Source organism: Lolium perenne, chromosome 2 (genome assembly GCF_019359855.2).
Source record: "Lolium perenne isolate Kyuss_39 chromosome 2, Kyuss_2.0, whole genome shotgun sequence".
In the NCBI taxonomy this organism is placed as follows: domain Eukaryota; kingdom Viridiplantae; phylum Streptophyta; class Magnoliopsida; order Poales; family Poaceae; genus Lolium; species Lolium perenne.
Window position 1 is genome coordinate 136,336,831 of NC_067245.2, and position 72,089 is coordinate 136,408,919.

Sequence of the window (72,089 nt, forward strand, 5' to 3'; positions counted from 1 at the left end):
ATCAAGAGAATGAAAAAACAAAGGACGTAGCATTCTTATGTCATATATATAGTAAGCATTCAAGTTGATAAACAAGGTCTAGACATATTCAATATATCTACCCCTAACCCTAAACTGTGTCTTATGAAGTCGAGCATGCATGAAGAGAAGTGGTTTTTGGTTTCAAACATGGAAATTTCAAAAACCCTCCCAAGAGCTACATTTTAGAGTGACTAAGAAGCATACATGCTTACATTTTCATATTCATGTTTTAAACTTATTCAAATCTTGGTGAAACCTAGGATTTGACCAAGATTCAAATGGGTATAAAAATTTAGATACAGGTTTGCCTAGTTTGAATATGTCTAGACCTTGTTTATCAACTTGAATGCTTACTACATGACATAAGAAGACTATATACTTTGGTTTTTCATTTTTCTGATTTTTTTAAATTTTCTACCCATTTGAATCTTGGTCAAATCCTAGGTGTTTGGCCATGATTTAATCAAGTTTAAAACATGAATATGAAAAATTAAGCATCTATCCTTCTTAAGTCACTCCAAAATGTAACTCTTGGGAGGTTTTTCGAAATTTCCATGTTTTAAACCAAAAACCACTTCTCTTCATGCTATACTTTCATAAAATCGACAGAGTTTAGGGTTAGGTGGTAGATACACATGAGATATGTCTGGTTTGAATATGTCCAAACCTTGTTTATCAACTTGAATGTTTACTATATATGACATAAGAATGCTTGCCATATGTTAGAATTTTAAAAGCATATAGTCCTCTCATGTCATATAGTAAGCATTCAAGTTGATAAACAATGTTTGGACATATTCAAACCAGAAAAATCATGTATCTACCCCTAACCCTAATCTCGATCGATTTTATATATGAAAGTCAAGCAGGTTTCAAACATGGAAATTTCAAAAACCCTCCCAAGAGTTACATTTTGGAGTGACTTAAGAATGATAGATGCTTAATTTTTCATATTCATGTTATAAACTTGTTTAAATCATGGTCAAATTAACCTAGGATTTGACCAAGATTCAAATGGGCAGAAAAACAAACAGAAAATTTAAAACCAAAGTACACATAGTCTTCTTTTGTCATGTAGTAAGCATTCAATTTGATAAACAAGGGTCTAGACATATTCAAACTAGACAAACCATGTATCTACCCCCTAACCCCTAAATTTTGTCTTATGAAGTCTACCATGAAGAGAAGTGGTTTTTGGTTTCAAACATGGAAATTTCAAAAACCCTCCCAAAAACTTCATTGTAGAGTGACTAAGAAGGATACAAGGTTCCCTTTTCATTTTTCATGTTTTAAACTTGTTTAAATCTTGGTCAAACCTATGATTTGACCAAAAGGTTCAAATGGGCATAAAAATTTTAAAAAAAATCAAGAGAATGAAAAACCTAGGATTTGACCAAGATTCAAATGGGCATAAAATTTAAAAAAAATCAAAAAATGAAAAAAACAAGGCACATAGTCTTCTTATGTCATATAGTACGCATTCAATTAAGTTGATAAACAAGGTCTAGACATATTCAAACCAGGGAAATCATGTATCTACCCCCTAACCCTAGCTAAACTCTGTCTTATGAAGTCAAGCATGCATGAAGATAAGTGGTTTTTGGTTTCAAACATGGAAATTTCAAAAACCTCCCAAAAGCTTCATTTTGGAGTGACTAAGAAGGATCCATAGTATAATAATCACCCGAGTTATTAGAGCAACAAGTCTGTCACTTACGTGTGGTTGCCATGCGTGAGGTCCCACACTTCAGTGAGCACAAGTCACGTACGCTAGGTAAGCAAACTCCCAGCCATATTCTTTGTCAAGAGAGATGCATCAAGACTCTCTCTCTCTCTCTATCCAATTATCCACCTCCGTTGGCTGCCGGTTTTGGCAGGGCGTTTCTAGCTCAGCTCGGAGGCCATGTTGTGCAGGCTCTTTAGCCATGGCAATTTGGTCGCGCCAAGTGGTTCGTGCCCGGCTGCGACGAGGATCAATCCGGACGGTGGCTATTAAGGACCCGATCGCATTTCTTGCTTTCAGCCTGGGGTCTACCATGTAAATCTTAGGGATTTAGACGTAATTTCCTATTTATTTTGTGTCATGCTGTAAACTGCTCTCTGATGCGTATTGGAAATCTGGGTCCTTCACGATCGTTCGGTTGTCCCTCTAACAAAAAAAAATCTCTCTCATTCTCGGCCTTTCTCGCTCGCTCGCACCCCCTGCGCACCGACAACCCTGCACAATAGTCAACATCACCAGAAAAAGGATAGACACCATAAATAAGTGGGGCCCCGTGACTGCTCTCCCTTCGTCTCCTCCCGTGTGATCCCTCTTCCTCCGATTCCCGACCTTGCGGGAAAAAAAAAATGAAATGAAAGAGTTTCACTGGACGGGCAAACACATGTGCTGCCTAGTAATAATAATAAAAACGTAAAAAAATCGACCTACGAATCTATTAGTATTAAATAAGTTAAACTAGGGTTCTGCCCAGTACTACGGATCAATTTCAGAAAATGCAACTACGGGGTTCGATTTTGGCCTGCTAATGTAAAATTAAATAATCTGAACTAGTACTGCTCTAAAAAATCATTTTGGTATGCATCGTTTGGTACTTTTGATAGCAAGAGTGCTTACTCCCTCCGTTAGCAAATAGTCTTCCTTTTCATGTTTATGAAGTCAAGCATGAAGAGAAGTGGTTTTGGGTTTCAAACATGGAAATTTCAAAAACCTCCCAAAAAACTTTATTTTTGAGTGACTAAGAAGGATACAAGCTTCCCTTTTCATTTTCATGTTTTAAACTTGTTTAAACTATCTTGGTCAAATCACATAGTCTTCTTATGTCATATAGTAAGAAAAGCACATAGTCTTCTTATGTCATATAGTAAGCATTAAAATTGATAAACAAGGTCTAGACATATTCAAACTAGACAAATCATGTATCAACCCCTAACCCCTAAATTCTGTCTTATGAAGTCAAGCATGAAGAGAAGTCGTTTTGGGTTTCAAACATGGAAATTTCAAGAACATCCCAAAAGCTTCAATTTAGAGTGACTAAGAAGGATCCATGATTATCTTTTCATTTTCTTGTTTTAAACTTGTTTAAATATTGGTCAAACCTAGGATTTGACCAAAAGATTCAAATGGGCATAAAAATTCATAAAAAAATCAAGAGAATGAAAAAACAAAGGACATAGCATTCTTATGTCATATATATAGTAAGCATTCAAGTTGATAAACAAGGCTTAGACATATTCAAACCAGAAAATCATGTACATATCTAATTGTACCCCTAACCCTAAACTCTGTCTTATGAAGTCAAGCATGCATGAAGAGAAGTTGTTTTGGTTTCAAACATGGAAATTAAAAAAACCCTCCCATGAGTTTTGGAGTGACTAAGAAGGATATATGCTTAATTTTTCATATTCATGATTTAAACTTGTTCAAATCTTGGTCAAACCTAGAATTTGACCAAGATTCAAATGGGCATAAAAATTCAAAAAAAACAAAAAAAAAAGAAAAACCAAGGTCTTATTATGTCATATAGTAATCATAAACAAGGTCTCTAGACATATTCAAAACATACAAATCATGTATCTACCACCTAACCCCCTAAACTATGTCTTATGAACTCAAGCATGAAGAGAAGTGGTTTTGGATTTCAAACATGGAAATATCAAAAACCTCCCAAAAACTTCATTTTAGAGTGACTAAGAAGGATACAAGCTTCCATTTTCATTTTCATGTTTTAAACTTGTTTAAATCTTGGTCAAACCTAGGATTTGACCAAAAGATTCAAATGGGCATAAAAATTCGGAAAAAAAATCAAAAGAATGAAAAACCAAAGGACATAGCATTCTTATGTCATATATATAGTAAGCATTCAAGTTGATAAACAAGGTCTAGACATATTCAAACCATAAAATCTTGTATATATCTACCCCTAACCCTAAACTCTGTCTTATGAAGGCAAGCATGCAGGAAGAGAAGTTGTTTCTGGTTTGAAACATGGAAATTTCAAAAACCCTCCCAAGAGCTATGGTTTAGAGTGACTAAGAAGCATGAAGAGAAGTGGTTTTTGGTTTCAAACATGGAAATTTCAAAAACCCTCCCAAGAGTTACATTTTTGGAGTGACTTAAGAATGATAGAAGCTTAATTTTTCATATTCATGTTTTAAACTTGTTTAAATCATGGTCAAACCTAGGATTAGACCAAGATTCAAACGGGCAGAAAATAAAAAAAACAGAAAATGAAAACCAAAGTACATAGTCTTCTTTTGTCATGTAGTAAGCATTCAATTTGATAAACAAGGTCTAGACATATTCAAACTAGACAAACCATGTGTCTACCCCCCTAACCCCTAAATTCTGTCTTATGAAGTCTACCATGAAGAGAAGTGGTTTTGGGTTTCAAACATGGAAATTTCAAAAACCCTCCCAAAAACTTCATTGTAGAGTGACTAAGAAGGATACAAGGTTCCCTTTTTATTTTCATGTTTTAAACTTGTTTAAAACTTGGTCAAACCTATGATTTGACCAAAAGGTTGAAATGGGCATAAAAATTCAGAAAAAAATCAAGAGAATGAAAAAACAAAGGACATAGCATTCTTATGTCATATATATAGTAAGCATTCAAGTTGATAAACAAGGTCTAGACATATTCAATATATCTACCCCTAACCCTAAACTCTCTCTTATGAAGTCGAGCATGCATGAAGAGAAGTGGTTTTTGGTTACAAACATGGAAATTTCAAAAACCCTCCCAAGAGCTACATTTTAGAGTGACTAAGAAGCATACATGCTGACATTTTCATATTCATGTTTTAAACTTATTCAAATCTTGGTGAAACCTAGGATTTGACCAAGATTCAAATGGGTATAAAAATTTAGATACATGTTTGCCTAGTTTGAATATGTCTAGACCTTGTTTATCAACTTGAATGCTTACTACATGACATAAGAAGACTATATACTTTGGTTTTTCATTTTTCTGATTTTTTAAATTTTCTACCCATTTGAATCTTGGTCAAATCCTAGGTGTTTGACCATGATTTAATCAAATTTAAAACATGAATATGAAAAATTAAGCATCTATCCTTCTTAAGTCACTCCAAAATGTAACTCTTGGGAGGTTTTTTGAAATTTCCATGTTTGAAACCAAAAACCACTTCTCTTCATGCTAGACTTTCATAAAATCGACCGAGTTTAGGGTTAGGTGGTAGATACACATGAGATTTGTCTGGTTTGAATATGTCCAAACCTTGTTTATCAACTTGAATGTTTACTATATGACATAAGAATTGATGCGGGGTGGCCTTCGGTCACCTCCACACCAAGACCAACAAGTCCCCCAAGTGGACCGATGACACGAGCCCGAGTCAAAGCGCTACATGATGAGGTGAACTCGCTCCTCACCACCCTTGATCTTGGTACACCTTTGGATGGATTGCTACCTCATGCCGACGTGTTATGTGTCATTAGGTACAAGGAGCATCAAGGTCACCAAGAGGAGGATACGCCATGGTCAAAGGGAGGAGAGGAGCAGCTGGACAAGAAGATGGACACGAAGATGGACATGGAGCTGGACAGGAAGTCGCCCGAAGAGCGCAAGGAAGAGAAGACGGACGGCCGGTCCAGAACCCGGTCAGACCGGCTCCCTGACCGGATCACCCGGTCCACAGCCCGGTCTGACCGGCCTCCTGACCGGGCCGCCCGGTCAGAAACCGGGATTCGCGCTCGTGACATCCGGGCACCATCCAGGGGACTTGGAGCCTCGTCCGGTCACCGCCCGGTCCCAGGCCCGGTCTGAAACCGGCCTGCCCGGTCCACAGCCCGGTCTGACCGGCCCCCACTGCCGCCCGCCGGTCACAGGCCCGGTCTGACCGGCCTCCTGACCAGCCTGCGTGACTTAAGTTATATTTTCGGCCCGAACTTACCTTTTCGGCCTGTGACGCCTTGTAAGACTATATAAGCACCCCAAGCACCCCTTTAGCTCTTTAGACTTGTTTTGAACTCAAACCTAACTTTGAGCTTAGTCTCCCTTGGGTATCATCCCTCTGTAATCAAGGCACCTTAGTTGTTGACTTTGAACTTGTTGAGTGAGATTCTAGTACAAGCTACTCTCTCTCCCTCACCAAGTTCTTCCTCTCCAACTCCAATCTCTCCCCGGGGAATTCTACCGCGTGTCTCTTCCTCGGAGATTCTATTGGCGTGGTCCATCGAGCCACGGAGGTAAGCATCGGGTGTATCGGGTTGTGTGTGTGCGTGAGTCTCGGAGTTCCTCGTGTTCATCGCGTTCTTCGTGTTCCTCGCGTTTTCCCATCTTCCCCCTTGGTTTCGAAGTCAATCCGTGAGATCGGGCCACACACGGGGTCTTAGACCTCATCATATGGTATCAGCAGCTCTTGGTTACCGCGGATTTGACCTCCCACCCACCCGATTTCGTCCCTAGAAAATTTTCCAAAAAATCCCCAAAAATAGCCCCAAAGTGCCTCTTGACCGATCTGTGATTTGGTTGCATTTTGAGTGGTTTTGGTCCGTGGATCTGGTGTTGTTGTGCTTGATCTACTATTTCCCCAACTTTTAGCCTCCAATTCCATCGTTTCCCTTCGATTTGGTCGTTTTGGCTTGGTTTTCGTGAAGAACAGGAGAGAGAAAGCTTCATCCCGCGAAATCCGGTTGAGCAGCCGGTCAACCGGGCCCACGACCGGCCGAGCCGGCCCAGCACCCGGTCAACCGGGCGGCGAACCGGGCAAGCCGGTCCAGAACCCGGTCCAACCGGGCCTCCGACCGGGCGACGCAACGCCACTCCTTCGACCTCGTCTTCCGGTGACCTCCACCACCACCACCACCACCACCATCATCGCAGGTATAACTTGCAGGTCACCTTGTAACCCCTCTTCCTTTTGCGATCTATCCCATCGAGCATTGCTTGTCTAGTGTTGCGAGACATTGCACGTGGCCCCGCATTGTGAGGTGTGTGTGTCGCGTTGAGTAAGGCACCCAAGCAAACACTCGTGTGGCAAGATAGCAAAAGCGAGGCTAACGCTAACATAGTGCGTCAAAAAGCCCCAAAAACACAAAAAGAGTGCGAGTAGCACCATACATCCATACATCCATACATCCATACGCCCATACATACAAAAGTGTCCACGTGCCACCAAAGATACAAACGAGTGCAAGTGCCGCCATATACAAAAGAGAAAAAGCTTTTAAGCAAAGAGAGATAGGAGAAGAGAGGCCACGTGTGAATCTTGTTGTCTCTTCCTTTGCAACCAAAGCTTTGGCTCTCCTTGTGTTAGTGTGACACCGAGCACTTATACATACACTTTTCCGCTCACTTTTGGTTGCACTAACCCCGCTTATCTTGTGTGTGTGTTCCACAACTTTTTCCGTGTTTATAGTGATCGTCACATTGACATTTGGATTTTTGGACTTTACCCACTTTTAACAACATACTCGATCTTGGATTTGTCTTTTGGCTTTCCACAACACTCGCCTAACACCATATTTGCTAGCTTTTGCGTGTGGTTTTGCGTGTGTTCCCGATACACTTGATCTTGCTTTCGGTTTGGTGGATTGCCTCAATACTATCTTACCTTGGTAAGAGTGCGAGGTAGTCTCCTTCCACTAACATACACAACATAGTTCTTGTCTTTCCATCATGGATAGGAACGGAGATACCAATAGGGATGAAGAGATCCTTCGCAACACCGAGAGGTTGGCTACTCAACACAACCTATGGACGCAACGACAAGAGTTCAAGGAGCAACTCTCCCTCTTCGAGACCCGCATTGATGAGCAATACGATGAGGTGGCTCACAACTTCGCCACCGTCAACCACGACTTGGCCCTTCTTCGTGAAGCTACGGACAACTTGAATGGCCAAATGGCGGCCAATGATGCCAACATGGAGGCGGCGCATGGATAGCCTCGAGCGCGCCATCACCAACTTGGGTCGCCATCGTCGACACCGCTCTACTTCCTCTTCATCAAGCTCTTCCTCAAGGCATGAAGACCATTACTCTCATGGTGGCATTTCGTCCCCAAGCTCGTCTTCAAGGCATGAAGACCATCATCGACCCCATCGCTCACATGCTCGTCATGAAGACTCCCGCTCCAACTCTAGGCGTGGAGAAATACATCGCCATGCTCGTCCACATGAGCGTCCTCCACAAGACCAAGTCCTTCACCAAGATCGTCATCAAGCGGATCGCCATGCCCACCATGGGCGTGATGGCCATCCCCAAGACCAAGATCCTCAAGATCCACCTCGGCGAGATCTTCGTCGCCACCCTCGCCATGACCAACGTGGACGAGGAGAGCCTCACCATGATCAAGATGAGAGACCCAACCTTGAGCATCGTCCTCAACCGCGACAAGATCTTCAACCACATCCTCACCGTGAACCAAGTGAAGCAAGTGTTCAACTCCAACGCCAACCCAATGCTATGGTTGGCCGTAGAAGACCTCCTATTCCACCTCTAGCCGCAAGAGATGAAGGTGCCCCTCCTCGTAGAAGACACTTGGAGGATGAAGAGAACATGTTTGGAAGACTCAAGTTCACCATGCCAAAGTTCAAGGGAGAAGAAGATGCCGAGGCCTACCTCTCATGGGCACTCAAGGTGGACAAGATCTTCCGCATCCACAACTACTCCGGTGCCAAGAAAGTGGCTATGGCATCACTCGAGTTTGAAGACTAAGCCAACACTTGGTGGGAGCAAGTCCTCACTCTTCGCGAAGAAAAGGGTGAACCTCCTATTGACACTTGGGAAGATATGAAGAAGGAGATGCATGCTCGCTTTGTCCCCGCACACTACATGACCGACCTCTTCAACAAGCTCCAAAAGTTGAAGCAAGGCACCAAGACCGTTGAGGAGTTCTACAAGGAGATGGAGCTCACTATGATGCGAGCCAACATCCAAGAGTCCGAGGAACAAACAATTGCTCGTTTCTTCAATGGCCTTACTTATCCTATCAAGAGGATTGTCGAGTTCCAACCCTACTCCAATATGGTTGAGTTAGTCCACCAAGCATCGAAGGCCGAGCGCCAAGTGATTGAGGACATCAAGTACTCCAAGGCCAAGTCCTATTTCTCCTCCAAGCTCGCTACATCGACTCCTCCTACTACATCAACTCCTTTTGCTACAAGTGCCAAGGCCGACGCATCCTCTACACCTTCCAAGAAGCCGACTATCCAAAGTCGCATGAAGCAAACGGTCTCCTCCACCGCCTCCTCTAAGGAATCCACGGGACCCTCTAGTGTCACTTGCTTCAAGTGTGGCACCCAAGGTCACAAATCATTTGAGTGCAAGAACACCAAGGTCATGATCACTATGGAGAACGGTGACATCGAGACTCTTGATGAGGATGAATATGAAGCCCTTGTGCAAGCCGCCGTGGCAAGTGAAGAAGCTTATGAGCAAGAAAGTGGAGAAGATCCTCTCTTATGTGAACATGACCCAAGTCCCTCACTTGTGGTCACAAGGGTGCTAACCACACAACCTCATGATATGGAAGAACAACGGTGCAACATCTTCCAAACCCGTGCCGGAATTGGTGGCAAGTCTATCAAGGTCATCATCGATGGTGGAAGTTGCCACAACCTTGCGAGCACCGAGTTGTGTGAGAAGCTCCACCTCACTCTCCGCAAGCATCCTCACCCCTACCATATCCAATGGTTGAGCGACAAGGGCAACGTCAAGATACAACATACCGTCACCGTCAACTTCAAGATCGGCCCTTATGAGGACACCATCGAGTGTGACGTGGTACCCATGACGGTGTGCCACATGTTGCTTGGCCGCCCTTGGCAATATGACAAGAAGGCTATACATGATGGACTCTCCAACACATACACCTTCAAGGTCAACGACAAGAAGTTCGAGTTGCGCCCGATGACTCCTAGCCAAATCATCGCGGATAATGCGAAGGCTTTAGCGAGGGCACAACTCCGCACCCACCATAGTGAGATGAGAGGAGAGGGAGCGACCCACCACAAAGAGAGTGAGCGCCACAAGCCATACATGAGTGAGCCCAAGAGTGTCCTTCTAGCCACCAAGAGTGAGTGGAGAGAGCTCCAAGAGAACCCATCCACCATATTGCACTATGTGCTCATATGCAAGGGACCCTCGTCGGCGACTAACGACTTGACCAACATTCCTCCATCTTTGTTGTCTCTTTTGCAGGAATTCCAAGATGTCTTCCCCGACGAGCTCCCTCATGGACTACCACCACTCCGAGGCATAGAACACCGCATCGACCTCATACCCGGCGCTCCGCTCCCAAACCGTGCCGCCTACCGCACCAACCCCGAAGAGACCAAGGAGATCAACCGCCAAATTCAAGATCTCCTCGCCAAAGGGTACGTCCGAGAAAGCCTTAGCCCTTGTGCGGTTCCCGTGATTCTTGTGCCTAAACCGGATGAGACGCAACGGATGTGTATGGATTGTCGCCCCATCAATGCCATTACCGTCCGTTACCGCCATCCCATTCCGCGTTTAGATGATATGCTTGATGAACTTAGTGGTGCCACGATTTTCTCTAAAGTCGATTTGCGTAGTGGTTACCATCAAATCCGCATGGCTATTGGTGATGAATGGAAAACGGCATTCAAGACCAAACTTGGTCTCTATGAATGGCTCGTTATGCCTTTCGGTCTTTCCAATGCTCCATCAACTTTCATGCGCCTCATGAATCACATCTTGCGTCCTCTCATTGGCAAGAGCGTGGTTGTTTACTTCGATGATATTCTTATTTATAGCAAAAACCTCGAGGACCATGTGCAACATGTGAGAGAAGTCTTGTGCATCTTGCGCCATGAAAAGCTTTATGCTAACCTCCCCAAGTGCACATTTGCTCAAAACAAATTGGTTTTTCTTGGTTTTGTGGTTTCCGCTAATGGGATTGAAGTTGATTCTTCCAAGGTGGAGGCCATCCATAATTGGCCTACCCCTACAAATGTTGGCCAAGTCCGAAGCTTCCATGGACTTGCCGGGTTTTACCGCCGCTTTGTGAAAGACTTTAGCACCATTGCTTGCCCTTTGAATGAGCTTACCAAAAAGAATGTTCCGTTTGTTTGGGGCAAGGCCCAACAAAATGCTTTTGATGAGTTGAAGAAACGCCTTACCGAAGCTCCACTTCTTGTTCTTCCAAATTTTGCCAAAACTTTTGAGATTGAGTGTGATGCAAGTGGGCTTGGTATTGGTGGCGTCCTTATGCAAGAGGGCAAACCCGTGGCATACTATAGTGAGAAGTTGGATGGCGCACGCCTCAACTATCCTATATATGACAAGGAGCTCTACGCTTTGGTTCGTGTTCTTGAAGTTTGGCAACACTATCTTTGGCCAAAAGAGTTTATCATTCATTCCGACCATGAGTCCTTGAAGTATTTGAAAAGCCAACACAACTTGAACAAACGACATGCAAAATGGGTCGAGTTCATTGAGTCCTTCCCATATGTGATCAAATACAAGAAGGGCAAGGACAATGTTGTGGCGGATGCTCTTTCCGCAAAAACACCCTTTTGCTAACTCGTTTGGATTTTCATGTTTTGGGACTTGAAGAGATCAAAGAACTCTATCCTTCCGATTCTTTCTTTGCTCCAATTTTTGAGAAGTGCTCCGTTGAGCGAGGAGTGGATGATTTCTATTTGCATGATGGCTATTTGTTTAAAGCTAACAAGATTTGCATCCCCGAGTCTTCGCTTCGAAAATTGCTTTTGCAAGAGTCACATGGAGGAGGTCTTATGGGTCACTTTGGTCGAGAGAAGACATATGCCATGCTCTCAACCCACTACTATTGGCCAAGAATGTACCGCGACGTCGAACGCCTTTGCCGCCGGTGCACCACATGCTTACAAGCTAAGTCTACCTCCAATCCCTATGGTCTTTATACCCCTTTGCCTATTCCACATGCACCATGGACCGATATTAGCATGGATTTTGTTCTAGGATTGCCTCGCACTAAGCATGGTCATGATTCTATATTCGTGGTAGTGGATAGATTCTCTAAGATGGCTCATTTCATACCTTGCCATAAGAGCGACGATGCTTCACACATTGCTTCATTGTTTTTCAGGGAAATCGTTCGCCTACATGGAGTACCACAAAGCATTGTGTCGGATCGAGACGTCAAGTTCATGAGTTATCTTTGGAAGACGCTCATGGCAAAGTTTGGAGTGAAGCTCTTATTCTCATCATCATCGCACCCGCAAACGGACGGCCAAACGGAAGTGGTCAATCGAAGCCTCTCCACCCTCCTACGCATCCTCGTGAAGAAAAACTTGAAGTCATGGGAGGAATGCATCCCACACGCGGAGTTCGCCTACAACCGCGCCAAGCACTCGACTACATCAAGGAGTCCATTCATGGTCGTCTACGGGTTTGAGCCGCTCACGGCACTCGACATACTACCACTTCCCCTTCATGAGCGGACGAACATGGACTTCGCCAAAGCGCCGCCGACGTGAAGAAACTTCATGAAGAAACAAGAGCTACCATTCAAGAACATGTGCTTCGTCAAGCTACCCGCCTCAACGCCAAGAAGAAGGAAAGGATATTTCAAGAAGGAGACCTCGTTTGGATACACCTCCGGAAGGAAAGGTTCCCTCGTGAGCGCAACTCCAAGCTCAAGCCAAGAGGAGATGGTCCCTTCAAGGTTCTCAAACGCATCAACAACAATGCTTACGTCATCGACATCCCCACCTCCAAGTACTTGGTGAGCAACACCTTCAACGTTGCGGACTTGTCGCCATATCATGAAGATGAAGAGGAACAAGAGTCGAGGACGACTCTTTCCCAAGGGGAGATGATGCGGGGTGGCCTTCGGTCACCTCCACACCAAGACCAACAAGTCCCCCAAGTGGACCGATGACACGAGCCCGAGTCAAAGCGCTACATGATGAGGTGAACTCGCTCCTCACCACCCTTGATCTTGGTACACCTTTGGATGGATTGCTACCTCATGCCGACGTGTTATGTGTCATTAGGTACAAGGAGCATCAAGGTCACCAAGAGGAGGATACGCCATGGTCAAAGGGAGGAGAGGAGCAGCTGGACAAGAAGATGGACACGAAGATGGACATGGAGCTGGACAGGAAGTCGCCCGAAGAGCGCAAGGAAGAGAAGACGGACGGCCGGTCCAGAACCCGGTCGACCGGCTCCCGACCGGATCACCCGATCCACGGCCGGTCGACCGGCCTCCCGACCGGGCCGCCCGATCGAAAGCCGGGATTCGCGCTCGTGACATCCGGGCACCATCCAGGGGACTTGGAGCCTCGTCCGGTCACCGCCGGTCCCGAGCCCGGTGCGAAACCGGCTGCCGGTCCACGAGCCCGGTCTGACCGGCCCCCTGACCGGCCCGCCCGGTCACAGGCCCGGTCTGACCGGCCTCCTGACCAGCCTGCGCGACTTAAGTTATATTTTCGGCCCGAACTTACCTTTTTGGCCTGTGACGCCTTGTAAGACTATATAAGCACCCCAAGCACCCCTTTAGCTCTTTAGACTTGTTTTGAACTCAAACCTAACTTTGAGCTTTGTCTCCCTTGGGTATCATCCCTCTGTAATCAAGGCACCTTAGTTGTTGACTTTGAACTTGTTGAGTGAGATTCTAGTACAAGCTACTCTCTCTCCCTCACCAAGTTCTTCCTCTCCAACTCCAATCTCTCCCCGGGGAATTCTACCGCGTGTCTCTTCCTCGGAGATTCTATTGGCGTGGTCCATCGAGCCACGGAGGTAAGCATCGGGTGTATCGGGTTGTGTGTGTGCGTGAGTCTCGGAGTTCCTCGTGTTCATCGCGTTCTTCGTGTTCCTCGCGTTTTCCCATCTTCCCCCTTGGTTTCGAAGTCAATCCGCGAGATCGGGCCACACACGGGGTCTTAGACCTCATCATATGGTATCAGCAGCTCTTGGTTACCGCGGATTTGACCTCCCACCCACCCGATTTCGTCCCTAGAAAATTTTCCAAAAAATCCCCAAAAATAGCCCCAAAGTGCCTCTTGACCGATCTGTGATTTGGTTGCGTTTTGAGTGGTTTTGGTCCGTGGATCTGGTGTTGTTGTGCTTGATCTACTATTTCCCCAACTTTTAGCCTCCAATTCCATCGTTTCCCTTCGATTTGGTCGTTTTGGCTTGGTTTTCGTGAAGAACAGGAGAGAGAAAGCTTCATCCCGCGAAATCCGGTTGAGCAGCCGGTCAACCGGGCCCACGACCGGCCGAGCCGGCCCAGCACCCGGTCAACCGGGCGGCGAACCGGGCAAGCCGGTCCAGAACCCGGTCCAACCGGGCCTCCGACCGGGCGACGCAACGCCACTCCTTCGACCTCGTCTTCCGGTGACCTCCACCACCACCACCACCACCATCATCATCGCAGGTATAACTTGCAGGTCACCTTGTAACCCCTCTTCCTTTTGCGATCTATCCCATCGAGCATTGCTTGTCTAGTGTTGCGAGACATTGCACGTGGCCCCGCATTGTGAGGTGTGTGTGTCGCGTTGAGTAAGGCACCCAAGCAAACACTCGTGTGGCAAGATAGCAAAAGCGAGGCTAACGCTAACATAGTGCGTCAAAAAGCCCCAAAAACACAAAAAGAGTGCGAGTAGCACCATACATCCATACATCCATACATCCATACGCCCATACATACAAAAGTGTCCACGTGCCACCAAAGATACAAACGAGTGCAAGTGCCGCCATATACAAAAGAGAAAAAGCTTTTAAGCAAAGAGAGATAGGAGAAGAGAGGCCACGTGTGAATCTTGTTGTCTCTTCCTTTGCAACCAAAGCTTTGGCTCTCCTTGTGTTAGTGTGACACCGAGCACTTATACATACACTTTTCCGCTCACTTTTGGTTGCACTAACCCCGCTTATCTTGTGTGTGTGTTCCACAACTTTTTCCGTGTTTATAGTGATCGTCACATTGACATTTGGATTTTTGGACTTTACCCACTTTTAACAACATACTCGATCTTGGATTTGTCTTTTGGCTTTCCACAACACTCGCCTAACACCATATTTGCTAGCTTTTGCGTGTGGTTTTGCGTGTGTTCCCGATACACTTGATCTTGCTTTCGGTTTGGTGGATTGCCTCAATACTATCTTACCTTGGTAAGAGTGCGAGGTAGTCTCCTTCCACTAACATACACAACATAGTTCTTGTCTTTCCATCATGGATAGGAACGGAGATACCAATAGGGATGAAGAGATCCTTCGCAACACCGAGAGGTTGGCTACTCAACACAACCTATGGACGCAACGACAAGAGTTCAAGGAGCAACTCTCCCTCTTCGAGACCCGCATTGATGAGCAATACGATGAGGTGGCTCACAACTTCGCCACCGTCAACCACGACTTGGCCCTTCTTCGTGAAGCTACGGACAACTTGAATGGCCAAATGGCGGCCAATGATGCCAACATGGAGCGGCGCATGGATAGCCTCGAGCGCGCCATCACCAACTTGGGTCGCCATCGTCGACACCGCTCTACTTCCTCTTCATCAAGCTCTTCCTCAAGGCATGAAGACCATTACTCTCATGGTGGCATTTCGTCCCCAAGCTCGTCTTCAAGGCATGAAGACCATCATCGACCCCATCGCTCACATGCTCGTCATGAAGACTCCCGCTCCAACTCTAGGCGTGGAGAAATACATCGCCATGCTCGTCCACATGAGCGTCCTCCACAAGACCAAGTCCTTCACCAAGATCGTCATCAAGCGGATCGCCATGCCCACCATGGGCGTGATGGCCATCCCCAAGACCAAGATCCTCAAGATCCACCTCGGCGAGATCTTCGTCGCCACCCTCGCCATGACCAACGTGGACGAGGAGAACCTCACCATGATCAAGATGAGAGACCCAACATTGAGCATCGTCCTCAACCGCGACAAGATCTTCAACCACATCCTCACCGTGAACCAAGTGAAGCAAGTGTTCAACTCCAACGCCAACCCAATGCTATGGTTGGCCGTAGAAGACCTCCTATTCCACCTCTAGCCGCAAGAGATGAAGGCGCCCCTCCTCGTAGACGAACCTTGGAGGATGAAGAGAACATGTTTGGAAGACTAAAGTTCACCATGCCAAAGTTCAAGGGAGAAGAAGATGCCGAGGCCTACCTCTCATGGGCACTCAAGGTGGACAAGATCTTCCGCATCCACAACTACTCCGGTGCCAAGAAAGTGGCTATGGCATCACTCGAGTTTGAAGACTACGCCAACACTTGGTGGGAGCAAGTCCTCACTCTTCGAGAAGAAAAGGGTGAACCTCCTATTGACACTTGGGAAGATATGAAGAAGGAGATGCATGCTCGCTTTGTCCCCGCACACTACATGACCGACCTCTTCAACAAGCTCCAAAAGTTGAAGCAAGGCACCAAGACCGTTGAGGAGTTCTACAAGGAGATGGAGCTCACTATGATGCGAGCCAACATCCAAGAGTCCGAGGAACAAACAATTGCCCGCTTCTTCAATGGCCTTACTTATCCTATCAAGAGGATTGTCGAGTTCCAACCCTACTCCAACATGGTTGAGTTAGTCCACCAAGCATCGAAGGCCGAGCGCCAAGTGATTGAGGACATCAAGTACTCCAAGGCCAAGTCCTATTTCTCCTCCAAGCTCGCTACATCGACTCCTCCTACTACATCAACTCCTTATGCTACAAGTGCCAAGACCGACGCATCCTCTACACCTTCCAAGAAGCCGACTATCCAAAGTCGCATGAAGCAAACGGTCTCCTCCACCGCCTCCTCTAAGGCATCCACGGGACCCTCTAGTGTCACTTGTTTCAAGTGTGGCACCCAAGGTCACAAATCGTTTGAGTGCAAGAACACCAAGGTCATGATCACTATGGAGAATGGTGACATCGAGACTCTTGATGAGGATGAATATGAAGCCCTTGTGCAAGCCGCCGTGGAAAGTGAAGAAGCTTATGAGCAAGAAAGTGGAGAAGATCCTCTCTTATGTGAACATGACCCAAGTCCCTCACTTGTGGTCACAAGGGTGCTAACCACACAACCTCATGATATGGAAGAACAACGGTGCAACATCTTCCAAACCCGTGCCGGAATTGGTGGCAAGTCTATCAAGGTCATCATCGATGGTGGAAGCTGCCACAACCTTGCGAGCACCGAGTTGTGTGAGAAACTCCACCTCACTCTCCGCAAGCATCCTCATCCCTACCATATCCAATGGTTGAGCGACAAGGGCAACGTCAAGATACAACATACCGTCACCGTCAACTTCAAGATCGGCCCTTATGAGGACACCATCGAGTGTGACGTGGTACCCATGACGGTGTGCCACATGTTGCTTGGCCGCCCTTGGCAATATGACAAGAAGGCTATACATGATGGACTCTCCAACACATACACCTTCAAGGTCAACGACAAGAAGTTTGAGTTGCGCCCGATGACTCCTAGCCAAATCATCGCGGATAATGCGAAGGCTTTAGCGAGGGCACAACTCCGCACCCACCATAGTGAGATGAGAGGAGAGGGAGCGACCCACCACAAAGATAGTGAGCGCCACAAGCCATACATGAGTGAGTCCAAGAGTGTCCTTATAGCCACCAAGAGTGAGTGGAGAGAGCTCCAAGAGAACCCATCCACCATATTACACTATGTGCTCATATGCAAGGGACCCTCGTCGGCGACTAACGACTTAACCAACATTCCTCCGTCTTTGTTGTCTCTTTTGCAGGAATTTCAAGACGTCTTCCCCGACGAGCTCCCTCATGGACTACCACCACTCCGAGGCATAGAACACCGCATCGACCTCATACCCGGCGCTCCGCTACCAAACCGTGCCGCATACCGCACCAACCCCCAAGAGACGAAGGAGATCAACCGCCAAATTCAAGATCTCCTCGCCCAAGGGTACGTCCGAGAAAGCCTTAGCCCTTGTGCGGTTCCCGTGATTCTTGTGCCTAAACCGGATGAGACGCAACGGATGTGTATGGATTGTCGCCCCATCAATGCCATTACCGTCCGTTACCGCCATCCCATTCCGCGTTTAGATGACATGCTTGATGAACTTAGTGGTGCCACGATTTTCTCTAAAATCGATTTGCGTAGTGGTTACCATCAAATCCGCATGGCTATTGGTGATGAATGGAAAACGGCATTCAAGACCAAACTCGGTCTCTATGAATGGCTCGTTATGCCTTTCGGTCTTTCCAATGCTCCTTCTACTTTCATGCGCCTCATGAATCACATCTTGCGTCCTCTCATTGGCAAGAGCGTGGTTGTCTACTTCGATGATATTCTTATTTATAGCAAAAACCTCGAGGACCATGTGCAACATGTGAGAGAAGTCTTGTGCATCTTGCGCCATGAAAAGCTTTATGCTAACCTCCCCAAGTGCACATTTGCTCAAAACAAATTGGTTTTTCTTGGTTTTGTGGTTTCCGCTAATGGGATTGAAGTTGATTCTTCCAAGGTGGAGGCCATCCATAATTGGCCTACCCCTACAAATGTTGGCCAAGTCCGAAGCTTCCATGGACTTGCCGGGTTTTACCGCCGCTTTGTGAAAGACTTTAGCACAATTGCTTGCCCTTTGAATGAGCTTACCAAGAAGAATGTTCCGTTTGTTTGGGGCAAGGCCCAACAAAATGCTTTTGATGAGTTGAAGAAACGCCTTACCGAAGCTCCACTTCTTGTTCTTCCAAATTTTGCCAAAACTTTTGAGATTGAGTGTGATGCAAGTGGGCTTCGTATTGGTGGTGTTCTTATGCAAGAGGGCAAACCCGTGGCATACTATAGCGAGAAGTTAGATGGCGCACGCCTCAACTATCCTATATATGACAAGGAGCTCTACGCTTTGGTTCGTGTTCTTGAAGTTTGGCAACACTATCTTTGGCCAAAAGAGTTTATCATTCATTCCGACCATGAGTCCTTGAAATATTTGAAAAGCCAACACAACTTGAACAAACGACATGCAAAATGGGTCGAGTTCATTGAGTCCTTCCCATATGTGATCAAATACAAGAAGGGCAAGGACAATGTTGTGGCGGATGCTCTTTCCCGCAAAAACACCCTTTTGCTAACTCGTTTGGATTTTCATGTTTTGGGACTTGAAGAGATCAAAGAACTCTATCCTTCCGATTCTTTCTTTGCTCCAATTTTTGAGAAGTGCTCCGTTGAGCGAGGAGTGGATGATTTCTATTTGCATGATGGCTATTTGTTTAAAGCTAACAAGATTTGCATCCCCGAGTCTTCGCTTCGAAAATTGCTTTTGCAAGAGTCACATGGAGGAGGTCTTATGGGTCACTTTGGTCGAGAGAAGACATATGCCATGCTCTCAACCCACTACTATTGGCCAAGAATGTACCGCGACGTCGAACGCCTTTGCCGCCGGTGCACCACATGCTTACAAGCTAAGTCTACCTCCAATCCCTATGGTCTTTATACCCCTTTGCCTATTCCACATGCACCATGGACCGATATTAGCATGGATTTTGTTCTAGGATTGCCTCGCACTAAGCATGGTCATGATTCTATATTCGTGGTAGTGGATAGATTCTCTAAGATGGCTCATTTCATACCTTGCCATAAGAGCGACGATGCTTCACACATTGCTTCATTGTTTTTCAGGTAAATCGTTCGCCTACATGGAGTACCACAAAGCATTGTGTCAGATCGAGACGTCAAGTTCATGAGTTATCTTTGGAAGACGCTCATGGCAAAGTTTGGAGTGAAGCTCTTATTCTCATCATCATCGCACCCGCAAACGGACGGCCAAACGGAAGTGGTCAATCGAAGCCTCTCCACCCTCCTACGCATCCTCGTGAAGAAAAACTTGAAGTCATGGGAGGAATGCATCCCACACGCGGAGTTCGCCTACAACCGCGCCAAGCACTCGGCTACATCAAGGAGTCCATTCATGGTCGTCTACGGGTTTGAGCCGCTCACGGCACTCGACATACTACCACTTCCCCTTCATGAGCGGACGAACATGGACTTCGCCAAGCGCGCCGCCGACGTGAAGAAACTTCATGAAGAAACAAGAGCTACCATTCAAGAACATGTGCTTCGTCAAGCTACCCGCCTCAACGCCAAGAAGAAGGAAATGATATTTCAAGAAGGAGACCTCGTTTGGATACACCTCCGGAAGGAAAGGTTCCCTCGTGAGCGCAACTCCAAGCTCAAGCCAAGAGGAGATGGTCCCTTCAAGGTTCTCAAACGCATCAACAACAATGCTTACGTCATCGACATCCCCACCTCCAAGTACTTGGTGAGCAACACCTTCAACGTTGCGGACTTGTCGCCATATCATGAAGATGAAGAGGAACAAGAGTCGAGGATGACTCTTTCCCAAGGGGGGGGGAGATGATGCGGGGTGGCCTTCGGTCACCTCCACACCAAGACCAACAAGTCCCCCAAGTGGACCGATGACACGAGCCCGAGTCAAAGCGCTACATGATGAGGTGAACTCGCTCCTCACCACCCTTGATCTTGGTACACCTTTGGATGGATTGCTACCTCATGCCGACGTGTTATGTGTCATTAGGTACAAGGAGCATCAAGGTCACCAAGAGGAGGATACGCCTTGGTCAAAGGGAGGAGAGGAGCAGGTTTGGACAAGAAGATGGACACGAAGATGGACATGGAGCTGGACAGGAAGTCGCCCGAAGAGCGCAAGGAAGAGAAGACGGACGGCCGGTCCAGAACCCGGTCAGACCGGCTCCCTGACCGGATCACCCGGTCCACAGCCCGGTCTGACCGGCCTCCTGACCGGGCCGCCCGATCAGAAACCGGGATTCGCGCTCGTGACATCCGGGCACCATCCAGGGGACTTGGAGCCTCGTCCGGTCACCGCCTGGTCCCAGGCCCGGTCTGAAACCGGCCTGCCCGGTCACACAGTCTGGTCGACTGCCCCCGACCGGCCCGCCCAGTCACAGGCCCGGTCTGACCGGCCTCCTGACCAGCCTGCGCGACTTAAGTTATATTTTCGGCCCGAACTTACCTTTTCGGCCTGTGACGCCTTGTAAGACTATATAAGCACCCCAAGCACCCCTTTAGCTCTTTAGACTTGTTTTGAACTCAAACCTAACTTTGAGCTTAGTCTCCCTTGGGTATCATCCCTCTGTAATCAAGGCACCTTAGTTGTTGACTTTGAACTTGTTGAGTGAGATTCTAGTACAAGCTACTCTCTCTCCCTCACCAAGTTCTTCCTCTCCAACTCCAATCTCTCCCCGGGGAATTCTACCGCGTGTCTCTTCCTCGGAGATTCTATTGGCGTGGTCCATCGAGCCACGGAGGTAAGCATCGGGTGTATCGGGTTGTGTGTGTGCGTGAGTCTCGGAGTTCCTCGTGTTCATCGCGTTCTTCGTGTTCCTCGCGTTTTCCCATCTTCCCCCTTGGTTTCGAAGTCAATCCGCGAGATCGGGCCACACACGGGGTCTTAGACCTCATCATCTACCTCCTCTACACATTCTTGAAGATTTATCGTCGAGGACGACTCTTTTTCAAGTGGGGGGAGATGATGCAGCCCGACCTTCGGTCTTCACCGCATCATGTGCTTCATCGCCAAGACGGCACGCTAAGGTGAATCTTCTCCTTTACGCGTGCCTCGAATCGCCAATGTTGAACAATATACTACTTCATACTCCGTCACACCTTGATGATAGGAACTCGACGACAAGTACGGAGGGAAGGGAGGATGCCATGGAGACCCGAGGACGCAAGGCCGATGTCACGGAAGCATGGAAGAGAAGGAAGAAGAAGCGCTGGACGCTCCAGGCCGGAACTTCCGCCCAACATCGCCGGAACTTCCGCCCAGACGCTGTCAAGACTGAAGATGCTCGCACAGCAGAGCTGTGGCCGGAACTTCCGCCCCTGATGGCCGGAACTTCCGCCCTGGACCGGAACTTCCGCCCTGGACGGCCGGAACTTCCGCCCCATCGAACCTCAGTCAGATCTCAGCCCACTTTGGCTTGTAACTTACCCCTTCATCCCCTTGCCTATAAATAGACACCTACCCCCACCTTCATGAGGGAGAGATGATGTTTAGATGAATTGGCTTATGCCTCTATTATCCCTTAGTGGATTTGGGAAACCCCCACCTTAGGTTAATTCCTATTGTACCACCCGGGCTCCGATCGAATCCTATTGTATCTCTTTGGTGACTTCTACCAATCTTGATCTTTTGCTTGCACTTCTACCTATTTGGTCTTTTGCTTGCACTTCTATTGAGTTTGGTCTTTTCACCCTTCTAGATTCATAGGATCTTCGATTCGTCGATCTTTTTGCGGGACTTCTACCGAAAGGTCTTTTCCTTGCAACTTCTATCGAGTTGGTGGTTCGGGCCAACGAGAACAAACCGATTGTGTTGTGTGCGTGTGTTTGTATCGTGTTCTTCGCGTTCATCCACTTCCCCGCGAATCCCCCTCCGCAATCACACTCACCCGGGTCAAACCGTGAAGATTGGGCACACCCTCGGGCTTAGCCCGCATCAGGTTCAAATGGGCATAAAAATTCAGAAAAAAATCAAGAGAATGAAAAAACAAAGGACATAGCATTCTTATGTCATATATATAGTAAGCATTCAAGTTGATAAACAAGGTCTAGACATATTCAATATATCTACCCCTAACCCTAAACTCTGTCTTATGAAGTCGAGCATGCATGAAGAGAAGTGGTTTTTGGTTTCAAACATGGAAATTTCAAAAACCTCCCAAAAAACTTCATTTTCGAGTGACTAAGAAGGATACAAGCTTCCCTTTTCATTTTCATGTTTTAAACTTGTTTAAATTGTCTTGGTAAAATCACATAGTCTTCTTATGTCATATAGTAAGAAAAGCACATAGTCTTCTTATGTCATATAGTAAGCATTAAAATTGATAAACAAGGTCTAGACATATTCAAACTAGACAAATCATGTATCAACCCCTAACCCCTAAATTCTGTCTTATGAAGTCAAGCATGAAGAGAAGTCGTTAAACATGGAAATTTCAAGAACATCCCAAAAGCTTCATTTTAGAGTGACTAAGAAGGATCCATGATTACCTTTTCATTTTCTTGTTTTAAACTTGTTTAAATATTGGTCAAACCTAGGATTTGACCAAAAGATTCAAATGGGCAAAAAAATTCAAAAAAAAAATCAAGAGAATGAAAAAACAAAGGACATAGCATTCTTATCTCATATATATAGTAAGCATTCAAGTTGATAAACAAGGCCTAGACATATTCTGATGCGGGGTGGCCTTCGGTCACCTCCACACCAAGACCAACAAGTCCCCCAAGTGGACCAATCACGCGAGCCCGAGTCAAAGCGCTACATGATGAGGTGAACTCGCTCCTCACCACCCTTGATCTTGGTACACCTTTGGATGGATTGCTACCTCATGCCGACGTGTTATGTGTCATTAGGTACAAGGAGCATCAAGGTCACCAAGAGGAGGATACGCCATGGTCAAAGGGAGGAGAGGAGCAGCTGGACAAGAAGATGGACATGGAGCTGGACAGGAAGTCGCCCGAAGAGCGCAAGGAAGAGAAGACGGACGGCCGGTCCAGAACCCGGTCAGACCGGCCCCCTGACCGGATCACCCGGTCCATAGCCCGGTCTGACCGGCCTCCTGACCGGGTCGCCCGGTCAGAAACCGGGATTCGCGCTCGTGACATCCGGGCGCCATCCAGGGGACTTGGAGCCTCGTCCGGTCTCGCTGTCACAGTTCGGTTCGAAACCGGCCTGCCCGGTCACAGGCCCGGTCTGACCGGCCCCCTGACCGGCCTGCACGACTTAAGTTATATTTTCGGCCCGAACTTACCTCTTCGGCCTGTGACGCCTTGTAAGACTATATAAGCACCCCAAGCACCCCTTTAGCTCTTTAGACTTGTTTTGAACTCAAACCTACCTTTGAGCTTAGTCTCCCTTGGGTATCATCCCTCTGTAATCAAGGCACCTTAGTTGTTGACTTTGAACTTGTTGAGTGAGATTCTAGTACAAGCTACTCTCTCTCCCTCACCAAGTTCTTCCTCTCCAACTCCAATCTCTCCCCGGGGAATTCTACCGCGTGTCTCTTCCTCGGAGATTCTATTGGCGTGGTCCATCGAGCCACGGAGGTAAGCATCGGGTGTATCGGGTTGTGTGTGTGCGTGAGTCTCGGAGTTCCTCGTGTTCATCGCGTTCTTCGTGTTCCTCGCGTTTTCCCATTTCCCCCCTTGGTTTCGAAGTCAATCCGCGAGATCGGGCCACACACGGGGTCTTAGACCTCATCATATGGTATCAGCAGCTCTTGGTTACCGCGGATTTGACCTCCCACCCACCCGATTTCGTTCCTAGAAAATTTTCCAAAAAATAGCCCTAAATTGCCTTTTGACCGATTTGTGATTTGGTTGCGTTTTGAGTGGTTTTGGTCCGTGGATCTGGTGTTGTTGTGCTTGATCTACTATTTCCCCAACTTTTAGCCTCCAATTCCATCGTTTCCCTTCGATTTGGTCGATTTGGCTTGGTTTTCGTGAAGAACAGGAGAGAGAAAGCTCATCCCGTGAAATCCGGTTGAGCAGCCGGTCAACCGGGCCCTCGATCGGCCGAGCCGGCCCAGCACCCGGTCAACCGAGCGGCAAACCGGGCAAGCCGGTCCACAACCCGGTCCACCGGGCCTCCGACCGGGCGACGCAACGCCCCTCCTTCGACCTCGTCTTCCGGCGATCTCCACCATCACCACCACCACCACCACCACCATCATCGCAGGTATAACTTGCAGGTCACCTTGTAACCCCTCTTCCTTTTGCGATCTATCCCATCGAGCATTGCTTGTCTAGTGTTGCGAGACATTGCACGTGGCCCCGCATTGTGAGGTGTGTGTGTCGTGTTGAGTAAGACACCCAAGCAAACACTCGTGTGGCAAGATAGCAAAAGCGAGGCTAACGCTAACATAGTGCGTCAAAAAGCCCCAAAAACACAAAAAGAGTGCGAGTAGCACCATACATCCATACATCCATACGCCCATACATACAAAGTGTCCACGTGCCACCAAAGATACAAACGAGTGCAAGTGCCGCCATATACAAAAGAGAAAAAGCTTTTAAGCAAAGAGAGATAGGAGAAGAGAGGCCACGTGTGAATCTTGTTGTCTCTTCCTTTGCAACCAAAGCTTTGGCTTCCCTTGTGTTAGTGTGACACCGAGCACTTATACATACACTTTTCCGCTCACTTTTGGTTGCACTAACCCCGCTTATCTCGTGTGTGTGTTCCACATCTTTTTCCGTGTTTATAGTGATCTTCACATTGACATTTGGATTTTTGGACCTCACCCACTTTTGACAACATACTCGATCTTGGATTTGTCTTTTGGCTTTCCACAACACTCGCCTAACACCATATTTGCTAGCTTTTGCGTGTGGTTTTGCGTGTGTTCCCGATACACTTTATCTTGCTTTCGGTTTGGTGGATTGCCTCAATTCTATCTTACCTTGGTAAGAGTGCGAGGTAGTCTCCTTCCACTAACATACACAACATAGTTCTTGTCTTTCCATCATGGATAGGAACGGAGATACCAATAGGGATGAAGAGATCCTCCGCAACACCGAGAGGTTGGCTACTCAACACAACCTATGGACGCAACGACAAGAGTTCAAGGAGCAACTCTCCCTCTTCGAGACGCGCATCGATGAGCAATACGATGAAGTGGCTCACAACTTCTCCACCGTGAACCACGACTTGGCCCTTCTTCGTGAAGCTACGGACAACTTGAATGGCCAAATGGCGGCCAATGATGCCAACATGGAGCGGCGCATGGATAGCCTCGAGCGCGCCATCACCAACTTGGGTCGCCATCGTCGACACCGCTCTACTTCCTCTTCATCAAGCTCTTCCTCAAGGCATGAAGACCATTACTCTCATGGTGGCCTTTCGTCCCCAAGCTCTTCCTCAAGGCGTGAAGACCATCATCGACCGCATCGCTCACATGCTCGTCATGAAGACTCCCGCTCCAACTCTAGGCGTGGAGAAATACATCGCCATGCTCGTCCACATGAGCGTCCTCCACAAGAACAAGTCCTTCACCAAGATCCTCGAGATCCACCTCGGCGAGATCTTCGTCGCCACCCTCGCCATGACCAACGTGGACGAGGAGAGCCTCACCATAATCAAGATGAGAGACCCAACCTTGAGCATCGTCCTCAACCGCGACAAGATCTTCAACCACATCCTCACCGTGAACCAAGTGAAGCAAGTGTTCAACTCCAACGCCAACCCAATGCTATGGTTGGCCGTAGAAGACCTCCTATTCCACCTCTAGCCGCTAGAGATGACGGCGCCCCTCCTCGTAGAAGAACCTTGGAGGATGAAGAGAACATGTTTGGAAGATTCAAGTTCACCATGCCAAAGTTCAAGGGAGAAGAAGATGCCGAGGCCTACCTCTCATGGGCACTCAAGGTGGACAAAATCTTCCGCATCCACAACTACTCCGGTGCCAAGAAGGTGGCTATGGCGTCTCTCGAGTTTGAAGACTACGCCAACACTTGGTGGGAGCAAGTCCTCACACTTCGAGAAGAAAAGGGTGAACCTCCTATTGACACTTGGGAAGATATGAAGAAGGAGATGCATGCTCGTTTTGTCCCCGCACACTACATGACCGACCTCTTCAACAAGCTCCAAAAGTTGAAGCAAGGCACCAAGTCCGTTGAGGAGTTCTACAAGGAGATGGAGCTCACTATGATGCGAGCCAACATCCAAGAGTCCGAGGAACAAACAATTGCTCGTTTCTTCAATGGCCTTACTTATCCTATCAAGAGGATTGTCGAGTTCCAACCCTACTCCAACATGGTTGAGTTAGTCCACCAAGCATCGAAGGCCGAGCGCCAAGTGATTGAGGACATCAAGTACTCCAAGGCCAAGTCCTATTTCTCCTCCAAGCTCGCTACATCGACTCCTCCTACTACATCAACTCCTTATGCTACAAGTGCCAAGGCTGACGCATCCTCTACACCTTCCAAGAAGTTGACTATCCAAAGTCGAATGAAGCAAACGGTCTCCTCCACCGCCTCCTCTAAGGCATCCACGGGACCCTCTAGTGTCACTTGCTTCAAGTGTGGCACCCAAGGTCACAAATCGTTTGAGTGCAAGAACACCAAGGTCATGATCACTATGGAGAATGGTGACATCGAGACTCTTGATGAAGATGAATATGAAGCCCTTGTGCAAGCCGCCGTGGAAAGTGAAGAAGCTTATGAGCAAGAAAGTGGAGAAGATCCTCTCTTATGTGAGCATGACCCAAGTCCCTCACTTGTGGTCACACGGGTGCTAACCACACAACCTCATGATATGGAAGAACAACGGTGCAACATCTTCCAAACCCGTGCCGGAATTGGTGGAAAATCGATCAAGGTCATCATCGATGGTGGAAGTTGCCATAACCTTGCGAGCACCGAGTTGTGTGAGAAGCTCCACCTCACTCTCCGCAAGCATCCTCACCCTTACCATATCCAATGGTTGAGTGACAAGGGCAACGTCAAGATACAACATACCGTCACCGTCAACTTCAAGATCGGCCCTTATGAGGACACCATCGAGTGTGACGTGGTACCCATGACGGTGTGCCACATGTTGCTAGGCCGCCCTTGGCAATATGACAAGAAGGCTATACATGATGGACTCTCCAACACATACACCTTCAAGGTCAACGACAAGAAGTTCGAGTTGCGCCCGATGACTCCTAGCCAAATCATCGTGGATAATGCGAAGGCTTTAGCGAGGGCACAACTCCGCACCCACCATAGTGAGATGAGAGGAGAGGGAGCGACCCACCACAAAGAGAGTGAGCGCCACAAGCCATACATGAGTGAGCCCAAGAGTGTCCTTCTAGCCACCAAGAGTGAGTGGAGAGAGCTCCAAGAGAACCCATCCACCATATTGCACTATGTGCTCATATGCAAGGGACCCGCGTCGGAGACTAACGACTTAACCAACATTCCTCCGTCTTTCTTGTCTCTTTTGCAGGAATTTCGAGACGTCTTCCCCGACGAGCTCCCTCATGGACTACCACCACTCCGCGGCATAGAACACCGCATCGACCTCATACCCGGCGCTCCGCTCCCAAACCGTGCCGCCTACCGCACCAACCCCGAAGAGACCAAGGAGATCAACCGCCAAATTCAAGATCTCCTCGCCAAAGGGTACGTCCGAGAAAGCCTTAGCCCTTGTGCGGTTCCCGTGATTCTTGTGCCTAAACCGGATGAGACGCAACGGATGTGTATGGATTGTCGCCCCATCAATGCCATCACCGTCCGTTACCGCCATCCCATTCCGCGTTTAGACGACATGCTTGATGAACTTAGTGGTGCCACGATTTTCTCTAAAGTCGATTTGCGTAGTGGTTACCATCAAATCCGCATGGCTATTGGTGATGAATGGAAAACGGCATTCAAGACCAAACTTGGTCTCTATGAATGGCTCGTTATGCCTTTCGGTCTTTCCAATGCTTCATCAACTTTCATGCGCCTCATGAATCACATCTTGCGTCCTCTCATTGGCAAGAGCGTGGTTGTCTACTTCGATGATATTCTTATTTATAGCAAAAACCTCGAGGACCATGTGCAACATGTGAGAGAAGTCTTGTGCATCTTGCGCCATGAAAAGCTTTATGCTAACCTCCCCAAGTGCACATTTGCTCAAAACAAATTGGTTTTTCTTGGTTTTGTGGGATTGAAGTTGATTCTTCCAAGGTGGAGGCCATCCATAATTGGCCTACCCCTACAAATGTTGGCCAAGTCCGAAGCTTCCATGGACTTGCCGGGTTTTACCGCCGCTTTGTGAAAGACTTTAGCACCATTGCTTGCCCTTTGAATGAGCTTACTAAGAAGAATGTTCCGTTTGTTTGGGGCAAGGCCCAACAAAATGCTTTTGATGAGTTGAAGAAACGCCTTACCGAAGCTCCACTTCTTGTTCTTCCAAATTTTGCCAAAACTTTTGAGATTGAGTGTGATGCAAGTGGGCTTGGTATTGGTGGTGTTCTTATGCAAGAGGGCAAACCCGTGGCATACTATAGTGAGAAGTTGGACGGCGCACGCCTCAACTATCCTATATATGACAAGGAGCTCTACGCTTTGGTTCGTGTTCTTGAAGTTTGGCAACACTATCTTTGGCCAAAAGAGTTTATCATTCATTCCGACCATGAGTCCTTGAAATATTTGAAAAGCCAACACAACTTGAACAAACGACATGCAAAATGGGTCGAGTTCATTGAGTCCTTCCCATATGTGATCAAATACAAGAAGGGCAAGGACAATGTTGTGGCGGATGCTCTTTCCCGCAAAAATACCCTTTTGCTAACTCGTTTGGATTTTCATGTTTTGGGACTTGAAGAGATCAAAGAACTCTATCCTTCCGATTCCTTCTTTGCTCCAATTTTTGAGAAGTGCTCCGTTGAGCGAGGAGTGGATGATTTCTATTTGCATGATGGCTATTTGTTCAAAGCTAACAAGATTTGCATTCCCGAGTCTTCGCTTCGAAAATTGCTTTTGCAAGAGTCACATGGAGGAGGTCTTATGGGACACTTTGGTCGAGAGAAGACATATGCCATGCTCTCAACCCACTACTATTGGCCAAGAATGTACCGCGACGTCGAACGCCTTTGCCGCCGGTGCACCACATGCTTACAAGCTAAGTCTACCTCCAATCCCTATGGTCTTTATACCCCATTGCCTATTCCATATGCACCATGGACCGATATTAGCATGGATTTTGTTCTAGGATTGCCTCGCACTAAGCATGGTCATGATTCTATATTCGTGGTAGTGGATAGATTCTCTAAGATGGCTCATTTCATACCTTGCCATAAGAGCGACGATGCTTCACACATTGCTTCATTGTTTTTCAGGGAAATCGTTCGCCTACATGGAGTACCGCAAAGCATTGTGTCGGACCGAGACGTCAAGTTCATGAGTTATCTTTGGAAGACGCTCATGGCAAAGTTTGGAGTGAAGCTCTTATTCTCATCATCCTCGCACCCGCAAACGGACGGCCAAACGGAAGTGGTCAATCGAAGCCTCTCCACCCTCCTACGCATCCTCGTGAAGAAAAACTTGAAGTCATGGGAGGAATGCATACCACACGCGGAGTTCGCCTACAACCGCGCCAAGCACTCGACTACATCAAGGAGTCCCTTCATGGTCGTCTACGGGTTTGAGCCGCTCACGGCACTCGACATACTACCACTTCCCCTTCATGAGCGGACGAACATGGACTTCGCCAAGCGCGCCGCCGACGTGAAGAAACTACATGAAGAGACAAGGGCAACCATACAAGAACATGTGCTTCGTCAAGCTACCCGCCTCAACGCCAAGAAGAAGGAAAGGATATTTCAAGAAGGAGACCTCGTTTGGATCCACCTCCGGAAAGAACGGTTCCCTCGTGAGCGCAACTCCAAGCTCAAGCCAAGGGGAGATGGCCCCTTCAAGGTTCTCAAACGCATCAACAACAACGCTTACGTCATCGACATCCCCACCTCCAAGTACTTGGTGAGCAACACCTTCAACGTTGCGGACTTATCGCCATATCATGAAGATGAAGAGGAACAAGAGTCGAGGACGACTCTTTCCCAAGGGGGGGGGAGATGATGCGGGGTGGCCTTCGGTCACCTCCACACCAAGACCAACAAGTCCCCCAAGTGGACCAATCACGCGAGCCCGAGTCAAAGCGCTACATGATGAGGTGAACTCGCTCCTCACCACCCTTGATCTTGGTACACCTTTGGATGGATTGCTACCTCATGCCGACGTGTTATGTGTCATTAGGTACAAGGAGCATCAAGGTCACCAAGAGGAGGATACGCCATGGTCAAAGGGAGGAGAGGAGCAGCTGGACAAGAAGATGGACATGGAGCTGGACAGGAAGTCGCCCGAAGAGCGCAAGGAAGAGAAGACGGACGGCCGGTCCAGAACCCGGTCAGACCGGCCCCCTGACCGGATCACCCGGTCCACAGCCCGGTCTGACCGGCCTCCTGACCGGGTCGCCCGGTCAGAAACCGGGATTCGCGCTCGTGACATCCGGGCGCCATCCAGGGGACTTGGAGCCTCGTCCGGTCTCCGCCCGGTCCCAGGCCCGGTCTGAAACCGGCCTGCCCGGTCACAGGCCCGGTCTGACCGGCCCCCTGACCGGCCTGCACGACTTAAGTTATATTTTCGGCCCGAACTTACCTCTTCGGCCTGTGACGCCTTGTAAGACTATATAAGCACCCCAAGCACCCCTTTAGCTCTTTAGACTTGTTTTGAACTCAAACCTACCTTTGAGCTTAGTCTCCCTTGGGTATCATCCCTCTGTAATCAAGGCACCTTAGTTGTTGACTTTGAACTTGTTGAGTGAGATTCTAGTACAAGCTACTCTCTCTCCCTCACCAAGTTCTTCCTCTCCAACTCCAATCTCTCCCCGGGGAATTCTACCGCGTGTCTCTTCCTCGGAGATTCTATTGGCGTGGTCCATCGAGCCACGGAGGTAAGCATCGGGTGTATCGGGTTGTGTGTGTGCGTGAGTCTCGGAGTTCCTCGTGTTCATCGCGTTCTTCGTGTTCCTCGCGTTTTCCCATCTCCCCCCTTGGTTTCGAAGTCAATCCGCGAGATCGGGCCACACACGGGGTCTTAGACCTCATCATATTCAAACCAGAAAATCATGTACATATCTAATTGTACCCCTAACCCTAAACTCTGTCTTATGAAGTCAAGCATGCATGAAGAGAAGTTGTTTTGGTTTCAAACATGGAAACTTAAAAAACCCTCCCAAGAGTTTTGGAGTTACTAAGAAGGATATATGCTTAATTTTTCATATTCATGATTTAAACTTGTTCAAATCTTAGTCAAACCTAGAATTTGACCAAGATTCGAATGGGCATAAAAATTCAAAAAATCAAAAAAAAAGAAAAACCAAGGTCTTATTATGTCATATAGTAATCATAAACAAGGTCTCTAGACATATTCAAAACATACAAATCATGTATCTACCACCTAACCCCCTAAACTATGTCTTATGAACTCAAGCATGAAGAGAAGTGGTTTTGGATTTCAAACATGGCAATATGAAAAACATCCCAAAAACTTCATTTTAGAGTGACTAAGAAGGATACAAGCTTCCATTTTCATTTTCATGTTTTAAACTTGTTTAAATCTTGGTCAAACCTAGGATTTTACCAAAAGATTCAAATGGGCATAAAAATTAAGAAAAAAATCAAAAGAATGAAAAACCAAAGGACATAGCATTCTTATGTCATATATATAGTAAGCATTAAGTTGATAAACAAGGTCTAGACATATTCAAACCATAAAATCATGTATATATCTACCCCTAACCCTAAACTCTGTCTTATGAAGGCAAGCATGCAAAAGAGAAGTTGTTTCTGGTTTCAAACATGGAAATTTCAAAAACCCTCCCAAGAGCTACGTTTTAGAGTGACTAAGAAGCATGAAGAGAAGTGGTTTTTGGTTTCAAACATGGAAATTTCAAAAACCCTCCCAAGAGTTACATTTTTGGAGTGACTTAAGAATGATAGAAGCTTAATTTTTCATATTCATGTTTTAAACTTGTTTAAATCATGGTCAAACCTAGGATTAGACCAAGATTCAAATGGGCAGAAAATAAAAAGAAAACCGAAAATGAAAAACCAAAGTACATAGTTGATGAGGACATCCCTACCTCACTACTACCTCCGTCATTGCAAGATGAAGATGAAGCTGTGAAGCTCAAGTCCAATGAAGTTAGGATTGGACCAATGACACGAGCTCGTGCGAAGCTACTTAAACAACAGGTGAACTTGTTCCTAAACGATACTTTGATCGACGAGAACTTTATACTACCTAAGTCGTATTACTTATGTATGATCAGGTATGAGGAGGAACCAAGCGTCGCACGAGGAGAGGAGCAGCTGGACAAGAAGCTGGACGTGAAGCTGGACATGGAGCCGGACGTGAAGACATCCCATGGACGCGCGAGGGAGGAGCGGGAGGCATGCGCGAGAGGAGGAGATCTTCAGGCCGGTCCCAGGCCCGGTCAGACCGGCCGTGGGACCGGGCCACCCGGTCACCAACCGGATTTTGAACCGGTGCCATCCGGGCCACATCCAGGGAACACGGACCCTTTGTCCGGTTTCCACCCGGTCACAGACCCGGTCTAGGACCGGACCACCCGGTCCCAGGCCCGGTCGACCGGCCCCCAGACCGGCCGAGTCCGAGTCTGTCTCGACCAGATCTATTCTGGGTCGGTTATTCCCGTACTTTTTCGACCTGAGGTCGTCCCGAACGCCTATATAAGTCCCTGGGACGCCCCCAAAGTTGTTTTAGACCACGTTTAAGATAAACCCTAGTTCTTAGTTGTTTGCTCTGCAAAACTATTGAATACTACTCTCCAATTCGCATCGATCTGGAGTTTTATGCTACTGAAAGTTTGTGTGTGATCTGCTGTTCCATTGGGGATTAGAAGATTGCAATTTACCGCTTCGTGGTCGGCGGCTACGTGCGCAAGTGTGTGGAGTTGCGAATATCTTGCAGGGTTGAGAACTGTTGCATTGGCATCAGGAATCAATCGAGAGACTTCGTCGGCGTCATACAAGTTATCCTCCTCATCATCATCGATTCCGTCCGCTGCTACCATCGTGTGTTCATCACCACCGTCGCTTACTGAGAAGATCGGGCAACCCCTTATCATCTTGGTATCAGATTTCCAGTTTTCCTCGGTAAGCCATCCACAATCCACCCCATAGTTGAGTTGTGAGTGTTTTCCTATCCAGAAAAAGCCATAAAAAGTTAGGGTTAGGGTTTGCCATAGCCTTAGATTGCACTAATTTCGAGTTTTAGTTGCTTTTCGTAGTTGTTTTTGCGTATCTTTATCTTTCATCTAGTAGAATTGTTAGGGTTTGTGTTTTCTCTATCATCTAGTTTATCATATCGTGTCAGTTTTGTTACTCCGAGTCCACATAGCGTACAGTGTGCTTGTTCCCAACCATAGACACAGCCTATCGATATACGTGACTAGGAACTTCCCCAGAAGAGACTAGTTTTACCGCTCGACAGGCTGCTCGTTAGGGTCTTGGTGCTTTGCAATTTCTGTTGGCCGTGTTATCAAGGAGTTGTGTCAGAAAATCCAAAAAAAAAAAAAAAAAAAAGAGAAAATTGAAAAGAAGCAAAAAGAGCTACATCGCTGCGTGTGTTCTACAAAAAAAAAAAATCCACAAAGAAAAGTGTTGTGTTAGTTGAATCAAGTGAAGGCCTAAGTTTACTTTCCTGCACCCGTAGTTGAGCAATCTTGTGCCTGTCTCGTTGAGCTTTGCTAGCGTCTCTCTAGTGCATTGCAACTTTTCCCACATATAGTTGCATTGTCCCATTATATCGCCTTGTGTGAGTATCATTGGTTGTCTACGGTCAGCGCTAGAGCTTGTTATTGGTGCAAATAGGTAGCCCACCTACAGCCCCACATATATCCTGCTTTGTCGTGTGATTTGTTCTTATACCCTTGATATTCGCTTCGCTACATCCGTGCACTAGTCCGTCAATCCAAGTTGGTAAGCAATACTAATTCACTTTGGAGCGGTAAGATTTACCTTTCTTATCAGTTTTGAGTGAGTTGTGAGAGTACCACCAAAGATTTTTGTTTAGTGCACTAACCTACTAATCATGTCTTCTACCGAGAATGTTGATGTGATGCAGAAAAAGGACGCCACTACACCAGTTACTTGGCGTGAATTTGAGGCACTTCGTGATCACATGCAACGTGAAATACGAGTTGCTAGTGATGTGTTGGACAAGGATATTCAGAGTGTTCACTTGAAGGTCGATGAGACTACTACAGCGGTTAACACCGTTCAAACATCGGTGACGACTCTTCAAGCATCTATACAAGCTTTGACAACCGCCGTTGGTGAGATACGTACAATGGTGCAACAACAACCACCACTCGATGAAGATGGCAGTGTGCAAGGTGACAATGCTGAAGCTGCTAATGCTCAAGGGCGTGGTGTTGGTCGTGGTCTTGGACGTGGCGTTGGAGATGCGTTCCGTGGTCGTGGTTTTGTCCCCGTCGGAGCCCAACGTGTTCCTCAACAACAAGACGATGGTTTGGGTAAGCCCAAGTTCTCAATTCCCAGATTTGAAGGAGGTACTGATGTTGAAGAATATCTTACATGGGAGCTGAAGATTGAGAGATTATGGCGTTTACATCCTGACTATACTGAAGATAGGAAGATCAAGCTTGCTTCCTCTGAATTTGATGGCTATGCATTGCGTTGGTGGGATGGACTTGTACGTGCTCGAGAAGAAGATGGTGAGCTGCCTATTATCACATGGCGTGCTATGAAGGCGGCAATGCGAGCTCGTTTTGTGCCTACCAATTACTTGCGTTCCGTCTTTGACAAGTTGACCCAATTGAAACAAGGTGTGTTGATGGTTGATGCTTACTACATGGAGATGGAGATGCTTATGCAGCGTGCCCGTGTCCGTGAGTCTCTTGAGATGACACTACAGCGATTTCTGAATGGTCTCAGATTTAACATCAAGGGCATTGTGCGTCATCACAGCTACGCTACTATGAATGAGCTACTACATCATGCAAGAGAAGCTGAGTCACGCTTGGCTGAAGAACTGCAAATGAAGGGCCGTGCTACGGGCGCTGGGCGCTACACCCCGCGCGCCGCCCTCCATGGCGCCATCTTCGCGCCCTGCAGATGTTCCTACTTCATCTAGCAAGCCGGTCTCTAGTGTCACCAACACAAAGAAGCCCGCTCCTGCAGCAAGTGGAACTAGTTCTAACATGTCGACAGCGCGCAACCGTGATATGGTGTGTCATACATGTGGTGGCAAGGGTCACTTCAAGCGAGATTGTCCTAACCGCAAAGTTATGATCATTAATGAGGACAATGAGTATGAAACTGGAGATGATGTTGATCCAAATGCTCCAGATGAGGATGATTATGACAGTGATGGGTTTGATGCTTTCCCTTCTGAAGCTCAAACTATTGTTGTCTCGCAGCGTGTTCTTAATGTACAGTCAAGTGCATCTACACAGCGCTGTAATTTGTTCCAAACAAAGGCACTAGTTGGTCCTGATAAAGCTTGCAAGGTCATTATTGATGGCGGGAGTTGTCGCAATCTAGCAAGCAAAGAGTTATGTGCCAAGCTGAAACTGAAATATCTACCGCACCCACATCCATATTATATTCAGTGGTTGAGCAATAATGGTGAGATGAAGGTGAGCCACATGGTGCGAGTTGATTTTGAGATTGGACCGTATAAGGATTCCATTGATTTTGATGTGGTTCCTATGACGGTTTGTCACCTGCTGTTGGGCCGGCCATGGCTTTATGACCGTTTTGTGCAACACAATGGCCGCGCCAATACATATCACTTGGAGTTCAAGGGCAAGAAAATTAACTTACAGCCTATGTCACCACAGCAAATTGTCAATGAGTCTCGTCAGAAGATTGAAGTAAACTTGGAGGATGCATCCATAGATAGGCGAGAGAATTGTAATGCCGTGAGTGATATAACGAAAAGTGAGAGAGTGAATTCCTTAGTCTCATTAGCCACCAAACAAGACATGAGAGAATTTTGTGAGGATCCTACAGCCATGCCTATTGTGCTCATGTACAAGGGTACGGTTTTGGTTTCTAACGACATGACCCCTCTTCCTCTTGGTGTTTCTAATGTTTTGCAGGAATTCAGCGACGTGTTTCCGGAAGAGGTACCCGCAGGACTTCCACCATTGCGAGGTATTGAGCATCAAATTGACTTGATTCCCGGAGCATCGCTGCCCAATAGGGCGCCATATAGGACGAATCCCGAAGAAACGAAGGAGATACAGAAGCAAGTACAAGCGCTACTCGACAAAGGTTATATCAGCATAAGCCTTAGTCCTTGTGCTGTTCCTGTTATTCTTGTTCCTAAGAAAGATGGTACATGGCGTATGTGCGTAGATTGTAGAGCGATAAACAACATTACTATTCGATATCGTCATCCTATTCCCCGTTTAGAGGATATGCAAGATGAATTGAGTGGTGTCTTTGTTTTCACTAAAATTGATTTGCGTAGTGGTTATCATCAAATTAGGATGAAAGAAGGGGATGAGTGGAAAACCGCCTTTAAAACAAAATTTGGTTTATATGAGTGGTTAGTAATGCCTTTTGGTTTAACTAATGCACCTAGCACTTTCATGAGACTGATGAACCATGTTTTGCGTGATTTTATTGGCAAGTTTGTGGTTGTGTATTTTGATGATATATTAATCTACAGCCGCAATGAATCTGATCATATTATACATATTCGACATGTTTTGCAAGTGTTGCGTGATAGTAAACTCTATGGTAATCTTGAGAAGTGCACATTTTGCAAAGATAAGGTCATATTTCTGGGTTATGTTGTCTCTAAGCATGGAGTAGAAGTAGATGTGTCTAAAACTGAAGCTATTCAAAATTGGCCTACTCCTATGAATGTGAGTCAAGTACGAAGTTTTCATGGTCTAGCTGGGTTTTATCGCCGTTTTGTGCCCAATTTTTCTACTATTGCTGCACCTTTGAATGAATTGACTAAAAAGGGTGTTGCTTTTGAGTGGGGCGTTGCCCAAGATCATGCTTTTGATGAACTGAAACGATTGTTAACTTCTGCACCGTTGCTTGCACTTCCTGATTTCAATAAGCAATTTGAGATTGAATGTGATGCTAGTGGTATTGGAATTGGTGGTGTGTTGATGCAAGAGGGTCGTCCAATTGCATATTTTTTTGAGAAACTTTCTGGTGCTAAGTTGAACTATCCAATATATGATAAAGAATTGTATGCTTTAATTAGAGTTCTTGAGGTTTGGCAACATTATTTGTGGGCAAAAGAATTTATCATACATTCTGATCATGAAGCTTTGAAATATCTGAAAGCCCAATCTACTTTGCATAGGCGTCTTGCTAAGTGGGTTGAGTTTATTGAGTCCTTTCCGTACATTATTAAGCACAAGAAGGGAAAAGATAATATTGTTGCTGATGCTCTATCTAGGAAGACTATGCTATTAACCCATCTTGATGTTAAAATTCCTGGATTAGAGGTGTTATGTGATTTATATACGACTGATCATGATTTTGCTGAACCATACCGCTTGTGTGTTATTGGTAAAGCATGGGAGAAGTATCACATACACGATGGGTTCTTGTTTAGAGCTAACAAACTATGTGTTCCAGAATCGTCTGTGCGTTTGCTCTTATTACAGGAATCTCATGCTGGAGGTTTGATGGGTCACTTCGGGCGTGAGAAGACGCTACTCATGCTCGCTGATCACTTTTATTGGCCAAAGATGAGGCGGGACGTGGACAGGTATGTCAAGAGGTGCATTACTTGCAACAAGTCCAAGTCCAAGCTGAAGCCTCACGGTTTGTATACTCCTTTACCGGCACCTACTACACCTTGGGAAGATATTAGTATGGATTTTGTGTTGGGTTTGCCGCGTACTAAGAGAGGCCATGATTCTATATTTGTGGTAGTGGACAGATTTTCTAAAATGTCACACTTTATTGCTCACACAAAAGCGACGATGCGTCGCATATTGCTAACCTGTTTTTCAGGGAGATTGTTCGACTACATGGAGTCCCGAAGACTATTGTTTCTGATCGTGATGTGAAGTTCATGAGCTACTTCTGGAAGACACTTTGGGGGAAGCTGGGGACAAAGCTACTGTTCAGTACTACTTGTCATCCCCAAACTGATGGTCAAACTGAGGTGGTGAATCGAACCTTGTCACAACTGTTGAGATCCATGATCAAGAAGAACCTAAAGGAGTGGGAAGAGTGTTTGCCGCATGTGGAGTTTGCTTACAACAGGCGGTACACTCTACCACGTAGCTGTGTCCTTTTGAGGTGGTGTATGGTTTCAAACCCATTACTCCACTTGATTTGTTGCCTTTGCCCATACATGAGAGAGTTAATATGGAGGCATCCAAGAGGGCAGATTTTGTGAAGAAAATACATGTGAAGACTAAAGAGTTGATAGAAAAGAAAGGCAAGAGCAATGCTGCAAGGATGAACAAGAAGCGCAAAGAGATGTTGTTCAAGCCTGGTGATATGGTGCAGGTACATTTTCGCAAGGATAGGTTCCCGAAGCTGCGGAAGTCTAAGTTGAAGCCTCGTGGTGCTGGTCCTTACAAAGTGCTTGCCAAGATCAATGATAATGCATACTCGATAGATCTTCCAGTTGATGAGTTTGGTGTCAGTAATTCTTTCAATGTTGCTGATTTGACACCATATGACGGAGAAGACCTTGGAGCGTCGAGGTCGACGCCTTTTGAAGGGGGGGGAGATGATGAGGACATCCCTACCTCACTACTACCTCCGTCATTGCAAGATGAAGATGAAGCTGTGAAGCTCAAGTCCAATGAAGTTAGGATTGGACCAATGACACGAGCTCGTGCGAAGCTACTTAAACAACAGGTGAACTTGTTCCTAAACGATACTTTGATCGACGTGAACTTTATACTACCTAAGTCGAATTACTTATGTATGATCTGTTATGTGGTGGACCCAATCGTCGCACGAGGAGAAGACGAGCAGCTGGCCCAGAAGCGGGACGTGAAGCTGGACATGGAGCCGGACGAGAAGACATCCCATGGACGCGCGAGGGAGGAGCGGGAGGCATGCGCGAGAGGAGGAGATCTTCAGGCCGGTCCCAGGCCCGGTCAGACCGGCCGTGGGACCGGGCCACCCGGTCACCAACCGGATTTTGAACCGGTGCCATCCGGGCCACATCCAGGGAACACGGACCCTTCGTCCGGTTTCCACCCGGTCCACGAACCCGGTCTAGGACCGGACCACCCGGTCCCAGGCCCGGTCGACCGGCCCCCAGACCGGCCGAGTCCGAGTCTGTCTCGACCAGATCTATTCTGGGTCGGTTATTCCCGTACTTTTTCGACCTGAGGTCGTCCCGAACGCCTATATAAGTCCCTGGGACGCCCCCAAAGTTGTTTTAGACCACGTTTAAGATAAACCCTAGTTCTTAGTTGTTTGCTCTGCAAAACTATTGAATACTACTCTCCAATTCGCATCGATCTGGAGTTTTATGCTACTGAAAGTTTGTGTGTGATCTGCTGTTCCATTGGGGATTAGAAGATTGCAATTTACCGCTTCGTGGTCGGCGGCTACGTGCGCAAGTGTGTGGAGTTGCGAATATCTTGCAGGGTTGAGAACTGTTGCATTGGCATCAGGAATCAATCGAGAGACTTCGTCGGCGTCATACAAGTTATCCTCCTCATCATCATCGATTCCGTCCGCTGCTACCATCGTGTGTTCATCACCACCGTCGCTTACTGAGAAGATCGGGCAACCCCTTATCAATAGTCTTCTTTTGTCATGTAGTAAGCATTCAATTTGATAAACAAGGTCAAGACATATTCAAACTAGACAAACCATGTGTCTACCCCCTAACCCCTAAATCTGTCTTATGAAGTCTACCATGAAGAGAAGTGGTTTTGGGTTTCAAACATGGAAATTTCAAAAACCCTCCCACAAACTTCATTGTAGAGTGACTAAGAAGGATACACGGTTCCCTTTTTATTTTCATGTTTTAAACTTGTTTAAAACTTGGTCAAACCTATGATTTGACCAAAAGGTTCAAATGGGCATAAAAATTCAGAAAAAAATCAAGAGAATGAAAAAACAAAGGACATAGCATTCTTATGTCATATATATAGTAAGCATTCAAGTTGATAAACAAGGTCTAGACATATTCAATATATCTACCCCTAACCCTAAACTCTGTCTTATGAAGTCGAGCATGCATGAAGAGAAGTGGTTTTTGGTTTCAAACATGGAAATTTCAAAAACCCTCCCAAGAGCTACATTTTAGAGTGACTAAGAAGCATACATGCTTACATTTTCATATTCATGTTTTAAACTTATTCAAATCTTGGTGAAACCTAGGATTTGACCAAGATTCAAATGGGTATAAAAATTTAGATACAGGTTTGCCTAGTTTGAATATGTCTGGACCTTGTTTATCAACTTGAATGCTTACTACATGACATAAGAAGACTATATACTTTGGTTTTTCATTTTTCTGATTTTTTTAAATTTTCTACCCATTTGAATCTTGGTCAAATCCTAGGTGTTTGACCATGATTTAATCAAGTTTAAAACATGAATATGAAAAATTAAGCATCTATCCTTCTTAAGTCACTCCAAAATGTAACTCTTGGGAGGTTTTTTTTGAAATTTCCATGTTTGAAACCAAAAACCACTTCTCTTCATGCTAGACTTTCATAAAATCGACCGAGTTTAGGGTTAGGTGGTAGATACACATGAGATTTGTCTGGTTTGAATATGTCCAAACCTTGTTTATCAACTTGAATGTTTACTATATGACATAAGAATGCTTGCCATATGTTTGAATTTTAAAAGCATATAGTCCTCTCATGTCATATAGTAAGCATTCAAGTTGATAAACAATGTTTGGACATATTCAAACCAGACAAATCATGTATCTACCCCTAACCCTAATCTCGATCGATTTTATATATGAAAGTCAAGCAGGTTTCAAACATGGAAATTTCAAAAACCCTCCCAAGAGTTACATTTTGGAGTGACTTAAGAATGATAGATGCTTAATTTTTCATATTCATGTTATAAACTTGTTCAAATCATGGTCAAATTAACCTAGGATATGACCAAGATTCAAATGGGCAGAAAAAAAACAGAAAATTTAAAACCAAAGTACACATAGTCTTCTTTTGTCATGTAGTAAGCATTCAATTTGATAAACAAGGGTCTAGACATATTCAAACTAGACAAACCATGTATCTACCCCCTAACCCCTAAATTTTGTCTTGTGAAGTCTACCATGAAGAGAAGTGGTTTTTGGTTTCAAACATGGAAATTTCAAAAACCCTCCCAAAAACTTCATTGTAGAGTGACTAAGAAGGATACAAGGTTCCCTTTTCATTTTCATGTTTTAAACTTGTTTAAATCTTGGTCAAACCTATGATTTGACCAAAAGGTTCAAATGGGCATAAAAAATTTAAAAAAAATCAAGAGAATGAAAAACCTAGGATTTGACCAAGATTCAAATGGGCATAAAATTTAAAAAAATCAAAAAATGAAAAAAAAACAAGGCACATAGTCTTCTTATGTCATATAGTAAGCATTCAATTAAGTTGATAAACAAGGTCTAGACATATTCAAACCAGGGAAATCATGTATCTACCCCCTAACCCTAGCTAAACTCTGTCTTATGAAGTCAAGCATGCATGAAGATAAATGGTTTTTGGTTTCAAACATGGAAATTTCAAAAACCTCCCAAAAGCTTCATTTTGGAGTGACTAAGAAGGATCCATAGTATAATAATCACCCGAGTTATTAGAGCAACATGTCTGTCACTTACGTGTGGTTCCCATGCGTGAGGTCCCACACTTCAGTGAGCACAAGTCACGTACGCTAGGTAAGCAAACTCCCAGCCATATTCTTTGTCAAGAGAGATGCATCAAGACTCTCTCTCTCTCTCTCTCTCTCTATCCAATTATCCACCTCCGTTGGCTGCCGGTTTTGGCAGGGCGTTTCTAGCTCAGCTCGGAGGCCATGATGTGCAGGCTCTTTAGCCATGGCAATTTGGTCGCGCCAAGTGGTTCGTGCCCGGCTGCGACGAGGATCAATCCGGACGGTGGCTGTTAAGGACCCGATCGCATTTCTTGCTTTCAGCCTGGGGTCTACCATGTAAATCTTAGGGATTTAGACGTAATTTCCTATTTATTTTGTGTCATGCTGTAAACTGCTCTCTGATGCGTATTGGAAATCTAGGTCCTTCACGATCGTTCGGTTGTCCCTCTAACAAAAAAAATCTCTCTCATTCTCGGCCTTTCTCGCTCGCTCGCACCCCCTTCGCACCGACAACCCTGCACAACAGTCAACATCACCAGAAAAAGGATAGACACCATAAATAAGTGGGGCCCCGTGACTGCTCTCCCTTCGTCTCCTCCCGTGTGATCCCTCTTCCTCCGATTCCCGACCTTGCGGGAAATAAAAATGAAAATAAAGAGTTTCACTGGACGGGCAAACACATGTGCTGCCTAGTAATAATAATAAAAACGTAAAAAAATTGACCTACGAATCTATTAGTATTAAATAAGTTAAACTAGGGTTCTGTCCAGTACTACGGATCAATTTCAGAAAATGCAACTACGGGGTTCGATTTTGGCCTGCTAATGTAAAATTAAATAATCTGAGCTAGTATTGCTCTAAAAAATCATTTTGGTATGCATCGTTTGGTACTTTTGATAGCAAGAGTGCTTACTCCCTCTGTTAGCAAATAGTCTTCCTTTTCATGTTTATGAAGTCAAGCATGAAGGGAAGTGGTTTTGGGTATCAAACATGGAAATTTCAAAAACCTCCCAAAAAACTTCATTTTCGAGTGACTAAGAAGGATACAAGCTTCCCTTTTCATTTTCATGTTTTAAACTTGTTTAAATTATCTTGGTCAAATCACATAGTCTTCTTATGTCATATAGTAAGAAAAGCACATAGTCTTCTTATGTCATATAGTAAGCATTAAAATTGATAAACAAGGTCTAGACATATTCAAACTAGACAAATCATGTATCAACCCCTAACCCCTAAATTCTGTCTTATGAAGTCAAGCATGAAGAGAATTCGTTTTGGGTTTCAAACATGGAAATTTCAAGAACATCCCAAAAGCTTCATTTTAGAGTGACTAAGAAGGATCCATGATTACCTTTTCATTTTCTTGTTTTAAACTTGTTTAAATATTGGTCAAACCTAGGATTTGACCAAAGGATTCAAATGGGCATAAAAATTCAGAAAAAAAAATCAAGAGAATGAAAAAACAAAGGACATAGCATTCTTATGTCATATATATAGTAAGCATTCAAGTTGATAAAACAAAGCCTAGACATATTCAAACCAGAAAATCATGTACATATCTAATTGTACCCCTAACCCTAAACTCTGTCTTATGAAGTCAAGCATGCATGAAGAGAAGTTGTTTTGGTTTCAACATGGAAATTTAAAAAACCCTCCCAAGAGTTTTGGAGTGACTAAGAAGGATATATGCTTAATTTTTCATATTCATGATTTAAACTTGTTCAAATCTTGGTCAAACCTAGAATTTGACCAAGATTTGAATGGGCATAAAAATTCAAAAAATCAAAAAAAAAGAAAAACCAAGGTCTTATTATGTCATATAGTAGTCATAAACAAGGTCTATAGACATATTCAAAACATACAAATCATGTATCTACCACCTAACCCCCTAAACTATGTCTTATGAACTCAAGCATGAAGAGAAGTGGTTTTGGATTTCAAACATGGAAATATCAAAAACCTCCCAAAAACTTCATTTTTTAGAGTGACTAAGAAGGATACAAGCTTCCATTTTCATTTTCATGTTTTAAACTTGTTTAAATCTTGGTCAAACATAGGATTTGACCAAAAGATTCAAATGGGCATAAAAATTCAGAAAAATATCAAAAGAATGAAAAACCAAAGGACATAGCATTCTTATGTCATATATATAGTAAGCATTCAAGTTGATAAACAAGGTCTAGACATATTCAAACCATAAAATCATGTATATATCTACCCCTAACCCTAAACTCTGTCTTATGAAGGCAAGCATGCAGGAAGAGAAGTTGTTTCTGGTTTCAAACATGGAAATTTCAAAAACCCTCCCAAGAGCTACGTTTTAGAGTGACTAAGAAGCATGAAGAGAAGTGGTTTTTGGTTTCAAACATGGAAATTTCAAAAACCCTCCCAAGAGTTACATTTTTGGAGTGACTTGACAATGATAGAAGCTTAATTTTTCATATTCATGTTTTAAACTTGTTTAAACCATGGTCAAACCTAGGATTAGACCAAGATTCAAATGGGCAGAAAATAAAAAAATAGAAAATGAAAAACCAAAGTACATAGTCTTCTTTTGTCATATAGTAAGCATTCAATTTGATAAACAAGGTCTAGACATATTCAAACTAGACAAACCATGTGTCTACCCCCTAACCCCTAAATTCTGTCTTATGAAGTCTACCATGAAGAGAAGTGGTTTTGGGTTTCAAACATGGAAATTTCAAAAACCCTCCCAAAAACTTCATTGTAGATTTACTAAGAAGGATACAAGGTTCCCTTTTTATTTTCATGTTTTAAACTTGGTCAAACCTATGATTTGACCAAAAGGTTCAAATGGGCATAAAAATTCAGAAAAAAATCAAGAGAATGAAAAAACAAAGGACATAGAATTCTTATGTCATATATATAGTAAGCATTCAAGTTGATAAACAAGGTCTAGACATATTCAATATATCTACCCCTAACCCTAAACTCTGTCTTATGAAGTCGAGCATGCATGAAGAGAAGTGGTTTTTGGTTTCAAACATGGAAATTTCAAAAACCCTACCAAGAGCTACATTTTAGAGTGACTAAGAAGCATACATGCTTACATTTTCATATTCATGTTTTAAACTTATTCAAATCTTGGTGAAACCTAGGATTTGACCAAGATTCAAATCGGCATAAAAATTTAGATACAGGTTTGCCTAGTTTGAATATGTCTATACCTGGTTTATCAACTTGAATGCTTACTACATGACATAAGAAGACTATATACTTTGGTTTTTCATTTTTCTGATTTTTTAAATTTTCTACCCATTTGAATCTTGGTCAAATCCTAGGTGTTTGACCATGATTTAATCAAGTTTAAAACATGAATATGAAAAATTAAGCATCTATCCTTCTTAAGTCACTCCAAAATGTAACTCTTGGGAGGTTTTTTGAAATTTCCATGTTTGAAACCAAAAACCACTTCTCTTCATGCTAGACTTTCATAAAATCGACCGAGTTTAGGGTTAGGTGGTAGATACACATGAGATTTGTCTGGTTTGAATATGTCCAAACCTTGTTTATCAACTTGAATGTTTACTATATGACATAAGAATGCTTGCCATATGTTTGAATTTTAAAAGCATATAGTCCTCTCATGTCATATAGTAAGCATTCAAGTTGATAAACAATGTTTGGACATATTCAAACCAGACAAATCATGTATCTACCCCTAACCCTAATCTCGATCGATTTTATATATGAAAGTCAAGCAGGTTTCAAACATGGAAATTTCAAAAACCCTCCCAAGAGTTACATTTTGGAGTGACTTTAGAATGATAGTTGCTTAATTTTTCATATTCATGTTATAAACTTGTTTAAATCATGGTCAAATTAACCTAGGATTTAACCAAGATTCAAATGGGCAGAAAAAAAAACAGAAAATTTAAAACCAAAGTACACATAGTCTTCTTTTGTCATGTAGTAAGCATTCAATTTGATAAACAAGGGTCTAGACATATTCAAACTAGACAAACCATGTATCTACCCCCTAACCCCTAAATTTTGTCTTATGAAGTCTACCATGAAGAGAAGTGGTTTTTGGTTTCAAACATGGAAATTTCAAAAACCCTCCCAAAAACTTCATTGTAGAGTGACTAAGAAGGATACAAGGTTCCCTTTTCATTTTCATGTTTTGAACTTGTTTAAATCTTGGTCAAACCTATGATTTGACCAAAAGGTTCAAATGGGCATAAAAAATTTAAAAAAATCACGAGAATGAAAAACCTAGGATTTGACCAAGATTCAAATGGGCATAAAATTTTAAAAAATCAAAAAAATTAAAAAAAAACAAGGCACATAGTCTTCTTATGTCATATAGTAAGCATTCAATTAAGTTGATAAACAAGGTCTAGACATATTCAAACCAGGGAAATCATGTATCTACCCCCTAACCCTAGCTAAACTCTGTCTTATGAAGTCAAGCATGCATGAAGATAAGTGGTTTTTGGTTTCAAACATGGAAATTTCAAAAACCTCCCAAAAGCTTCATTTTGGAGTGACTAAGAAGGATCCATAGTATAATAATCAACCGAGTTATTAGAGCAACAAGTCTGTCACTTACGTGTGGTTCCCATGCGTGAGGTCCCACACTTCAGTGAGCACAAGTCACGTACGCTAGGTAAGCAAACTCCCAGCCATATTCTTTGTCAAGAGAGATGCATCAAGACTCTCTCTCTCTCTCTCTATCCAATTATCCACCTCCGTTGGCTGCCGGTTTTGGCAGGGCGTTTCTAGCTCAGCTCGGAGGCCATGGTGTGCAGGCTCTTTAGCCATGGCGATTTGGTCGCGCCAAGTGGTTCGTGCCCGGCTGCGACGAGGATCAATCCGGACGGTGGCTGTTAAGGACCCGATCGCATTTCTTGCTTTCAGCCTGGGGTCTACCATGTAAATCTTCGGGATTTAGACGTAATTTCCTATTTATTTTGTGTCATGCTGTAAACTGCTCTCTGATGCGTATTGGAAATCTGGGTCCTTCACGATCGTTCGGTTGTCCCTCTAACAAAAAAAAATCTCTCTCATTCTCGGCCTTTCTCGCTCGCTCGCACCCCCTGCGCACCGACAACCCTGCACAACAATCAACATCACCAGAAAAAGGATAGACACCATAAATAAGTGGGGCCCTGTGACTGCTCTCCCTTCGTCTCCTCCTGTGTGATCCCTCTTCCTCCGATTCCCGACCTTGCGGGAAATAAAAATGAAATGAAAGAGTTTCACTGGACGGGCAAACACATGTGGTGCCTAGTAATAATAATAAAAACTTAAAAAAATCGACCTACGAATCTATTAGTATTAAATAAGTTAAACTAGGGTTCTGCCCAGTACTACGGATCAATTTCAGAAAATGCAACTACGGGGTTTGATTTTGGCCTGCTAATGTAAAATTAAATAATCTGAACTAGTATTGCTCTAAAAAATCATTTTGGTATGCATCGTTTGGTACTTTTGATAGCATGCATGACGAGAAGTGGTTTTTGGTTTCAAACATGGAAATTTCAAAAACCCCTCCCAAGAGTTTTGGAGTGACTAAGAAGGATAGATTGTTATTTTTTTATATTCTCATGATTTAAACTTGTTCAAATCTTGGTCAAACCTAGAATTTGACCAAGATTCAAATGGGCATAAAAAATCAAAAAAATTCAAAAAATGTTGAAAAACCAAAGCACATTGTCTTCGTATGTTATACAGTAAGCATTCAAGTTGATAATAAACGTACAAAGGTCGATCTAGACATATTCAAACCAGAAAAATCATGTATCTACCACCTAACCCTAAACTTTGTCTTATGAAGTCAAGCATGAAGACAAGTGGTATTGGGTTTCAAACGTGGATATTCAAAACCTCCCACGAGCTTCATTTTGGAGTGACTAATTAAGAAGGATAAATGCTTACTTTTTCATATTCATGTTTTAAACGTGTTTAACTCTTGGTCAAATTAACCTAGGATTTGACCAAAATTCAAATGGGCATAAAAATTCAAAAAAAATTGAAAAACCAAAGCACATAGTCTTCTTATGTTATACATTAAGCATTCATGTTGATAAACGTACAAAGGTCGATCTAGACATATTCAAACCAGAAAAATCATGTATCTACCCCCTAACCCTAAACTATGTCTTAATTAATTATGAAGTCAAGCATGAAGAGAAGTGGTATTGGGTTTCAAACATGTAAATTCCAAAACCTCCCGACCACGAGCTTCATTTTGGGGTGACTAAGAATGATCGATTTTACTTAGGTATGTAGTATTGTACATCACAAATGTGAAATGAAACAGATGATGTCAATCTCTATAAACCCTAAACCCTAATTATATTAAACCCCTAGATCCTAACACTAAACCTTGTATATAAACCATAAACCTATATATATCTACCAAAAAATGAGTCATGCGATTCAAATGTTTGGCATTGTTTTTCTCGTAGCATGCAATGCTCCCACACACACTTCTGGGGAAGCGAGGCCTCAAACACATGGTGCAAAAAATATGCAGGGTTCTTGTCTTAAAAAATAGAAGTGTATATATGCCATGTTTATTTGGTATTCTTCATAGAGGTATTATGTAAACCACAAATGATATGACTATGCATGCTTTGTTTCAATCTTTTCTATCAAGCCCCACAATAACTTATTAATTCGGCTTGTTTTGAAATTTAGCTACGTCGAGCAATCTCACGATGCTCTCTCCCTGCTTGTTTTAATTTGTTCTAGTAGGAGGGTGCGGTGCATGTGTTTGGCCATTATTATATAAAATGTACTTGGCTCGATCCACACATTCAGGTCACACACCCATGTATTTTTTAAATTATTTGTTTGATCTGTACTTCATCTACACACTGTATCAAATTTGCATTTTATCGGATTTAGCCCAAGATATTGTATATATATGGATGCACATTGAGATAATTCATGAAACCTTGGAAATGGTCATCCTTTCATGCATGTTTCTCCGCAAATGAAAACTTGATTGGTGGCAGACAAGCAAAAACACATTTACGGGCGACAACCCAAAATGCACATATTTTGCAAAGTATTCATGCATGCATGATGAAAAGTTCAAATATATACATAAAATTGGGCCATGATTCAAAACTTTGGCATGGTTCTTGTGTAGTGGTACCAAGCTCACATGCATGTGGGAGGAAATTTAGTTGGACGAAGTCCAACATGGTGCCAATCTAGTTGAGGGTTCTTCTCTAAAACACTGGTATGGCATGTTTGGTATTTTCCCTATATATATGTAATATCCCAGGTAATGGGGTTACAAAAATAGAGGAAACAGATGTGTGCATTGCATTCATGCATAGAAAATCTGGGGAATTTTCGCGCTTTAAAGTAAAACAGTCACAGTAACTGAAGTTTCACTTGACCTTGGTGGAATTGAAGTAGCTCATCAAGTCAAGCGCTATAAACACTTAATGTGACTTTGTTAAAACTTTGTTTTGGGTAGAGATAATTTGATCTAAGGGGTTAGATCAAATGTAACTAATAATTAACACAACCACACTTTACTCAATGATCAACTACCTGATCTTATTAAATATCACAACATGATATTCCTAGCCATAACATGTGAACATCCATGTAATTGGAAATCAAGTAACAATAATTGAAGAAACTATTCTCCACTTATCTTCTCCATGTCTTAAACTAATTCTTGATCCTACCATGAACCTCATGGTATCCATTTCCCTTCATTCTTGGAAACAAGATAATGAGATAAACTCTAGAAATATATAATCCTCTCTACTACATATTAATATACATCAAACCTAGAGAAATGAGAGTCCTATATTATTTACTAGAAAAGCAATGACAAACCTAGAGGCAAACCTTGGATATAAATATCCATATGATCACAACATCATCTTCAAGAGGAACCCTAGGATATTATTGAAGACCTTCCCTAGAGAGAGAACCCATTTATATTAACCATAGATATTGGTGACTACATCATTACCTTTGGAGAATAACCTTAGGTTAGAATTGAAGTCTTTCCCCAAATGAGAGAGAGCATTCATATCAATCCTAGCTTTACCTAGTTAAGAATCAAGGACAATTCTTGAACTAAAGTATTAGGACCTAAACCATTTCACTTAGTAATGATGGGATAACCTAATATCGCATGGAATAATACCATACCCCTTAATTGATAAGGTGAGGAAGAGACTAAACCAATTGAGCTAGACAAATGAAACCTTAGCCTAGATACCTAAGGAGATATTAGGAGTACCCCATAAACCCTAGAATAAACATTCTTAAATGAGAAATCTCAATCTATGGTGTTATACTCAAGATAATTGAGACAACCATAACCATGCCCATTCAAGAAACTATAAAATAAGGTATACATTTAATTGATCAAGACAGCACTTGATCTTGGGAGTGAGGAAACCATTCAAGGAGAGATACCTTAGTAAGTCCAACCTTGATCATTATAAATTGTGTAATGATCATAAACCCTAAGAATTTTAAGTAAAGATATTAAGAACAAGATGATCATATGTAATATATGATCATGCTTTGGAGAAATGTGAGGATAAGTTAAATCCTAATAGGATAAGCAGATATCATTCATCACATGAAATTATAGGGAGATCACTAGTAAGAAACCCTAGGCTTATATCTCAATCCCAACTTGTGAATCACTTGGTGATCATAAAGTAGAATCCTACCACATCTATATTCCATTTATTCCTTAATTAAAGGATCTAAGAAAACCTTAGAGTAAAACTCCATACCTAATATGGTGAGAAACCATCCATCCATATGACCAAAGTTAACTATAAAAAGAACTAACACAACTTTAGTTACTTTAACAATAGATTAAGTTATAATAGAAATCTACTAGTATAAGACTAAACCAAATCTTAAGTTCTTAATAATTAAAGGAGCACATGAATAATTAAGAAAGTAACCATATCATCTTGGTTAGGGAAGATTAACCCTAGCACATGTAATATGGTGTCATCCCATCTTACAAACTAAAATTATATCTCAACCCTAGTTATGGTATCACTATGGTGATTACCATATAAACCTAGACCATAATTGAGAATTAAATCAATGGCCATTAGGTAAATATCACTAGAACCCTAGTGTGGCATATTAATAAAATCTTATGCTTCAATTATTAAACCTGAGAAAAACCATTGTGATACATCTCATAATTAAAACCATAAGTGTAATTATCAACCACTTATCTTTATAACCAAGACCAAACCATGATGGGAGTAGTATCTACTCCAGGTATTTTAATGTAACACTAATCTACAATATTAATATTAAACTTGGGAGGAGTTCAAGCAGAGTTTCCAATTCATCAGCACATAGTTATGCACATAAAATAATAGTCAAGTGACAACATTCTTAATAGGAGGTCAAGCCCTTAGAGATATTTTAGCACATCAATTTCATGCCATATGGATACTTAATTCAAAGTAAAATAATAAATAATATACCAATGTTTCAATACCATATTAAAATGTGTAATACCCAACAGTAATTATAAAGTATTTTGGGTGGATTACATAAGAGTTCAAATTGTAAAATGCCTGCATGGTATAGAAGAATTCAAACTTGAATTAAAATTAGGATTTAAAATAGAGTTTGAAAATACAAAACAGAAAAGAAAAAAAAAGAAAAGAAAAAGAGAAGAAGAACATTACCTGGCCGAGCAGCCCACCATTCCAGCCAACCACTGGCCCAGTAGCAGCCCAAGTCGAACCCAACAACAGCAGCCCGTACCTCTTCGTCAAAAGAAAATCGGGGGAAGGTCGTCCTCATCCCTTTCCTCGCGCATGGTGGACAGCGAGACGCCGTGGCCAGCTTTCCTTCGTCGCTGGCGGCTCCTCAGCGACCGACGGCGTGACGAGGCTCTCCCTTGAGCCGTATAAAGCCCTGGACGAACCCTAGTTCCAGAGTTTCTTCCTCTTCTCCAATTTTTTCCCCAAATCGAAACCTTGGTCAACCCGGCCATCTTCAATCGCCGCCGTTTGGAGTCCTCCCAAGCACCGCCGTGAAGCCCTGGAGCTTCGCCTCGTCCCCAGCAACTTCCTCGTCGACGCGCGCATGCCGGGAAGCTACGAAGACGTCGAATTGCGACATCAAGTCCGCGCCGGTGACCACCCATCGTCGACGTTCGCCGTCGACTGAGGCCTCCCCAAGCCCTTCCGACCACACCAACACGCTCCTGGTGAGCTCGCGGTCCTCCCGCACTTCGTTCCTCTCGATTCCGTCCCGCATCGCTTCGTGTCGCCGGGCCGTGCGCTGCCAGAGCACGTCGCCGCCGTTCACACTCCGGCGACAGATAGTGGGCGGCGCCACCCTCAAAACGTTCACCACACCACCCCGAATTGCATGCGAGTAATCCCCCGACCTCACGCGCCCGAAATCGCTGGGATCATCGCCGTACGGCCGCCGGCCGCAACACTGGACATGAATTCAATTTTGACCCGGTCAAGCTTACGTGGCTGACGTGGACCATAGGCCCACACATCGGCGATCCCGTGTAGCAGCCTGGGTGCGTTTAGCAGATCTTTTCATTTTATTTCAAAATCCATTAATTGCTGCAACTTTACAAATTTATATAAAATAAATAATAACTCAGAAAAATGAAAATAAGATATCAAAATTCTTAGAAAAGAAAACTCTATCCAACAAAAATATAATATGAAATTTTTATTTTTCAATAAAAATTTTAGTTATTTAATACTTAATAATTAAGCCTTTTCTTTTATTCCTTATTAAATTACAATTCAATAATTAGGAAAATTCTCAAAAATTAAATAAAGCCAGTAAATAAATAAAGAAAACATTAAAACTAATTTTCTTTATTTATTTTATTAAATCCTTATTAGAAGGATTTAAACCCTAATTAATAATTATCTTAATTATTAATCCATTACAAGAATAATAAAAAAACCAAATTCAATATTATTTTTATTTTCAAGTTATTAATAACTTCAACTTTATAATGAAGTTATTAATCCAATAATTATAGAGAAATTAGGAAACCCTAGTTCCATTATAAAATAAAGTGATAACCTCATCATTTCATGTGATTCCTAAAACCCTAAATTAATTAGGAACCCTAGTTCCATTATTACATGTGAACTCTAAATTGCTTCTAACCTAAACCCTAGGTTAGAACATGTGATCATGATACTTTAAACTTCAAACTTAGAACAATAATAGAAACTAAATAATTGCCATGATCACATAAAATGTAGAACCCTATCACTAGCAATTTATTATTCCATGTATGCATATCACTAAACCTAGTTGATCAAGTAGGATCAACCAGGTTTAAACCCTAGCTTCTACTGTCAAAATCATCATCCTTATTCATCCATGCTTAGCATCACACCATTGTGATGAAACCCAATAGCATCTAGGCACAATATTTACCATTACATAATCATAGTCCACCTAACCCTACAAATACTTCATAATTATGAACCATCCTATTTAGGAGCCAATCATTCCTTACTTAGTGGATTAAATGACAAAACCTAGACAACCTCAACCCTAATTGATATACTTCTTATTATTTAAGAAGTATGTTCTTCAAAAGTTATTCTTTTGAAGTAAATAAAGAATCATCATCAACCCTGCTTATAAAGACCTATAAACCCTAATCAGCTATCACCAACAAGGTATACCACCTTGATAGCAACTATTGGAAATTCAGATGTTTAGACTTAATTCAACCATATAAGCCCTAGTAGCTGATGAATCCAACTAGATTGTGATCCATCTTAAAACTACTTCAGAAACTAGATGAAACTATAGTCAACCATAGAACCCCACCAGTCTAATTATCATACTTGTTCTTTATTAAAGAACATGTTCTTCAAAAGTTATTCTTTTGAAGAATATAACAAGTAATCATTAACCATGCCATATAGTACTAAAATTGACAACTGTTCTTTACACGTTAACATTATGCCAATTATCATTCTTTGTGTGCTTAATTGATTACTTTACTTTGTTATCTACCTGTTCATGATACCAAGTAATCACACCTGAATAAGAATCTTGTTTGTGAATCACTCTAAAAGTGCAACACACCCTGAATCAATTATTACCCCTCACTAATCCTAAATCATCGGGGTTAGGTCACGCTTAGAGCGATTGCATCTCATTCTTATGCATTATTGCATCCTTGCCAATCTTTTAAACATCGTCCTTACCGGACGATGATGCTATTTCAGAATTTGGAGTTATTACGCATCGAAGACCTTGTCTGCATAATCTTGCAGCCAAGAAAGGCAAGTTCATCACTTGCTCATGTCATTTGTGTATTTCTATCAAATTACTTGCAAAGTATTATGGTTATCACTATTGCATAAAAAATCAAAACCACTACTTTCATAACTATGAATATGACTATGTGGTGGGCAATGGAACCATGGATTGTGTTGATATGGTGGAGGTTCCATTGCACGGGCTTACATCCATCTAGGATTAAACAACAAATGTCGCCAGTGATTCTTGTGCCGTAATACCCGTGTTAACCATAAGATCTGGAGTGGGACGGAATAGTCAAAAGTGTTTCCACCTCTCGTTCATCAACGGATGCGCTTACCGTAGCAGTTGTGTCTGGCGGAACAACCGGAGGGTGGGGAGCCCATTCTAATTCCCCACGGTAAAGCATTGCTTGCCGTAGCAGTTGTGTCTTGCGGAACAACCGGAGGGTGGGGATCCCATTCTAATTCCCCACGGTAATGCGGTCTATGATGGGTTGCGCCTACCGGCGTAGGAGTGTATGGTAGAGCCCAAAGATCGTTGTCGTGGTCGGGGTCCACCCTGAAATTACGGGAATAATGGGACCGACGTGGACCCAGGGTCGGCGCATGCAACAAAGGGGTGGGTGTTCGAGGTAGCGGAGGAACATGATTGGCTAGACCTTATACCGGGCCTCACACCATAGGAAGTGTGGACAGGAATGTACACCTGGTTGGCACCAAGGTTAAGATCTCTTATGGGTAAAGCAACACACCTCTGCAGAGTGTAAAAGAACCGTGACTGTCACTCCTCGTTCCGGATATGGAATCGCGAACGCGGCCGGAAAGGAGCTCCATGAAGTTCTAGTAAACCGGTGAAGGCTGACGGACATAGTTCTTCTGAATAAAAGCAATCCTTTGAAGAAATGGTTACGAAAACTTGCATTGGTATTAGACTTTCTGGTCTAATGCTGTAGCTAGTGCATTAAACACCTCTTTCCTATAATGAACTTGTTGAGTACGCTCGTACTCATCCCACTCTTAAATCCCCTGCTTAGATATGGAGGCATCGAAGGAGGATCCACAGTGCAACTCGAAGGCCGAGGAGTCAACAACTACTTCAAGATACAGGACCCTGTCTGAGGAGTCAGATACCACATCCATCAAGGAGAAAACCTAGTTTAACCATAGAAGGGAACCAGCTTCCTAAACCTAGCTCCTAAGTAGCTAGAATCTATTCTTAGCCTCTGTAGCTAGTTAGATACTCTACAAATAGAGTTCGTGATAAGATTAGACTACGAGTCGTTCTTCTGGAGTTATTTGTAGTTTTACCTCATTGTAAAGTAGGAGGTTGTGATGATCTTATGTAACAGAGTCGGTGTTGTAATTCTATAGACATACCTTGGACCCGCATATGTTTCTGTTGTACCACTCTGAGCGATATAATACTAGTGGAACGGTGTTTCATTGGTGTTATATCAGACTTGCATACTACACCATGCAGTGGTATGCCGGGTCACCACAGTTGGTATCAGAGCAAATGCTTTGACCCTAGGATTAAAACCCTTTAAATGAGACCTATAGGATTGGTAGTGTCTATAGGAAGTTGTCCTAGGTAAACCAAATACTTCTTATGACTTAAGATGGATATTCACTTGAGAATAATCCTGACACACTTGAGTCAACATTTCTTACCTAACTTACCAAGATAAAGTGAAGTTAGTTAGCTAAACCCAAACATGTAGCACTCCATTAAATCCTCAAAAACAATAGATGAGTAGATCCCAGTTGGTATACAATACATGGTAGTCCAAAGAGAGGATACAACCATAAGGAAGCTATCCTATTGGAAGATGTGTACCAACACAAGTCATGATTAAGTAAGAATTATTCAGACATGTAATAGGAGTAAATCAAGTGATGAAGATAGTTAAGAAATCCTAATAGAAGATGTAGACCAAGTTAAGTAATGAGTAATTAAAATTATCTAGACATGTGAAACAATTGATAGTAAGTGATAACTCTGAGTTATATGAGGTAGTATAGACCATGATGAGTCAATCATGGGAGGTAAGGAGGAGAGATAGGAATAAAATATGCCTACTTACATGGTAGAGATAGAAATCATATATGATTCACCTGAGAATCATTATGTGATGGACTAGAACCTCATAATTAATTAGGAGGAGTACAATAAGAAGCCAAGTGCTAAACAGTAATGCAAAAAATTGTGTTCCAAAAATATGGGAAGTGTGCCAAGCACATCATGACCATAGTCTTATGATGAGTACAACCACTTGGAAGTATAGGAGCTATATTCCAATAGTTATGTATTTAGAATAGTGATGTTAGAATCTAGATATACCATATGAAGTAGTCCTCAACATAATGAAAGCTAAGTTAGTACTTCCAAAGAAAATTAGGTTAACCTTAACCATCCCAAACCACTTTGTGTCAAGTTTATCTCATTGCAATTGTGCAATTAAGATAAATGTTGAGACAAATAGTAGAATCCCATATAATCGTGCTAAGTATCACGATATAACCCTAACTATGTGGTGTTATTTACTACACATCAGAGCCTGATGTTTAGAGATGTCTTACTCAACTATCATTTTCAGGCTTATGATGGTGTGTATTATATACACAAAGCTGAATCTTTTTGGATTTTATTGGATTTTCATTGTTTGACTAGATCCATACATGAAGTTTGACGTTGATATGCAAATGCATGTTGCAATATCAAGTCCTTACTTGATGCTATAGATCTAGAGGGTAATAGTAATCGTGTGAGGAAGTGACGAATTCTGAAGATTCTGAAGACTAGATGAAGGTTCATCTGATAAAGGAAGCAAAGTTGTGGGAAGTAACCACAATACTCTGAAGATAGTACCAATCAAAACTCATGCTTTGCCTCAACAGAGGAGTACTTTAGTACGGGAGAAGCATGAAGGTGAAAAATCTGGTGATTATGGTGAAGTCAAGCGTATCCATAATCCACATAGAAGAGGGAATGCATGGGAAATCACTTAGGAGACTATAATCATAGTGTCATCTAGTGGTTTTGTAGCAACAATAAACCCTGAAGAAAGGAAGATGACCTATGAACCCATAGCAAATATAAGAAGACCATAGTTGATATCAGAAGACCACAATTGATATAGGATCAATACTGCGGGATAAAGCAGAAGATACCTCGTTCAGTTGATCAGAACCTATAATAGAATCCATTTTTAGATATCAAATAGCCACAGTTGGTATAATAACCACCGTTGGTATCAGTTGGTATTCCAAATAGTTCACGATTTAATTAGTTGTAACAAAAGTTTGTGAACAAATAAAAGTCTTGTCAGCCAAATAGCTAGGTCTATAAACATTTAGTCAAAGGATTCACATTGGATGTCCACAATTGAGTGGATACACCACATATATTCTTCGCGAGAACTTATAAGAATATGAACCATGAACTACACCCAGACCAATATTCTAACCATAAGTCCAATGGTTGGAAGAAAAGGAGTTGAAGACCATAAGAAAACTCTAAGGGGTAGAGTAAAGATTGAGCTGGATATACAATTACTCAATACTTTAAGCTAGATCGAAGCAGAAGGTCTGAACTGAGAGGAAGTTTGATCCTATTTTCATAAGATTATTGAACACTACTTTCAGAAAGATGTCAGACCAGAAGCCGAGGTTCATACCTCGAGGAAGTAAGAAGTGGACTAAAACTTGAGAAAGTGAGTAATATTTACTCAGAAGTACGGAAACTCAAGTAAGTTAATTATAATGAAGTTGGACGAAGAAAATACCGTAGACCAAATATAGCTCAAGAAGGCCAAAGACCGAAGGAGATTGACCATACCAAAACTAAAGGCTACTTGAAAGATTCCTTTCATGGAACCTAAATAACCCAAAGTAGTTATAGGTATCAACTACAAACCATGATTGGATGGACTAAATTAGTCTAATCCATTCTTAGGAAAATAAACCATCACGACCATTCCATGTTTAGTACCTTACCAAGTACCATTATTGCAGTTTTGGTAGTAAGGGAAAAACAAAGACCTATTTTATCAAATAGGAGAATGTTATCCAATTAGTCCTCAATTAAGACTGTCAGTACAAGAAGAAGTCCCAATCATTGAATATTCAATGAGAAAGGAAACAAGCTTATAATATTGGAGGAAATCATGGAAGTAAAGGAAGTAAAAGTTGTTTGATGTCAAACACTAATGGATTCCAGGAAGAATCTGGACAAGGGATATATTCAATTATATCTAGTGAGATCACCAAGGAGTTTGAGAAAAGATGTAGTCTGCACAAGTCAGATCCACACTCCGAAACGTGAGGGATATCAAACTTCGAGGACGAAGTTTAGTTTAAGGGGTAGAGACTGTAATATCCCAGGTAATGGGGTTACAAAAATAGAGGAAACAGATGTGTGCATTGCATTCATGCATAGAAAATCTGGGGAATTTTCGCGCTTTAAAGTAAAACAGTCACAGTAACTGAAGTTTCACTTGACCTTGGTGGAATTGAAGTAGCTCATCAAGTCAAGCGCTATAAACACTTAATGTGACTTTGTTAAAACTTTGTTTTGGGTAGAGATAATTTGATCTAAGGGGTTAGATCAAATGTAACTAATAATTAACACAACCACACTTTACTCAATGATCAACTACCTGATCTTATTAAATATCACAACATGATATTCCTAGCCATAACATGTGAACATCCATGTAATTGGAAATCAAGTAACAATAATTGAAGAAACTATTCTCCACTTATCTTCTCCATGTCTTAAACTAATTCTTGATCCTACCATGAACCTCATGGTATCCATTTCCCTTCATTCTTGGAAACAAGATAATGAGATAAACTCTAGAAATATATAATCCTCTCTACTACATATTAATATACATCAAACCTAGAGAAATGAGAGTCCTATATTATTTACTAGAAAAGCAATGACAAACCTAGAGGCAAACCTTGGATATAAATATCCATATGATCACAACATCATCTTCAAGAGGAACCCTAGGATATTATTGAAGACCTTCCCTAGAGAGAGAACCCATTTATATTAACCATAGATATTGGTGACTACATCATTACCTTTGGAGAATAACCTTAGGTTAGAATTGAAGTCTTTCCCCAAATGAGAGAGAGCATTCATATCAATCCTAGCTTTACCTAGTTAAGAATCAAGGACAATTCTTGAACTAAAGTATTAGGACCTAAACCATTTCACTTAGTAATGATGGGATAACCTAATATCGCATGGAATAATACCATACCCCTTAATTGATAAGGTGAGGAAGAGACTAAACCAATTGAGCTAGACAAATGAAACCTTAGCCTAGATACCTAAGGAGATATTAGGAGTACCCCATAAACCCTAGAATAAACATTCTTAAATGAGAAATCTCAATCTATGGTGTTATACTCAAGATAATTGAGACAACCATAACCATGCCCATTCAAGAAACTATAAAATAAGGTATACATTTAATTGATCAAGACAGCACTTGATCTTGGGAGTGAGGAAACCATTCAAGGAGAGATACCTTAGTAAGTCCAACCTTGATCATTATAAATTGTGTAATGATCATAAACCCTAAGAATTTTAAGTAAAGATATTAAGAACAAGATGATCATATGTAATATATGATCATGCTTTGGAGAAATGTGAGGATAAGTTAAATCCTAATAGGATAAGCGAGATATCATTCATCACATGAAATTATAGGGAGATCACTAGTAAGAAACCCTAGGCTTATATCTCAATCCCAACTTGTGAATCACTTGGTGATCATAAAGTAGAATCCTACCACATCTATATTCCATTTATTCCTTAATTAAAGGATCTAAGAAAACCTTAGAGTAAAACTCCATACCTAATATGGTGAGAAACCATCCATCCATATGACCAAAGTTAACTATAAAAAGAACTAACACAACTTTAGTTACTTTAACAATAGATTAAGTTATAATAGAAATCTACTAGTATAAGACTAAACCAAATCTTAAGTTCTTAATAATTAAAGGAGCACATGAATAATTAAGAAAGTAACCATATCATCTTGGTTAGGGAAGATTAACTCCTAGCACATGTAATATGGTGTCATCCCATCTTACAAACTAAAATTATATCTCAACCCTAGTTATGGTATCACTATGGTGATTACCATATAAACCTAGACCATAATTGAGAATTAAATCAATGGCCATTAGGTAAATATCACTAGAACCCTAGTGTGGCATATTAATAAAATCTTATGCTTCAATTATTAAACCTGAGAAAAACCATTGTGATACATCTCATAATTAAAACCATAAGTGTAATTATCAACCACTTATCTTTATAACCAAGACCAAACCATGATGGGAGTAGTATCTACTCCAGGTATTTTAATGTAACACTAATCTACAATATTAATATTAAACTTGGGAGGAGTTCAAGCAGAGTTTCCAATTCATCAGCACATAGTTATGCACATAAAATAATAGTCAAGTGACAACATTCTTAATAGGAGGTCAAGCCCTTAGAGATATTTTAGCACATCAATTTCATGCCATATGGATACTTAATTCAAAGTAAAATAATAAATAATATACCAATGTTTCAATACCATATTAAAATGTGTAATACCCAACAGTAATTATAAAGTATTTTGGGTGGATTACATAAGAGTTCAAATTGTAAAATGCCTGCATGGTATAGAAGAATTCAAACTTGAATTAAAATTAGGATTTAAAATAGAGTTTGAAAATACAAAACAGAAAAGAAAAAAAAAGAAAAGAAAAAGAGAAGAAGAACATTACCTGGCCGAGCAGCCCACCATTCCAGCCAACCACTGGCCCAGTAGCAGCCCAAGTCGAACCCAACAACAGCAGCCCGTACCTCTTCGTCAAAAGAAAATCGGGGGAAGGTCGTCCTCATCCCTTTCCTCGCGCATGGTGGACAGCGAGACGCCGTGGCCAGCTTTCCTTCGTCGCTGGCGGCTCCTCAGCGACCGACGGCGTGACGAGGCTCTCCCTTGAGCCGTATAAAGCCCTGGACGAACCCTAGTTCCAGAGTTTCTTCCTCTTCTCCAATTTTTTCCCCAAATCGAAACCTTGGTCAACCCGGCCATCTTCAATCGCCGCCGTTTGGAGTCCTCCCAAGCACCGCCGTGAAGCCCTGGAGCTTCGCCTCGTCCCCAGCAACTTCCTCGTCGACGCGCGCATGCCGGGAAGCTACGAAGACGTCGAATTGCGACATCAAGTCCGCGCCGGTGACCACCCATCGTCGACGTTCGCCGTCGACTGAGGCCTCCCCAAGCCCTTCCGACCACACCAACACGCTCCTGGTGAGCTCGCGGTCCTCCCAGTACCCCGTTCCTCTCGATTCTGTCCTGCATCGCTTCTGTGTCGCTGGCCGTGCGCGCTGCCGTAGCACGTCGCCGCCGTTCACACTCCGGCGACAGATAGTGGGCGGCGCCACCCTCAAAACGTTCACCACACCACCCCGAATTGCATGCGAGTAATCCCCTGACCTCACGCGCCCGAAATCGCCGGGGATCATCGCCGTCTGGCCGCCGGCCGGCAACACTGGACATGAATTCAATTTTGACCCAGTCAAGCTTACGTGGCAGCTGACGTGGACCATAGGCCCACCTGTCAGCGATCCTGTGTAGCAGTAGCCTGGGTGCGTTTAGCAGATCTTTTCATTTTATTTCAAAATCCATTAATTGCTGCAACTTTACAAATTTATATAAAATAAATAATAACTCAGAAAAATGAAAATAAGATATCAAAATTCTTAGAAAAGAAAACTCTATCCAACAAAAATATAATATGAAATTTTTATTTTTCAATAAAAATTTTAGTTATTTAATACTTAATAATTAAGCCTTTTCTTTTATTCCTTATTAAATTACAATTCAATAATTAGGAAAATTCTCAAAAATTAAATAAAGCCAGTAAATAAATAAAGAAAACATTAAAACTAATTTTCTTTATTTATTTTATTAAATCCTTATTAGAAGGATTTAAACCCTAATTAATAATTATCTTAATTATTAATCCATTACAAGAATAATAAAAAAACCAAATTCAATATTATTTTTATTTTCAAGTTATTAATAACTTCAACTTTATAATGAAGTTATTAATCCAATAATTATAGAGAAATTAGGAAACCCTAGTTCCATTATAAAATAAAGTGATAACCTCATCATTTCATGTGATTCCTAAAACCCTAAATTAATTAGGAACCCTAGTTCCATTATTACATGTGAACTCTAAATTGCTTCTAACCTAAACCCTAGGTTAGAACATGTGATCATGATACTTTAAACTTCAAACTTAGAACAATAATAGAAACTAAATAATTGCCATGATCACATAAAATGTAGAACCCTATCACTAGCAATTTATTATTCCATGTATGCATATCACTAAACCTAGTTGATCAAGTAGGATCAACCAGGTTTAAACCCTAGCTTCTACTGTCAAAATCATCATCCTTATTCATCCATGCTTAGCATCACACCATTGTGATGAAACCCAATAGCATCTAGGCACAATATTTACCATTACATAATCATAGTCCACTGAACCCTACAAATACTTCATAATTATGAACCATCCTATTTAGGAGCCAATCATTCCTTACTTAGTGGATTAAATGACAAAACCTAGACAACCTCAACCCTAATTGATATACTTCTTATTATTTAAGAAGTATGTTCTTCAAAAGTTATTCTTTTGAAGTAAATAAAGAATCATCATCAACCCCGCTTTATAAAGACCTATAAACCCTAATCAGCTATCACCAACAAGGTATACCACCTTGATAGCAACTATTGGAAATTCAGATGTTTAGACTTAATTCAACCATATAAGCCCTAGTAGCTGATGAATCCAACTAGATTGTGATCCATCTTAAAACTACTTCAGAAACTAGATGAAACTATAGTCAACCATAGAACCCCACCAGTCTAATTATCATACTTGTTCTTTATTAAAGAACATGTTCTTCAAAAGTTATTCTTTTGAAGAATATAACAAGTAATCATTAACCATGCCATATAGTACTAAAATTGACAACTGTTCTTTACACGTTAACATTATGCCAATTATCATTCTTTGTGTGCTTAATTGATTACTTTACTTTGTTATCTACCTGTTCATGATACCAAGTAATCACACCTGAATAAGAATCTTGTTTGTGAATCACTCTAAAAGTGCAACACACCCTGAATCAATTATTACCCCTCACTAATCCTAAATCATCGGGGTTAGGTCACGCTTAGAGCGATTGCATCTCATTCTTATGCATTATTGCATCCTTGCCAATCTTTTAAACATCGTCCTTACCGGACGATGATGCTATTTCAGAATTTGGAGTTATTACGCATCGAAGACCTTGTCTGCATAATCTTGCAGCCAAGAAAGGCAAGTTCATCACTTGCTCATGTCATTTGTGTATTTCTATCAAATTACTTGCAAAGTATTATGGTTATCACTATTGCATAAAAAAATCAAAACCACTACTTTCATAACTATGAATATGACTATGTGGTGGGCAATGGAACCATGGATTGTGTTGATATGGTGGAGGTTCCATTGCACGGGCTTACATCCATCTAGGATTAAACAACAAATGTCGCCAGTGATTCTTGTGCCGTAATACCCGTGTTAACCATAAGATCTGGAGTGGGACGGAATAGTCAAAAGTGTTTCCACCTCTCGTTCATCAACGGATGCGCTTACCGTAGCAGTTGTGTCTGGCGGAACAACCGGAGGGTGGGGAGCCCATTCTAATTCCCCACGGTAAAGCATTGCTTGCCGTAGCAGTTGTGTCTTGCGGAACAACCGGAGGGTGGGGATCCCATTCTAATTCCCCACGGTAATGCGGTCTATGATGGGTTGCAGCTACCGGCGTAGGAGTGTATGGTAGAGCCCAGCACTGTTGTCGTGGTCGGGGTCCACCCTGAAATTACGGGAATAATGGGACCGACGTGGACCCAGGGTCGGCGCATGCAACAAAGGGTGGGTGTTCGAGGTAGCGGAGGAACATGATTGGCTAGACCTTATACCGGGCCTCACACCATAGGAAGTGTGGACAGGAATGTACACCTGGTTGGCACCAAGGTTAAGATCTCTTATGGGTAAAGCAACACACCTCTGCAGAGTGTAAAGAACCGTGACCTGTCACTCCCTGTTCCGGGATATGGAACTGCGAACGCGGCCGGAAAGGAGCTCCATGAAGTTCTAGTAAACCGGTGAAGGCTGACGGACATAGTTCTTCTGAATAAAAGCAATCCTTTGAAGAAATGGTTACGAAAACTTGCATTGGTATTAGACTTTCTGGTCTAATGCTGTAGCTAGTGCATTAAACACCTCTTTCCTATAATGAACTTGTTGAGTACGCTCGTACTCATCCCACTCTTAAATCCCCTGCTTAGATATGGAGGCATCGAAGGAGGATCCACAGTGCAACTCGAAGGCCGAGGAGTCAACAACTACTTCAAGATACAGGACCCTGTCTGAGGAGTCAGATACCACATCCATCAAGGAGAAAACCTAGTTTAACCATAGAAGGGAACCAGCTTCCTAAACCTAGCTCCTAAGTAGCTAGAATCTATTCTTAGCCTCTGTAGCTAGTTAGATACTCTACAAATAGAGTTCGTGATAAGATTAGACTACGAGTCGTTCTTCTGGAGTTATTTGTAGTTTTACCTCATTGTAAAGTAGGAGGTTGTGATGATCTTATGTAACAGAGTCGGTGTTGTAATTCTATAGACATACCTTGGACCCGCATATGTTTCGTTGTACCACTACGAGCGATATAATACTAGTGGAACGGTGTTTCATTGGTGTTATATCAGACTTGCATACTACACCATGCAGTGGTATGCCGGGTCACCACAGTTGGTATCAGAGCAAATGCTTTGACCCTAGGATTAAAACCCTTTAAATGAGACCTATAGGATTGGTAGTGTCTATAGGAAGTTGTCCTAGGTAAACCAAATACTTCTTATGACTTAAGATGGATATTCACTTGAGAATAATCCTGACACACTTGAGTCAACATTTCTTACCTAACTTACCAAGATAAAGTGAAGTTAGTTAGCTAAACCCAAACATGTAGCACTCCATTAAATCCTCAAAAACAATAGATGAGTAGATCCCAGTTGGTATACAATACATGGTAGTCCAAAGAGAGGATACAACCATAAGGAAGCTATCCTATTGGAAGATGTGTACCAACACAAGTCATGATTAAGTAAGAATTATTCAGACATGTAATAGGAGTAAATCAAGTGATGAAGATAGTTAAGAAATCCTAATAGAAGATGTAGACCAAGTTAAGTAATGAGTAATTAAAATTATCTAGACATGTGAAACAATTGATAGTAAGTGATAACTCTGAGTTATATGAGGTAGTATAGACCATGATGAGTCAATCATGGGAGGTAAGGAGGAGAGATAGGAATAAAATATGCCTACTTACATGGTAGAGATAGAAATCATATATGATTCACCTGAGAATCATTATGTGATGGACTAGAACCTCATAATTAATTAGGAGGAGTACAATAAGAAGCCAAGTGCTAAACAGTAATGCAAAAAATTGTGTTCCAAAAATATGGGAAGTGTGCCAAGCACATCATGACCATAGTCTTATGATGAGTACAACCACTTGGAAGTATAGGAGCTATATTCCAATAGTTATGTATTTAGAATAGTGATGTTAGAATCTAGATATACCATATGAAGTAGTCCTCAACATAATGAAAGCTAAGTTAGTACTTCCAAAGAAAATTAGGTTAACCTTAACCATCCCAAACCACTTTGTGTCAAGTTTATCTCATTGCAATTGTGCAATTAAGATAAATGTTGAGACAAATAGTAGAATCCCATATAATCGTGCTAAGTATCACGATATAACCCTAACTATGTGGTGTTATTTACTACACATCAGAGCCTGATGTTTAGAGATGTCTTACTCAACTATCATTTTCAGGCTTATGATGGTGTGTATTATATACACAAAGCTGAATCTTTTTGGATTTTATTGGATTTTCATTGTTTGACTAGATCCATACATGAAGTTTGACGTTGATATGCAAATGCATGTTGCAATATCAAGTCCTTACTTGATGCTATAGATCTAGAGGGTAATAGTAATCGTGTGAGGAAGTGACGAATTCTGAAGATTCTGAAGACTAGATGAAGGTTCATCTGATAAAGGAAGCAAAGTTGTGGGAAGTAACCACAATACTCTGAAGATAGTACCAATCAAAACTCATGCTTTGCCTCAACAGAGGAGTACTTTAGTACGGGAGAAGCATGAAGGTGAAAAATCTGGTGATTATGGTGAAGCTGAAGCAGATCCATAATCCACATAGAAGAGGGAATGCATGGGAAATCACTTAGGAGACTATAATCATAGTGTCAGCTAGTGGTTTTGTAGCAACAATAAACCCTGAAGAAAGGAAGATGACCTATGAACCCATAGCAAATATAAGAAGACCATAGTTGATATCAGAAGACCACAATTGATATAGGATCAATACTGCGGGATAAAGCAGAAGATACCTCGTTCAGTTGATCAGAACCTATAATAGAATCCATTTTTAGATATCAAATAGCCACAGTTGGTATAATAACCACCGTTGGTATCAGTTGGTATTCCAAATAGTTCACGATTTAATTAGTTGTAACAAAAGTTTGTGAACAAATAAAAGTCTTGTCAGCCAAATAGCTAGGTCTATAAACATTTAGTCAAAGGATTCACATTGGATGTCCACAATTGAGTGGATACACCACATATATTCTTCGCGAGAACTTATAAGAATATGAACCATGAACTACACCCAGACCAATATTCTAACCATAAGTCCAATGGTTGGAAGAAAAGGAGTTGAAGACCATAAGAAAACTCTAAGGGGTAGAGTAAAGATTGAGCTGGATATACAATTACTCAATACTTTAAGCTAGATCGAAGCAGAAGGTCTGAACTGAGAGGAAGTTTGATCCTATTTTCATAAGATTATTGAACACTACTTTCAGAAAGATGTCAGACCAGAAGCCGAGGTTCATACCTCGAGGAAGTAAGAAGTGGACTAAAACTTGAGAAAGTGAGTAATATTTACTCGTATACGGAAACTCAAGTAAGTTAATTATAATGAAGTTGGACGAAGAAAATACCGTAGACCAAATATAGCTCAAGAAGGCCAAAGACCGAAGGAGATTGACCATACCAAAACTAAAGGCTACTTGAAAGATTCCTTTCATGGAACCTAAATAACCCAAAGTAGTTATAGGTATCAACTACAAACCATGATTGGATGGACTAAATTAGTCTAATCCATTCTTAGGAAAATAAACCATCACGACCATTCCATGTTTAGTACCTTACCAAGTACCATTATTGCAGTTTTGGTAGTAAGGGAAAAACAAAGACCTATTTTATCAAATAGGAGAATGTTATCCAATTAGTCCTCAATTAAGACTGTCAGTACAAGAAGAAGTCCCAATCATTGAATATTCAATGAGAAAGGAAACAAGCTTATAATATTGGAGGAAATCATGGAAGTAAAGGAAGTAAAAGTTGTTTGATGTCAAACACTAATGGATTCCAGGAAGAATCTGGACAAGGGATATATTCAATTATATCTAGTGAGATCACCAAGGAGTTTGAGAAAAGATGTAGTCTGCACAAGTCAGATCCACACTCCGAAACGTGAGGGATATCAAACTTCGAGGACGAAGTTTAGTTTAAGGGGTAGAGACTGTAATATCCCAGGTAATGGGGTTACAAAAATAGAGGAAACAGATGTGTGCATTGCATTCATGCATAGAAAATGCAGGGAATTTTCGCTTTAAAGTAAAACAAGTCCATGAATCGAAGTTTCACTTGACCTTGGTGGAATTGAAGTAGCTCATCAAGTCAAGCGCTATAAACACTTAATGTGACTTTGTTAAAACTTTGTTTTGGGTAGAGATAATTTGATCTAAGGGGTTAGATCAAATGTAACTAATAATTAACACAACCACACTTTACTCAATGATCAACTACCTGATCTTATTAAATATCACAACATGATATTCCTAGCCATAACATGTGAACATCCATGTAATTGGAAATCAAGTAACAATAATTGAAGAAACTATTCTCCACTTATCTTCTCCATGTCTTAAACTAATTCTTGATCCTACCATGAACCTCATGGTATCCATTTCCCTTCATTCTTGGAAACAAGATAATGAGATAAACTCTAGAAATATATAATCCTCTCTACTACATATTAATATACATCAAACCTAGAGAAATGAGAGTCCTATATTATTTACTAGAAAAGCAATGACAAACCTAGAGGCAAACCTTGGATATAAATATCCATATGATCACAACATCATCTTCAAGAGGAACCCTAGGATATTATTGAAGACCTTCCCTAGAGAGAGAACCCATTTATATTAACCATAGATATTGGTGACTACATCATTACCTTTGGAGAATAACCTTAGGTTAGAATTGAAGTCTTTCCCCAAATGAGAGAGAGCATTCATATCAATCCTAGCTTTACCTAGTTAAGAATCAAGGACAATTCTTGAACTAAAGTATTAGGACCTAAACCATTTCACTTAGTAATGATGGGATAACCTAATATCGCATGGAATAATACCATACCCCTTAATTGATAAGGTGAGGAAGAGACTAAACCAATTGAGCTAGACAAATGAAACCTTAGCCTAGATACCTAAGGAGATATTAGGAGTACCCCATAAACCCTAGAATAAACATTCTTAAATGAGAAATCTCAATCTATGGTGTTATACTCAAGATAATTGAGACAACCATAACCATGCCCATTCAAGAAACTATAAAATAAGGTATACATTTAATTGATCAAGACAAAGACTTGATCTTGGGAGTGAGGAAACCATTCAAGGAGAGATACCTTAGTAAGTCCAACCTTGATCATTATAAATTGTGTAATGATCATAAACCCTAAGAATTTTAAGTAAAGATATTAAGAACAAGATGATCATATGTAATATATGATCATGCTTTGGAGAAATGTGAGGATAAGTTAAATCCTAATAGGATAAGCAGATATCATTCATCACATGAAATTATAGGGAGATCACTAGTAAGAAACCCTAGGCTTATATCTCAATCCCAACTTGTGAATCACTTGGTGATCATAAAGTAGAATCCTACCACATCTATATTCCATTTATTCCTTAATTAAAGGATCTAAGAAAACCTTAGAGTAAAACTCCATACCTAATATGGTGAGAAACCATCCATCCATATGACCAAAGTTAACTATAAAAAGAACTAACACAACTTTAGTTACTTTAACAATAGATTAAGTTATAATAGAAATCTACTAGTATAAGACTAAACCAAATCTTAAGTTCTTAATAATTAAAGGAGCACATGAATAATTAAGAAAGTAACCATATCATCTTGGTTAGGGAAGATTAACCCTAGCACATGTAATATGGTGTCATCCCATCTTACAAACTAAAATTATATCTCAACCCTAGTTATGGTATCACTATGGTGATTACCATATAAACCTAGACCATAATTGAGAATTAAATCAATGGCCATTAGGTAAATATCACTAGAACCCTAGTGTGGCATATTAATAAAATCTTATGCTTCAATTATTAAACCTGAGAAAAACCATTGTGATACATCTCATAATTAAAACCATAAGTGTAATTATCAACCACTTATCTTTATAACCAAGACCAAACCATGATGGGAGTAGTATCTACTCCAGGTATTTTAATGTAACACTAATCTACAATATTAATATTAAACTTGGGAGGAGTTCAAGCAGAGTTTCCAATTCATCAGCACATAGTTATGCACATAAAATAATAGTCAAGTGACAACATTCTTAATAGGAGGTCAAGCCCTTAGAGATATTTTAGCACATCAATTTCATGCCATATGGATACTTAATTCAAAGTAAAATAATAAATAATATACCAATGTTTCAATACCATATTAAAATGTGTAATACCCAACAGTAATTATAAAGTATTTTGGGTGGATTACATAAGAGTTCAAATTGTAAAATGCCTGCATGGTATAGAAGAATTCAAACTTGAATTAAAATTAGGATTTAAAATAGAGTTTGAAAATACAAAACAGAAAAGAAAAAAAAAGAAAAGAAAAAGAGAAGAAGAACATTACCTGGCCGAGCAGCCCACCATTCCAAATGCCCAACCACCGGCCCAAAGAGCAGCCCAAGTCGAACCCAACAACAAACAGCCCGTACCTCTTCGTCAAAAGAAAATCGGGGAAGGTCGTCCTCATCCCTTTCCTCGCGCATGGTGGATAGCCGAGACGCCGTGGCCAGCTTTCCTTCGTCGCTGGCGGCTCCTCAGCGACCGACGGCGTGACGAGGCTCTCCCTTGAGCCGTATAAAGCCCTGGACGAACCCTAGTTCCAGAGTTTCTTCCTCTTCTCCAATTTTTTCCCCAAATCGAAACCTTGGTCAACCCGGCCATCTTCAATCGCCGCCGTTTGGAGTCCTCCCAAGCACCGCCGTGAAGCCCGGAGCTTCGCCTCGTCCCCAAAGAACTTCCTCGTCGACGCGCGCATGCCGGAAGCTACGAAGACGTCGAATTGCGACATCAAGTCCGCGCCGGTGACCACCCATCGTCGACGTTCGCCGTCGATCGAGGCCTCCCCAAGCCCTTCCGACCACACCAACACGCTCCTGGTGAGCTCGCGGTCCTCCCGCACTCGTTCCTCTCGATTCTGTCCCCGCATCGCTTCGTGTCGCCGGCCGTGCGCGCTGCCAGAGCACGTCGCCGCCGTTCACACTCCGGCGACAGATAGTGGGCGGCGCCACCTCAAAACGTTCACCACACCACCCCGAATTGCATGCGAGTAATCCCACGACCTCACGCGCCCGAAATCGCCGGGGATCATCGCCGTCGGCCGCCGGCCGCAACACTGGACATGAATTCAATTTTGACCCGATCAAGCTTACGTGGCAATGACGTGGACCATAGGCCCACCCGTCGCCGATCCTGTGTGATAGCCTGGGTGCGTTTAGCAGATCTTTTCATTTTATTTCAAAATCCATTAATTGTCGCAACTTTACAAATTTATATAAAATAAATAATAACTCAGAAAAATGAAAATAAGATATCAAAATTCTTAGAAAAGAAAACTCTATCCAACAAAAATATAATATGAAATTTTTATTTTTCAATAAAAATTTTAGTTATTTAATACTTAATAATTAAGCCTTTTCTTTTATTCCTTATTAAATTACAATTCAATAATTAGGAAAATTCTCAAAAATTAAATAAAGCCAGTAAATAAATAAAGAAAACATTAAAACTAATTTTCTTTATTTATTTTATTAAATCCTTATTAGAAGGATTTAAACCCTAATTAATAATTATCTTAATTATTAATCCATTACAAGAATAATAAATAAACCAAATTCAATATTATTTTTATTTTCAAGTTATTAATAACTTCAACTTTATAATGAAGTTATTAATCCAA